General features: G+C 47.8%; 1 long non-coding RNA gene across 3 annotated transcripts; it reads right to left on the bottom strand.

The window, feature by feature from the left end:
* Positions 1-31,142: 31,142 nt before the first annotated feature.
* LOC148513694 (uncharacterized) lies at positions 31,143-50,206 on the bottom strand. 3 transcript variants are annotated; one of them, XR_015880154.1, is made up of 6 exons: positions 50,111-50,206; positions 48,275-48,424; positions 46,500-46,582; positions 31,627-31,687; positions 31,440-31,546; positions 31,143-31,359 (listed from the first exon to the last, which is right to left on the bottom strand). It is a non-coding gene; the product is annotated as an uncharacterized LOC148513694 (long non-coding RNA). The 3 variants fall into 3 exon arrangements; XR_015880155.1 differs by lacking the exon at positions 48,275-48,424 and having other exon boundaries at positions 50,111-50,203; XR_015880156.1 differs by lacking the exon at positions 48,275-48,424 and having other exon boundaries at positions 50,115-50,203.
* Positions 50,207-72,089: the final 21,883 nt, after the last annotated feature.

The raw sequence follows: 72,089 nt of genomic DNA, 5'->3' as shown, positions 1-72,089 counted from the left end.
ACACTGATAGATATTGTCGAAGTCAGATAATTGGATATGATCGCTTGCAATTGTTATCTGACGATTTAATCGTCTGTGGTCTGATGACGAATTGCTTAGACGCTACTCTGTGTCAGCGCAATTCCAATACGCACAAATATATATTTATATTACTACAAGGTTTAGTTGGAAGACAGGTTTTGATGTGTATGTCTGTGAGTGTTTTGAGAAACTCCGTATACTAATACAATATGCCTGTAACAAATAATTAAAAATGTAGTACAGTCTGAATGCAAGGTTGGGAATCATTGTCAGAGGCCTGCAGGTTGTTAGCAATTGTGTGTCTTTTTGTTCGGTACTGTTTTGGTTCATAGGAACTGACGCCTGCATTCTAATTAAGTGGAGAGAAGCATGTCGCAAGCTACCAGACAGGGTGGCAACGGCAAACAGCTGGGGGTCTCCCCCTGCTTGGAAGTGAACCTTGCTGCTTGGAACACCTTTTACTGTAGTTTGGGCAGCTTGTTGAAGTATGTCAGAAATGGATAATATATATATATTAATCCATCACAAATACACTGAATTACATAACACACACACATAGACTTACATACATACACATACGCATGCACCTTTGAAGTGCGCACGAACCCACACATATGCGCAACGCAAACTAGCGAAACTACACAATATTCTCACACTTAAAAATACAATAACTTATAAAAAGGTTCCTTCACATTAAACGTGATATCAGAGGTTTTAGTAGCATATAATTATGTTGTGAAATGTATGCAGGGGCTGGCTGGCAACTTTTAGCCTGGGGGGCAAATGCATGCAGGCGGCTCTAGCAGAGGAGTAGCGTGCAGCCAGGGTGCCTGAAGAACGTGCGTGCTATGCCGCCCCCCCCTCAAGTGTTACAGGGAGGAGGCTGGCCATATGGGATTAATGTAAAGTAAAAATAAAGATTAGGGACAGCCCCGTCTTGGTGCCCATATGCAGTGGCCCCCTGTGCCCCAAGAGAGGACCCCCTTATGCAGCCCTCCAGTAGTGCCCCCAGTAGTGATCCCCCCTATGCAGTGCCCCTTATACAGTGCCCCCAGTAGTGGTCCCCCCTGTGCAGTGACCCTTGTGCCCCCAGTAGTAAGCCCCTTATATAGTGCCCCCAGTAGTGGTATCCCTTATGTAGTGCTCCTTATATAGTGCCCCCAGTAGCAGTCCACACCCCATGCAGTGCCCCCAATAGTGGTAACCCTTATGCAGTGCCCCTTAAATAGTGGCCCCAGTTGTAATCTCCCCCCTATGCAGTACCCCCAGTATTGCCCTTTTTATAGAGCCCCCAGCAGTGGTCCCTCGATGCAGTGCCCCCAGTGGTAGTCCCCTCCCCCCTATGTAGTGCCCCTAGTAGTAGTCCCCTCCCCCCTATGCAGCGCCCCTAGTAGTTGTCCCCTCTCCTTGTAGTGCCCATAGTAGTAGTAGTCCCCCCCCTTGTAGTGCCCCAGTAGTAGTCCCCCCTTGTAGTAGTAGTCCCCCCCTTGTAGTGCCCCAGTAGTAGTCCCCCCTTGTAGTAGTAGTCCCCCCCCTTGTAGTGCCCCCAGTTATAATCCACAGTAGTGGTCCCCCTTTGTAGTGCCCCCCCCTGTAGTGCCCCGAGTAGTACCCCCAGTAGTGGTCAATATTTGCTACTACCACCAAGATCTGCTCCCCTTGTAGTACCCCCAGTAGTGGTCTCCCTATTGTAGTACCCCCAGTAGTAGTCCCTCCCTCTTGTAGTGCCCCCAGTAGTGGTTCCCCTCCGTCCGGTCAGCGCTACACACGCGGTGCAGTCTGTGTCATGACGCTGCGGCCCGGGGGGCACATGGCACCCTGCCCCCCGGCCCAGCCCGCCACTGAATGTATGTATATGGTATTTAAAGTATAGAACTATTAAACATGTCATGTTTGGTACCATTCTAAACCCCTGTTTATTTGCAGATCTTCGGTTCTATCAGCAAGGAGATCGCAGCAGGCGTTCGCAAGATGTGAATTATAGGTTAGAATGTATCTCTGTATGTAGTGTTTTTTGTTAGTTCTTCAGAGGGAAACCTACACAAAGAAGCAGTTGGAAAGCTGATCCATACCTCTGATGACACTATATGAACTAACCAATGAACAGAGTGACCTGAAGCCAGAACCAATGAGCATCTGTTATTCTGTGCCTTTGTGGTCTCTGAAACCTGTACCGAATATAGGCCCTCATTCAGAGCCGTACGCTCTGAGCAGAGCGCACGCTCTGCATGAGGGCCGGGCTCCATTTTCATGGAGCGTCCTCCTGGACGCTCGTATAGCTGTGGGTCACCACCCACAGGCTATACGAGCGTGCATTTTGATGGCCGCGATGGTCGTGACCATCGCGACCATCGAAATTGCGAGCCGGAGCCTGCGGTTGAGGTTTTCAACTGCAAGCTCCGGAGTGATTTTGGCTCTATCAGAGCCAAAATCACTCCCACTGACATCACTAGTGATGTCAGTGGGCCGGCTTCTGACGGAAGGCGTTCCCGTGGGAACGCCCCCGTCAGGGAGGCACGCCCCCGGCACGCCCACCAAAGGGGGCGTGCTGTCAATCAACATTGACAGCACGCCCCCTTTGATCGGACACAACGAGCGAAGGAAAGTCCTTCGCTCGTCGTGTCTGGCGCATGCGCACGACGGAGCTCCCTCCGTCGTGCGCATGCTCAGTGCAGACCATCGACCCACTTGCGAGCGTACAGCCGCTCGCGAGTGGGTCTTAATCAGGCCCATAGGCTTGTGAGCTGGGGCAGTAGTCAGTCATTTCCTCCATATCCTTGGGTGACTGTGACCGCAGATTCAGGATTGAAATACTGCATACTGGGCCAGTGCGCACACGTATGTATCGCTTTGTACCTCTGTATTTACTTGCTTTTTGCGCTAATTGTGTTATATCTAAGCGTGTAACTTTCTATTTATTGCAGTATAACGTTTTGTGTTTTGGAACTACAATTGGATTGGACAGCAATTATTTCTTACTTGTAGCGCTAAATAGCGACATTTTGGGTATAGCAATTGAGGGGTGTTCATAATATCTATGATAGATATCTTTCAGTGAAGTCATCCTGCCACATTCTGCATGTATGGACGACCATAGATATTATTATCATCCATGCGGGAACGCACATCGCTAGTCATTCATTGGTCGTTTGCTGCATAACAATGAACAATATGAACAATTTATCGTTGAACGATATTGTTATCGTTCATATCGTTCATAGATATCGTACCGTGTGTATGCACCATTATTAACTGCTTTGGGGCTTATTTACATAGGATGTAAGTCAATTTTACAGCACACCTCAGATTTAGCAGTACACGCCCACTTTACTGCCGCGCTCATAGGTGTCGCTTCCCAATCTCCCTGAAATGCTTTTTCAAAAGTAGGCAAGTATGTGCTCACCCAAATCCATATAATTATTATTATTATTATTATTATTATTATTATTATTATTATCCTGTATTTATATGGTGCTGTAATGGGTCTGCAGCACCTTATACAATACAAAAACAGAAACAGTATAGCAAAAACATGAACGAAAGTGAATTACAGTACAGGACATTGCAGATCATGTACATTGTTTAGAAACATTGCTGCATTAGCAGTTATACTACCCAAATGAGCAGCAGGGCGTCAGAACCCAAGGGTTAGATACCATAGTAGGCAGTGGGGAGTAAAAGATGGTAGAATGGAGGGAAGGAAAAACATATGAGGGAAGAGGGCCCTGCTCGTGAGCGCTTACAGTCTAAAGTGGATGGGCTGACAGACAGGGGTGCCACAGGGCAGAGAGTCAGTGAGCAAGAAGCATGGACAGTACAAGATTAGGGTCTGCATAGGCCCGGAGCTGAAATTTATGAAGGTGCTATTGTGTGCCACTGCATGTTATGCGACCAGCACCGTGGGGGTGTGACTAGTGATGTGGGGGTGTGACTAGTGATGTGGGGTGGTGGTGAATGTTGTGGGGGTGTGACTAGTGATGTGGGGGTGGTGGTGAATGTTGTGGGGGTGTGACTAGTGATGTGGGGGTGGTGGTGAATGTTGTGGGGGTGTGACTAGTGATGTGGGGGTGGTGGTGAATGTTATGGGGGTGTGACTAGTGATGTGGGGGTGTGACTAGTGATGTGGGGGTGTGACTAGTGATGTGGGGGTGGTGGTGAATGTTGTGGGGGTGTGACTAGTGATGTGGGGGTGTGACTAGTGATGTGGGGTGTGACTAGTGATGTGGGGGTGTGAGTAGTGATGTGGGGGTGTGAGTAGTGATGTGGGGGTGGTGGTGAATGTTGTGGGGGTGTGACTAGTGATGTGGGGTGTGACTAGTGATGTGGGGGTGTGAGTAGTGATGTGGGGGTGTGAGTAGTGATGTGGGGGTGTGACTAGTTATGTGGGGGTGGGGGTGAATGTTGTGGGGGTGTGACTAGTTATGTGGGGGTGGTGGTGAATGTTGAGGGGGTGTGACTAGTGATGTGGGGGTGGTGGTGAATTTGTGGGGGTGTGACTAGCATCTTGAAAAAACCTCTTCTCATTTGGAATAATAGTGTAATGTGAGAATCGACAAATGAACAAGGGAAAAATGGCACTTACAGTAATGTTAATGTAATTAGGAATTCCCACTACTAAAGAGGCTACAGGTCACATATTCCTCTTTTACACGGGATGCGGTTAATATACCCATACCCTGAATGCCGGCTGCCGGGAAGCCGGTGATGGAATCCTGATCAGTGTGGGAAGACCGGCGACGGAATCCTGACATGGCTGGAGAGGCCGACGCGGGAATCACAACGGCCGGCATCCCGAATGTGAGTATAGCGGGACGGGTAGGTGTTAGCCGTTGGGGGGGGGGGGGGGAGGGATGGGTTCATTTTAGGCTCCCCGGGGGAAGTTAGGGTTAGGCTGCGGGAGGGGGGAAGTTAAGGTTAGGCTCCAGACAGGGGGAGGTTAGGTGTAGGCACTAAGGGGGGAGGGTTTGGTTTAGGCACTTACTGGGAGGGTTAGGGTCAGAGTGCTGGGTAGGGAGGGTTGGTATCAGGGTGCAGGAAAGTAGGGTTAGGGGGTAAATAGGACAGGGGAACATTACTTACCGTTCCCCTGTCGGGTTTGTAAGCATTTGGATGCCGCTGTCAGTATACTGACAGCCAGCATCGCCAGTGTCGGGATATCATACCCAGCCCCTTTCACACAGAAAAGTAAATTGCCGGGTCAAGCATTTGGACCTGACAAATGCTTTGTGAGACCTCCACCACAAAAACCCTTAAATTCACCTAAACATTCATGGCATGAGACCTCCCCACATGGAATATGTACAGAAAACTGCTGGTAAGGCAAAGCTATATGGTTACTTAGTAATGACAGCAATATCATAGTTAAAATACAAAACAACAAATAAAGAACCTGATTCAGAGTTGGAAGTGATGCAGATATTCACATAAATGATGTTTTTCAACTGCGCATTTGCCCAAGTAGCTACAAAGTCACATACGTCCCAGGTTTTGTGCATCCAGAGTCACAGGACCAAGTGAGATGCACCCAGGGCTGGTGCAAGGTTCCTTGGCACCCTAGGCATTTCTTCAGGCTTACGCTCTCCCCCCACCAATATTGATAGCTACACAAGCCCTTACACAGTGCCCCCAGTAGTGGTCCCCCCATGCAGTGCCCCCAATATAGTACCCTCAGTAGTTCCCCTTATACAGTGCCCTCAGTAGTGGCCCCCCTATGCAGTGCCCCCAGTAGTAGTCCCATCGATTCAGTGCTCCCAGTAGTAGCCTCCCCCCCAGCAGTAATCCCTTCCTATACAGTGCCCCCAGTAGTGGTCCCACCAGTGCAGTGCCCCCAGTAGTAGTCTCCCCAGCAGTGTCCCCAGTAGCAGTCCCCCCCAGCAGTGCTCTTAGTAGTACTCCTCCCCCCAGCAGTGCCCCTAGTAGTAGCCCCCCCTATGTAGTGCCCCCAGTAGCAGTGCCCCCAGAAGTACCCCCAGTAGCAGTTCCCCCTCAGCAGTGCCCCCTTAGTAGTCCCCCCCAGCAGTATCCCTAGCAGTAATCCCCCTCTAGGTAGTGCCCCCAGTAGTGGTGCCCGTTGTAGCAGTAGTCCCCCCCTCCCCCGGCCAGACAGACAAACGCACACAGAAAAAAAGACAAAAAAAATCTACTTACCTTAATCCCTGCTCCGGCATCTGCTCCTCCGTCCGGCGTCCGCCAGGGCCGGCCCGCTCTGCATGATGGGAGAGACATCATGACGTCTCTCCCATCACCCACTGTGGGAGCCGGAAAATGGAGCTCATGAGTGAGCTCCAGCCCGGCTCCGGCAGTGGACGCATGATGGAAGCAAATAGATCCCCTTCTGTAGATGTACGATGATGTCATCTGCCAGTATCCAACGTCATTCCCTACCATCCAAGTGGGCATAGAGGGGGAATATATGGCGAGCGAACCGAGCTACCGTGCCCGCAAGGGGCCAACTTTCTTATTTTTGTGGAAAGTGTGGGCAGAGACCTCGACTTCCGCCCTCACTCAGTCACTTCCAGGTACGGCTACTGAAGGGGTTTTATGCTCCTCCCTGATGCAGCCGATGAGAGTCTGTCTGACTCTCATCGGCTGTTAAAACAAACAGGGGCCAGCGGCTGTGTGTTTGTTCCTAGTGCAATAGTAATGCCTCCTCAGCACAAAATGCAGATGCCCACACTACATAATGCCACCCCTTCCCTTTACTTACATCCACAATACCTCACAAGACAGCGAAAACATCGGTAACATCGAGAACCATCGGACCCATACGCACAATAGTGGTTGACCTGTCGAAGCTGGATTATTGGCTGAGACAAAATCAGTTTAAAATTGAATCGCAGCGACACCATCTTGCGACTGGCCGCAAGACACCATTTTGCGCCATTTTAGATAAACTCACACTTTAGTACATGTGGCAATATTACTATTAGCATCATGCGATTGTATCTGTGACCATCGCCATAAGTGACGGCGATTCACCAAAAGCCCATTTCATGACTTTACGTAGTTTGGGTGCTCTGGATAAAGTGTATATTATTATAATTCCCCTAAAGGATATATTGCATTAGCTAAACAGAGCAAATGGCCACGTGACAACTAGCCTGTGTAGACAAGCTTCCTGGATATAACGTCTGCTCTCACTCCAGGTGGCCCTGCTCGAATACACACCTTACATTAGCAGGCTTCCTGCAATAAAATACCTTCAAAGAGTGTTATCTTAGGTTTTGGGTCTTGTAGCTTTGCTAATTTGCATTTACACAAGAGCCTGGGAGAACAAAGGACTTTACTTTTGAGCCTGGGAAGGGTGGGGGCTGCTGAGAGAGGGGGGCGTGTGGAACTATAAGGCTCAGCATTCCACACTGCTAAGTGTTCACTTAGTTTAAGTGAGATTTAAGTGCACCATTTCTCATACACACATTAATACGCACAATTGCGCTGGTAACTAATCGCATATTAGCGAATGCATAAGATCCTATATGAAAACGCTGTTCATTAGCTTTATGCGCACGCATCTGCTCCAAGTTAACTAGCGTCTTTATATCAAACCCTGCATACTCACACGTTACATATCTACAAACAAGGTTCCATAAGCTTTAAGGGATAAGATTTAAGTTCGTTCATTTAGTATAAATGCTGTGAAATAAAGATTATTTGGTAACTAAGGTTTTATACATGCTAAGTAAGCAGTGTTTGGTTTTGTACTGATGCGTACTCTTTCAACAGAATTTCGGTATTATCGATGTGGAGATCGCATCATGCATTCTCAACTTATGGAATGCAGAGACTTCAAGCAACAAAATGTATATTATATGAACAACTGTTAGAATGTTGCATGGGGCGGGAAACCAGAGACCCTCAGTTGTTGGAGGCTGGGTTGTGTCTATTTGAATCAGCCTGTTAAATGCTCTGTAACAGATGCATCCCCCTTGAGGACCAATGGCATCAGCAACAAACTTCTCTATTGTATTGTCTATTTCTGGGAGGTATAAATATGTGTGCTCTAACACTGGGTCTTAGGACCTCATTCAGAGCCGGTCGCACAGAGCGTGCGGTCGGTCTGAATGAGGGGAGGACGTCTTGAATTTTCAAGACATCCTCCTTTGCGGTGGTAAGGTTAACACCCACAGCCTTACGACCGCCTAACGTGATGGTCGCGATGGTCAAGACCATCGCAACCATCGGGGCTTACGACGAGACCCTAGGGTAGGGTCTCCCTTGTCGTAAGCCCTGGAGAGCTTTCGGCTCTTCCCATGGGAACGCCTCCGTTTGGGCTGCCACCCCCCCCGGCCCGTCTTCCAAATGGGGCAAGCTGTCAATCAACATCGACAGCTCGTCCCCTTTGGATCGAGACCCGCTACGACCGGCGCTGTTGGTCGTAGCAGGTCTCACGCATGCGCACGACGGCGCCGGCGCCGTAGTGCGCATGCTCTGTGGGGGGCCATCGACCCGGTCCCAGCGCATCGGCGCTAACGACCGGGTCTGAATGACCCCCTTAGTCTTCTTGCTGAATGCTGACTGACGAGGGGTTTCTTGCTGATGCCTAACATCTGGACCAGAGAGCGCTGCGTATGTATAATTGTACTTGGGTCTGTATAATCTCTTTGCGCTTAGATTATATGAGGATCATAGCGTGTAACTGCTGTACTTTTACTTGAATAATACTTTGTACTTTGGAACCACAGATTCTAGGTCTGAAGTCTTTATTTACTGTATGACTGCGTATGCAAATTAGCTTCATCCTTAGAGGTTTATAGGTAGGATATTAGAAGGTATAGGCAGGGGTATATAGAGGTTCAAATATAGATTCCTTAGACCAGACCTCACTCAGAAATTGCTAAACTTCTTGTCGGTATCTAGTACTCAGGCTGCGTATGCCGTCGCAGGGGCTTAATTATGCATGCCCCTGTAACGGCGCCCAAACGCACCTGCACGCCTGCGTTTCTCCAACCACCCCCTGCACCACCCGGAAATGGCCACTTCCTGTCAATCACTTTATGAGGGGACTGCGCGCTCACTGCGATCGCTTCCCGATCACAGTGGATGGTTCACGCACACACACTGCAATGCATGCTCAGAACGCAAACATCGGCCAGGTGCGTGCAAATTCGCGGCTGCATTACTTGCTGAATCCGGCCCTCAGACTCTTAATAAGTATATTGGAGGCCATAGTCTGTTGGAGATTCTGCACCTATAATGGGGCTGGTGCAAGCTTTGACGGTTGTGTCTAAAGACGCATAAAGTGGCATTACAGCGTCTAACGAAGTTCAAAGCAGAGATGCCGACATTCTGGCTGCCCCTTCTGGGAGGGGGCAGCCAGATCGGCAAAACCGGGGGACGTGACCAGTGCTTGTGGGCGGGACTGGGGGCGTGGCCCCACAATCACAATATTTTGGCCCCGCCCTGGCTACACAATGCCGATAATCCCGACATTGTGAAGCAGGGGGCGGGGCTAAAATGACGCGATTCGGCGTGAATCACTTCACAGGCCCCTTGCTTCCGGGGATTCCCTTGTAATTGCGGTGGGGGGCAGGAGACTTGCCTGCCTTCCCGGGAGGCAGGGAGCGGCACCCGATTTTCGGGAGGCTCCCGACCAAATCGGGAGGGTAGGCAAGCATGGTTCAAAGTGGGCGTTCAGGCGCACGGAGAAGGGGTGCAGGCAGATGTGGTAGAAACTTAGCGTGGTGTATAGCAGCATGCTAGTGTAAGCTGAGGTGCGTCATGGGGAGATAGTGATTGGCTGCAGTCATAGGCAGGTAGTGATTGGCTGCAGTCACAAGCAGGTAGTGATTGGCTGCAGTCACAGGCAGGTAGTGATTGGCTGCAGTCACAGGCAGGTAGTGATTGGCAGCAGCCACAGGCAGGTAGTGATTGGCAGCAGCCACAGGCAGGCAGTGATTGGCTGCAGTGTGCGTCCCCTGTGACCTGCTGATGTTATAAAGGTGAGTAATATACACACATGCAAAAAACACATTTCTTTTTACAGGATGCAATTTTTTTCATTTAGCTTAGGAGGGGCGTATTTATCATAGTCATTTTGCAGGAAATATTCAAAAGACAGTAGATTTGAGGGATGCCCGCAATAATTAAGCATTTCTGGGATGTCTGAAGTGGAGACCACAGCAGATAATGGACTTTGGAGCTCATTCAGAGCCGCTCGCAAGCGGCCCGACGTTTGCGCGCTGCGCATGCGCCGCATCCGGCGTTCGCGTGTGCGAGCCCCGCTGAGCGACTGAAGTTCAGTCGCTACGGGGCTCGCAACAAGACGGGGCGGCTGTCCATGGTGAGTGACAACTCGCCACGTTTTGTGGGTGGTTAGAGGGGGTGCAGGCGCTCCCTTAGGAACGCCTGGCATTTGTTGGGCGGGCAACCTGAAATCAGTACTTATGTCAGTAGTGGACTTCCAGCCTAGACCCTGCCGCAGGGTCTCGTCGCAAGACCGATGGTCGCGATTATCGCGATGGTCTCCTGGCCGCTCGCACAAGCTGTGGGTGGTCTCCCACAGATTTGTGAGCGGCCGGAGAAAAAAAATAAAATAAAATAAGCCCACAGACCCAGCGAGCGTCCAGCGGCTGCGAGCCGGTCTGAATCAGGGCCTTTGCCTCCAGAGCCCTCTCATGGAAGGTGTAGTTAGCTCCTGAGACTTAGCGAGTTTTACCAAATGCCCAGAAGATCAGGCCGCCATCCTCCTGCATCCCACTTGTTTCCCTAGTGAAGTGGGCGGGGCTTGATGATGCAACTTACAGCGAATCAGCGAATCAGACCATCATGGAATTGCTAATAAATGCTACTGCACAAGGGCAAAGAAGGCCAATAAACTCTTTCTGGGGCACGCTGGAGTAGTATTATTCATTTGTACTTCACCAAACTCTGGGTGCACCACCAGCCCAGTGCCACCTCATATTTAACCTACGAAAACAGGCCCTTATGCTGTTATATTAGTGCTGACTCAACATGTATATTATGGCATCATGGAATTGCCTCTGCTGTGCAAAGATGCAAATCACGGCATGGCGCAACGCAATTTGAGTCTAATTCAGAGGTGGACGCTATGCCCATGTTTGTGCATTTGACCGTTGTTTTCTGTACTGCGCATGCCACTGGGGGTCATTCAGACCCGCTCGCGAGCAAAGGATGCTTGCAAGCGGGTCGATGTTGCCCCACTGCGCATGCGCACGACGGAGAGAGAGAGCTCCGACGGAGAGCTCCGTCGTGCGCATGCGCGAGACCCAGATAGCGATGGTCTCTCCGGGTCTCGCACCAAAGGGGGCGTGCTGTCGATGTTGAGTGACAGCACGCCCCCTTTGGTGGGCGTGCCGGCGGCGTGCCTGCCAGACGGAGGCGTTCCCATGGGAACGCCTACCGTCTGAAGCCGGCCCCACTGACATCACTAGTGATGTCAGTGGGAGTGATTTTGGCTCTGATTATTATTATTATTATTATTATTATTATTACCAGTTATTTATATAGCGCACACATATCCCGCAGCGCTTTACAGAGAATATTCATCCACTCACATCCGTCCCTGCCCCAGTGGAGCTTACAATCTATATTCCCTATCACATGCTCACACACATACACACTAGGGGTAATTTTGTTAGGAGCCAATTAACTTACCAGTATATTTTTGGAGTGTGGGAGGAAACCGGAGCACCCGGAGGAAACCCACGCAAGCACAGGGAGAATATACAAACTCCACACAGTTAGGGCCGTAGTGGGTATCGAACCAATGACCTCAGTGCTGTGAGGCAGTAATGCTAACCATTACACCATCTGTGCTGCCCGATAGAGCCAAAATCACTCCAGGGCTTGCGGCAGCGAGACCCTACCGCAGGGTCTCGTCGCAAGCCCGATGGTCGTGATGGTCTTGATCATCGCGACCATCATCATAGACGCTCGCTATAGCTGTGAGTGGTAACCCACAGCTATGCGAGCGTCCATGAAGACGCTCCAAAAACAGGTAGGAGGGCCCTGATTCAGAGCGAGCGCTCTGGTCAGAGCGTTCAGCCCTGAATCAGGCCCACTGTACGCATGCATTGCGATGGTTTACCGACAGCATTCACCGATTAAAAAATTGGACGCAGAGTGAAGAAATTTTTGTGGGCATTCCTGGGCTGTGACGGAGGGTGGCTAGCCTGGAACAGGCATGTCACGGGAGTGTCGCGGCCATCCTGTGGGCATCTCGGCAAAAATTCCATCGCCTGTGGCAGTTGCATATATTTGCAGTAGTGCTGTGTACGAAATTGCAGTCGAGGCTGCTATAGCGTCTGAGAAGCGGGGAAAAGAGCCTGGGGGCTGCCCAGCCATTTAGGGAGCACTGGGACAAAAACGGGGGACATGTTGTGAGGCCGCCACCCCCCACCCTCTTTTCTGTGCGTGCATGGTCCGTAATGAATAGGTCAATTTGTTGGGAGGTATGCACAATGTTGACATTATGATCATGTCGGCATTATGACCATGGTATCGACATTGGCCATGATTCAGAGCCGAACGCTCATTCAGAGCGCTCGCTCTGAATCAGGACGGTATATTTTTTTTGAGCCGGCCTCCTGGCCGCTCGCTAAGTGTGGGTGACCACCCACAGCTTTTGCGAGCGGCCAGGTGATGGTCGCGATCATCGGGCTTGCGACTAGACCCTTGTGGTAGGGTCTCGTCCATCGCAAGCCCCAGTGGACTTCCTGCTCTAATAGAGCAGGCAGTCCACCTACTGACATCACTAGTGATGTCAGTAGTGATGTCAGTAGAGCTGCCCACAAACGGAAGGCGTTCCCTCGGGAATGCCTCTGTTTGTCCAGCCACCCCCCCTGCCCGCCTCCAAAACAGGATGAGCTGTCAATCACAATCGACAGCCACCCCGTTTTGGTGCGAGACCCGTAGCGACGGAGCGCCCGTCGCTTGCCGGGTCGCGCGCGTGCAGACGCCGGAGGCGGCGCGTGTGCAGGGGGTAAACATCGACCCGCTTGCGAGCGCATAGCGCTTGCGAGCGGGTCTGAATCAGCCCCATTGTGCGACTTGACGTACCACTTGTCTACATAAAATCCACGTCAACATTATGAATGTCGACGGTCAGACATTGTCGACATTCTGACCATGTCAACACAACATACCACACCCCTCAGGTGCTACTGAAGCTATGGAAACTTTTCTGGATCATTTCACTGAATATTTCCCAATGGAACATGTTTTTTTTTTTACCGCTACTGCTCATCTGAATGATTCTAGTTGTCAGTTACAAAGAAAGAAAAAGGAAAATGATATTCATCCACCCCGAGCAGCAGTGTCACCACCCCACTGCCACACGCCTGCTGGGCCAGCACCTCCTCCCTGCAGGAATGTGACCTCAACAGTCACCTAACGAGTGGATTTCCCCCAGCAATATAAATACAACAGAAGGGAAATTCAGCACAGAGGGTGGGGGGAGAACCAAACTGCAACAGCCAAAGGGAATGAGAAACTACTGTTTCTTCTAGCTATATATAGTTTACAAAAAAAAAAAAAATTATAATAAAATACATATATATATATTAGGGGTGAGCGGGTTCGGATTTCTGGAATCCGAACCCCCCCGAGCCCCCCCGATCCGAGGCCGATCCGAGTCAGGCTCGACTTTTCCCGCCTGACTCGGATCTGAAATCGAGGCAAAACGTCACCATCCCGCCTTCCGAGTCTCGCGGGTTTTGGATCCTATATAAGGTACCCGCGTCGGCGCCATTTTCTCACTCGGCTGTGGACAGTGAAGAGGGAGGGTGGGAGTTAGGGCTGTGTAGTGTAGTGTAGTGTAGTGTAGTGTTGTGCTGTGCTGCTGTTGTCCACTACTTCAAAGTCCATAGGGGCTGGCTGGACTGTGTTGTGCAGTCAGTTCTCCATAGGGGCTGTGTCCACTCCAAAGTCCTGTGCAGTGTCCCAGTCCTAAAGGGGTGCTGTAGTGTTGTCCAGGGGGTGCTCTGTCCATCAGGGGTGCTCCCCCCAAGTGCTAAAAAAATAATATTTTTTGTGTGTTTGTGAATTGTGTGCGCAGTAGCCGCACGTGCATCAACAAAGTAGTGCCAAGCGTGCGCGTGTGTTATAAGTAAAGGGCCGGCTGGCTTGACCGTTAAAGGGTGCTGTAACCCCCAAAGTACACTCCAAACCAAATAACAAAATATTTTTTCTGTGTTTGTGAATTGTGTGCGCAGTAGCCGCACGTGCGTTAACAAAGTAGTGCCAAGCGTGCGCCTGTGTCATAAGTAAAGGGCCGGCTGGCTTGACCGTTAAAGGGTGCTGTAACCCCCAAAGTACACTCCAAACCAAAAAAATATATATTTTCTGTGTTTGTGAATTGTGTGCACAGTAGCTGCATGTGCATCAACAAAGTAGTGTCAAGCGTGCGCCTGTGTCATCAGTAATGGGCCGGCTGGCTTGACCGTTAAAGGGTGCTGTAACCCCCAAAGTACACTCCAGTCCAAACCAAAAAAAAAAATATTTTCTGTGTTTGTGAATTGTGTGCGCAGTAGCCGCACGTGCATCAACAAAGTAGTGCCAAGGGTGCGCCTGTGTCATAAGTAAAGGGCCGGCTGGCTTCACCGTTAAAGGGTGCTGTAACCCCCAAAGTACACTCCAAACCAAATAACAAAATACTTTTCTGTGTTTGTGAATTGTGTGCGCAGTAGCCGCACGTGCATCAACAAAGTAGTGCCAAGCGTGCGCCTGTGTCATAAGTAAAGGGCCGGCTGGCTTGACCGTTAAAGGGTGCTGTAACCCCCAAAGTACACTCCAGTCCAAACCAAAAAAAAAATATTTTCTGTGTTTGTGAATTGTGTGCGCAGTAGCCGCACGTGCATCAACAAAGTAGTGCCAAGCGTGCGCCTGTGTCATAAGTAAAGGGCCGGCTGGCTTGACCGTTAAAGGGTGCTGTAACCCCCAAAGTACACTCCAGTCCAAACTAAAAAAAAAATTATTTTCTGTGTTTGTGAATTGTGTGCGCAGTAGCCGCACGTGCATCAACAAAGTAGTGCCAAGCGTGTGCCTGTGTCATAAGTAAAGGGCCGGCTGGCTTGACCGTTAAAGGGTGCTGTAACCCCCAAAGTACACTTCAAACCAAATAACAAAATATTTTTTCTGTTTTGTCAATTGTGTGCGTAGTAGCCGCACATGCATCAACAAAGTAGTGCCAAGCGTGCGCCTGTGTCATAAGTCAAGGGCCGGTTTGGACATCTGGTCCAGACTGAAGGACGTGCCAACAATTTCTGACAAGTCTACTGTCACTGCATATGATACTGTCCTCAAAGCAGCAGCGACAAGCGTGCGTCTGTCTGTTAAAGGGTGGTGTAACCCTCAAAGTGCGCTCCACAAACAATAAAAAAATTCTTCTTTTTTTTTCTGTCTTTGTGAAATGTGTGGGCTGTAGCCGCACCTGCATCCTTAAAGCAGCAGCGACAAGCGTGCGTCTGTTAAAGGATTACATCGGTGACAGCATCCAAGTAGGCATGTCAGACAGTCCGTACCTGTACTGGCAGGAAAAAGAAGCAATTTGGAGGTCCCTGTACAAACTGGCTCTATTTTATCTGAGTTGCCCCCCCTCCAGTGTGTACTCCAAAAGAGTGTTTAGTGCAGCCGGGAACCTTGTCAGCGAAAGGCGTAGGAGGTTGCTTCCACAAAATGTGGAGATGATGTTCATAAAATGAATTATCAACTCTTCCAGGAAGACCAGCCTCCAGAACGTACAGAGGGACCTGTGGTTGTGGATTCCAGCAGGGACTAATTAATACTCTGTGAGGATGAGGATGTACACAACACTGAAGAGGGTGAGGAATCGGTGGATGAGGAGGATGAGGACGACATCTTGCCTCCGTAGAGCCAGTTTGTGCAGGGACAGATTAATTGCCAGCTTGTTTTGTGGGGGCCCAAACGAACCAATCATTTCAGCCACAGTCGTGTGGCAGACCCTGGCGCTCAAATGATTGGTTTGTTAAAGTGTGCATGTCCTGTTTATACAACATAAGGGTGGGTGGGAGGGCCCAAGGACAATTCCTTCTTGCACCTCTTTTTGTTCTTTGCATTATGTACTGTTTGGGGCCTAGTTTTTCAAACTGCCATCCTGTCTGCCACTGCAGTGTCACTCCTAGATGGACCACGTGTTTGTGCCGCCCACTCGTATCTCTTAGCATAATCATCCAGCTACCTCGGTGCAACCTTTTGGATATATAAACACTATTGTGAGGTGTGAGGTGTTCAGAATAGACTGGAAATTAGTGGAAATTAAGGTTATTGAGGTTAATAATAGCATAGGAGCAGAAAAACCAACAAATTCTGTGATTTTAGCTGTTTTTATGCTTTTTTAAAAAAAAAATACAGATCCAAAACACAAAACCCAGAACCCAAAACACGGAAGGGTGGTTTTGGCAAAACCAATCCAGATCCAAAACACGAAGAAAGATCCAGATCCAAAACCAAAACACAAAACACGAAAAGTGGCCGGTGCACACCCCTAATACACACAGTCAAAAAATCCGGCACTCAGTGGTAAATAGGTTTTTGTGATTTTAGGTGCCCTCCACAGTGTCACAACGGAGCACCGAAATACGCCAGTCTAATCGGCGGCACTCTGATATCAGCTTGAGGAAAGCACCATTAAAGAGTGCTGAAACGTCGCTTCATTCACAGCTATGTGAGTTGTATTTATTTCTATCAGAGTGCCGCCGATTAGACTGGTATATATATATAATACCATGCAGGCGGCACTCTGTAACAGTCTCCGTTATTGGACAGAGTGCCGCCTGCATGGTATTGTTTTTGGGCTGACTGGTGTCAGACTCTATTGGAAGGCACCTGGAACTGTGCATCACATTTATTGGGAGTGCCACCCTTTGGACTCTCTCTCTCTCTCTCTCTCTCTCTCTCTCTCTCTCTCTCTCTATATATATATTATTAGAGATGTGCGCCGACCCCCGTTTTTTGGTTTTGGATCTGGATCTGGATCCCCCCTGGTTTTGAATCTGGATTGGTTTTGCCAAAACCTCACCTCCGTGTTTTGTTTTCATGTTTTGGTTTTGGATCTGGATTTTTTTTCTTAAAAAATCATAAAAACAGCTGAAATCCTCTTAAATGGGCCTGTTTTTGTTCCTATTATAATTAACATTTATTTCCAGTAGTTACCAATCAATTTTGACCACCTCACAATATTATTTGCTTCATCTAGTAAAGGCCAAAAGGTTGCATCCAGCTAGCTGACTGACTAAGCTAAATGACACAGTGGGCGGCACTAACATGTGGCAGTTCAGTTTCTAATTTCCAACACGGATACAGTGTGTTAAACAGTGTGGGTTGGATACACCAATAGTGCACTTACTGTAACAGCAGTGTCGGCAGAGCGGGGTTGCTGACGGTGTCCTCAGTACTTGGAATGGCAGTGCTGTGGTGCTGGCAGTGTCCTCAGTGAAGGGTACCGGTGATGTCAGCAGTGTGGGGGTGCCAGCGGTGTTTTTAGTGCAGGTTTGCTGGCTGTGTCGGCAGTGCGGGGGTGCCAGCGGTTTCTTTAGTGCAGGTTTGCTGGCTGTGTTGGCAGTGCGGGGTGCCGATGGTGTCCTCATTGCAGGTTTGCTGACTGTGTTGGCAGTGAGGGGGTTGCTGGTGGTGTCCTCAGTACATCTTCTTTTCCTCTTTTGTGCTGTTTTCAATGGGCTTAACGCTGATTGGCTGAGAGCCGTGACAGACGGCTCTCTTAGCCAATCAGCGTTAAGCCCGCTCAAAACAAAACCTCGCGGCTCGACAGAGAGGTCGCGAGGTTTTGCGTCAGATCAGGGATCCAGGGCAGGCAGGGAGATCCGAGCTGCGCTCGGATCGCCCCGGATCCCCGAAATTCGGGTGGGTTCGGACCTCTGAGATCCGGACCCGCTCATCTCTAATATATATATATATATATATATATATATATATATACACAGTCATATAGTTCCGCACTCACGTCTTATCCAAAAATCAACCACTGGGGTGCCCCTGTTGGACATAAATCCAATATTCATAGAGAATCCGAACTACACATAGGAAAAGCGCAGTTGCAAGTGCACTCACCAGACTTAAACAGTCAATGTTCACATTTATTTTTCATCTACAATAAGACAGTTCTATCCAGGTTGCAGATATATAAATACCGACGTTTCGGTCTAAACAAAGACCATTATCAAGGTATGCAATCCATTTTCATCCTGCAATATGGGCTGACTCAGGATCACAGCCTCCTCTCATCACAACCTACAGGCTGTAGATGAAAAATAAATGTGAACATTGACTGTTTAAGTCTGGTGAGTGCACTTGCAACTGCGCTTTTCTTTTGTGTAGTTCGGATTCTCTCTCTCTCTCTCTCTCTCTCTCTCTCTCTCTATATATGCATTTATTTACTTTGCTGTATGACTGTAGGTACCAATGTAGATCTGTCACAGGGAGACCCCAGTGGAGTGGGGTCGTGCACTGTGGAACTCCATGCATTGTACATGTGGCATTATGTGTGTGTGACTAGTGATGGGTTAAACTTGTGTAGTTGTAGAATATCTATAGAATAGGGAAAGTCCCGGGGATTCTTTTGCTGACATAATGAGTTTCTATCTGCTGGCGGTATGTATCTCTGCTCTGTATATCTATCTCCACAGGATTATTACAGATTGTTCATGACCTGGGAGTCGTGCATTATTTATTCTCTCTGCAATTACTTTTTCGTTTCTCCTTTGATGACGTTTAGAAAACAGTGGACCCAACGGAAAATCACAGAATTGTTTTATATCAGGGGAAGTTGGTTCCATTTATTGCAATATATACACATAAACTCATTTTAGAGATCAACCTCTCCCAGGAGATCTGACCTTTGAACAGATAATAACATTCACCCTACCGTGCGGCTGGCAGGTGAGGTAGAGCGGTTATAGGAAAGTCTCCAGTAAAGCTGGATGGGCATGCCGCATGGCGCGATAACTTGCCTGAAATGTCTGCATGGAACGATTATCATCCAGTGGGCCTGATTCAGAGGTGAACGCTATTACAATGTTCACGCAGTTTAGTGATTATCGGTGGTCTGCGCAAGCATCCCAGCCGCACATGCTGCAAATGAATTGCGATCGTGCATGCTGTGAGGATTCACTCACAATTGATTGACAGGAAGAGATGGTTATGTGGGTGGTTACGGGGAGTTCCGGCCAAAGCGCAAGCATGTTGGGGCTGTTTCCTGGGCGTGTACTAGCCAGCGTCTGCGATCTCGTACGCACAGAATGAACCTCCAGCGTCTCAATTACCTCAGCTATTGTGAGTGACCATAGATTTACTGGAGCTGACGATGTTTTGAAGACTTGCGTCCAATGCTGAGTTTGTGTACGCAGTTGCGGGCAACTACGAGGGTTCCGGTGGGGGAAGCAACACAAAATCTGACGCCTGTTGCAAAACCATTTTCATATCACCTTTTGTAGGCGGACACTAGGCCTGATTCGGAGATGAACTCAGTGCCGATATTAGAGCAGTGTTTTGCAACTGCGCATGCGTGAAAAAGTCTAGAAATCTCATACTGCGCACGCACATTCCAATGTGCGCAATACCATTCGCAGTTGCGTACGGAATTGCTAACACTTGAGAAGGGGTTTGCAATCCCTCGGCGTTTCAGGGTGGAGACCGGTAGGTGACCTCAAGTGATCGCAATAAGGGAGCATTTCCTGGGCTTGTTAGGGGAGTGTCACGGGCATGTCTGTCTATTTCCAATCACAAATCCAATGCTTCAGTGGCCATGTTTATTTGGATTAGAGGAGAGTAGCTAGAGTAGACACTGAGCTACCGCAAATGTTAATGGTTCGATGTTGGGGTGTTTACAATCTCCATCGCAAATACACAGACCACACAGCCTGAAAGTCTCACCGCTCGTACACTCCATCGCACAATGGGCCACAAAAGGAAAGCTGAGACTAGCATTTGCATATTCCCACATCTGCGTACATCTCTGAATCAAGCCCGCTGTTTGGCTATTTCTAGTATAAAAAAAAAAAGAAATCATACTTACTGATTCTCCCGCAAATGCCTGGAGGCTCCTGAAAACCGGATGGCGCTCCGGCTGCCCGTAAGAGAAGGCAAGTCTCCTGGATTGGCCGCCACTGCCCCCCGAAGCCCCTTCCCCACTTACCTGGCAAAAATGGGGGTCTGGAGAGGGCAGATGATGTGATTAACTCGCCATGAAGCCCAGCCCCCTGCTTTATAATGCCGGAAATCTCTGCATTGTTTAGCAGGAGGCGGGGCCCGCTTTCTGGCTGCCCCCGGAGGGGACAGTCAGAAAGTCGCCGTATATGGAAGCAATATATAATTCAACAAATTCTTACCTAGATATACCGCTTTCAGCTTAATGCCAGTTCACTGACAAACAGGGGTGAACACGACGTGGGGTCTCCCCTGACTTTAAGGGGCACTAACCAACACTAGGCTTTGGCAGCCTGGGCTGGTGGAATCATAGTGGGGAAGTGTTGTGGGGGCTCCCCATGCATGGTTTTAATCAGACCCAGGACAGCTGGCACCACCAGCACAAACATGTGTGCTCCTCCTCTCCTGGATATAACCAGCCTTAATGACAAAAGCACCCACATAGAAGTGGGTGGTGGGTAATAGGTGTCAAAAAGAGATTTATAACATTTTGTACGCACTACACGTGTCAGAATGGCTTGATACCAAGAAATGGCCGCTGGGGCATGATGCCAAGAAATGCCTGCTTGCCCTGGCACCGGTACTGCACCAGGGAAAATGCTAATAAAAAAAACACTGACACATGTTAACTTTAAAAAAAAAAAAAAAAACTCTGACCCCTGATAAGAAGCCAATTATTACCTTTCATAAGTCTTCTCCTGTTAAACCAATTAGGGGTTAAAAAAATCCTCAAAAAAATCCAAAACACAGTGCGTCCGGACTCCATGTTGTCCCCCGGAATAATGAATCTAGTCTGGACACTAGTTGTGCACTATACAGATGAGTCCCCATACACATATGGCGTGTGACGCAGGGCACCTCTTAGGCTCTGCTACAGGAAGCGATTCCTGGACTGTCAATCATTTTCCTAAATTTATCATCTTAGTCGCATTGCAGCCACATACATAGCCACTTATAGTGTGACCCATGGTCACACACCCTGCAGCCATTATAAATACGCCAATGGCCTTGGGGACAAAAATTGGTGAAAAGTGATGATCATTTTTGGATGAAAAATATGTCATATAATACAGCTTTAGCTCGGTGAGTATAGCACAAGATGTATTAGTACATGTGACCCCCTTTGATTCACGGATGATCATTTTGAATGGCATACAGTCCTACTAAGTCTCTTACTGTGTATAGGCTTAATGAAGAGGGTCATCCCATGTCCTCGTCATATTGAGAAAATGCCTCTTTAACAGAGATGTATTGTCAGTCCCCGTAGACTGGAGGTGGAAGACACTGCCTCTGTTCAAGTGCTACAGGCGTCTGCAAACCAAGGGCATTATAACAGCAGCACTGCCCCCCTACCTTTCCAGTGTCTGTGTGCTACCTCCCCTAATATGTTTTCCCAGTGGTCACCATCTTTCCGGTGATGGTGCCAGAGACTTTACTATCTGCAGTGCCACTGGATCTTTCCGAATGCATTGGTGGAAAGACGAATCCATTGGGAGCACGTATGGGTGGGGGGCACCACTGATGGATTTCTCATGGGTGCAGGGTATGTGGGGCAGGGACCCCCTTGGCCTATTAAGTCCATATGCGCTGTACACCCTGCACCCAACATAGAAACACCACTGATGCAAATGGTGTCTTCTTCTTTTGTGAGGCAATTAGGGGTTGCCAGTTCTTATTATGTATCCAGACAGATGTCTTTCTTAGATTGTATCCATTCAGTTATGTCTATTGCTGGGTGTCACGGTGGCGCAGTGGTTAACTTTGATGCCTCGCAGGTTGTATTCCAACTAGGGTCCCATCTGTGTGGTGTTTGTGCAGTGTTTGTATGTCCTTCCTGTGTTTGTATGGGTTTCCTTTGTGTTTTCTGGTTTCCTGCCAGTCTCTAAATACTGTATATACTGGTAGGTTAGAGTAGGTTAGCGTCAGAGATACCTTTAACCCTAGAAAGCTAACCATAGGTCTGACGCACCCGACCATTGCTAACTTTCCAATAAAGAACATTCAAGTGGCAGCTTTACCTTGCTCGGTTAAGAAGTTGTTATAGAACATTCTGCAAAAAAAATGCACCAGCAGTTGAAACCAAGATAGCCCTACCAAAGCCCAAGAGATGTGGAATGTGTCCATGGAAAATAAACTGAAATACACCAGACCAATGTAACATGTGTCACAACCCGATGTGCATGGAATATCGAGGCAACTGATTGTGTTTGTGGCAATATCAAGCTAGGTGGCGACAGTGAGCCATGGATTCTGTGCGGGGCTGGAGGGATCCGACCGCACAGGGATCAAAAAGGAGATGTGACCACACCTAAGGCTGCGTTGTGGAGTCAGTCCAAGGAGGTCTGGGCAGCCAAGAGCAGTGCTGCCAAGTGTACAGAGTCCAGATGGGACTATTGCAGTCAGGAGTCCAGAGTGCATGAAAGTTGGTGAGCCAAGAGGACAGTGGAGGCCAGGCCTGCAGGTGACAGGGAGGACCACACAATCTGCGATTGTGTTCTGCCGAACCAATTAGCCTTGAAGCTGTAAAGGCCAGGAGGCCTTGACTATACTTGTGAGACAAGACTGAGGGCCTGATCAGAGCCGCTCGCTGCTGGCGTGCGCTGGCTCTGAATCAGGGCGTTTTTTTTTTGTCGCCTCCAGCCAACTCGCAAAGCTGTGGGTGACCACCCACAGCTTGTGCGAGTGGCCTGGAGATGGTCGCGATTATCGCGGCCATCGGGCTTGCGATGAGACCCTGCGGTAGGGTCTCGGCTCCTGCAAGCCCAAATGAACTTCCTGCTCTAACAGAGTTTTACGGTAACCAAGAGGGGCCGGGGGGGGGGGGGGACTGGATGGATTGGCGACCGCCGAGAGGCTTACTTGCTTTCCCGGGGCCGGCTCCTGATTTTCGGGAGGCACCCGGCCGATTCGGGAAGGTAGGCATATATGGGTAACTATAATAGTGGTAAATGTGCGGCATTACATCACGTATAATTGAATCTGCTCCATAGGGGCCGATTCAATTAGGGATTGTGTGTCGCCAAACTCCCCATGAAGTATGGCTGTGCGCCAACAGTATTTGCTTATTGCGATATGCTGAACACCGCCAGTTTTCCTGCGCACCTCTTTTGGGATCCGAAGAAAAAAAATGCAGCGATGCCTATTGCGGCGTTCTTTAACAGAACAGCGCCGCCAAGCCACGAATTAAATTGCCCTCATGGACTGCAAGTGATGACATCAGAATTTACAAATTATATATGATGACAATAGATAAATACTTATAGATTATAATGACATTAGAACTCAGAGATTATATATGATGGGCTCAAACTCAACATTTGTACAGACTCCATTTATAAGAGTTTATATCCATATGTCACACCCCTCTGTTGTCATTTTGGAAAGGGGCTGGAGCCAGCGTGATTTTAAAATAATGTTGATTTAAAAAAATAATCAGTTGGAGGGGCGACATTTGTAGCTGTGGAGAGCGGGGAGGACGCCATTGCACAGTGATAAGCAGCTGAGAGAGAGAGAGATAGAAAAATAGAAGAGTGGCTGGGACTTGTAGTGCCACATAAAACTACAAAGCTGAAAGTACTGTCCATTTATTTGCTGTGCTTACCTTTTGGAGGGGAAGCCGCATTCTGAATTAGGTCCTCCGATTTGGTGAGGGGAACCGATTATTGCTCACAACTTATCTCTCTCCACTTTATCTCTCTCCAAGGTTTGATACATCTCCCCCTATAGGTCTCTCCACTTTATATCTCTCCAAGGTTTGAAACATGTCTCCCTGTGTGTGACATAGAGACACTGGGCCTATTGCCTTCGCAGCTGCGATTACGCACGCAGTCCCACTGCAAAAATATGCTAATGATTGCTAACGCAATGCCATAGCGGCCTAACATAAGGACGGCGACTTTACCTTACACACATCCGTAATACCTTGCAAATCGGTGAAACCATCGGCAACATCGAGTACAATCGAAACCTCACGGACACTTGCACAAGGTCTGACCTTACTCGGGAATTGCTAACCTCATCGCACGCAGTGAAAGCCCAAGCTGCGTATGGCATTGCAGTGGCTAATTTATGCACGCCCCTGTAACGACATTGAAACGCACTGGTGCACCTGCGTTTCGCCGACCACCCCCCCGTCACCACCCCCAAACGGTCACTTCCAGTCAATCACTCTGCGATGGGTCTGCGTAGTCACTGCAATCGAAGTCCGATCGCAGTGAAGCCTTCGCGCACTGCGATGCGTACGCCTGCGCAGGACACAACAATTGTCCAATTGTGTCCGTAATGGCAGTTACGATTGGTAATGAATCAGGCCCAATGCTCCTACTTTATCTATTAATGCTGCAACATTGCTATTTGGCCTTCAGTTGTAAATACACTATAAGGGCCCCAAAGTGTGCACGAAGCGTTAACCGTAACCCAAGCTATCAATGATATGCTGTCTGCTTTAGGTTATTGTGTCATTCTACTACTGCGTAAAAAGCGTTTGTATGATAAATGATGTTCCAGCCAATAAGCTCCCATCTGTCATTTTTCAAACACAGCCTGTGAGATGACAGTTGGGAGCTGATTGGCTGGCACCTTATCACTTTCTTATCACTTTTCACTGTCTCCTAACACTGCTTAGTAATAGTATATAGACCCCTATATGATTTATTCTGTGTTTACTGAACCAAACCTATTATTCTATGTCAGTGACCCATAACAGTAATTTTGGATTACTAGAAATAAATCTAGATTGCTTTTGCATCTTTTTTGCACACCTCCCAACTATCCCAATTTTGGTAGGACAGTCGCACTTTTCGGGCACTGTCCCGCTGTCCCACCCGCATGGCGCAGTGTCCCATGTTGCGGGGGAGGTCCCCTCTCACCTGCTGCTCTGCTAAGCAAAGTAGCGGTAAATAGATGCCTGGGCATTCCCCCATGCTCCTTGCAGTGAAGCCACATCCCCTTTCAGGGCACACGCACCTTCGGCATGCACAAAAGGAATGCTTTTACCTCCCTTTTGGTGGGATGCATTAACGTTGGAAATGTGGAAATGCCATCTTCAGATGGCGTTGCCCAATAGAAGCCTATGGGCTTCTATGCACAGCCACCCCACTTGGAGGGATTCCTCCTAGCACCCACCGTGGCATGTGTGTCCTTCTGTGCATGCACAGAAGGATACCGGAGGGACTTCTGGGTCTTAGATCCAGAAGTCCTTATTCGCAAAGGACAGAGAGTATCCTTTGCGTTTTCCTTCATGCATACTGGCATAATTAACGCTGACATGCATGTAAAGAGCGGCAGGATCATGCATCCCGCCCATTGTCTCTACTTGGTTGGGGAATCTTTGCCTCTCTGCAGGTCGTGGACTGAGGGCCTGATTCAGAGCCGCTCGTAAGCGGCCGCTCGTTCGTTCCGAGCGATGTTAGCCCAACTGCGCATGCGTACGGATCGTTATACGCATGCGCTAACCAGTCAGTGCGGCCGAAATTCATGTGCTCGCAAAATAGCGAATGCCTGCTATTTTGAGTGACAGAAAGAGGCGTATGTGGGTGGTAACAGGGGAAGGTGCTTGAAAATGGGGAGTGGAAATCAGAACGCAGGCGTGCTTAAAGGTCAAAACGAGCGTTTTATGGGTGTGCATATTTAAAACAGCAGCGTCATTGACCACGTCACTGGGTTATTTTATAGTCAGAACTGCTCGTAAAATTGGGGTAGCAAACACCAACCCCAAGAATAGCGAGCAGTTCATACCCTTGTCGATGTACTCGATTAATCTAATAAATAGCGGACATGACGTAGGATGCGAGCGGCCAGGGGGCGTATCATTCCAAAAAACGAACGCAAGTTTTGTTCGCTCGTTCAGACATAGAGGCGTGAACAGACCGCAAACAGCGAACGGTTCATTTGAATAGCCACCCCTTGTTTTAGAACGAACGACCGCAAATAGCGAGTGGCTCTGAATGAGGGCCTGAGTTAGGAGTTGCTGCCAAAGTTAGAAGTTTGATCCACCAAAGGGGTACCCCCAGCTTACACCCACAAAACACCATCTGTATGCTTACCAATAGGGTATTACCACTTTTTTGTAGGGGTTCCTGATTTATCTAATATCCTTCAAATATAATGTCCCACCTGGCTTAGTCATGTGACAGACATCAGGGCCGTAGCTAGGGTAGTGCGGCCGGTGTCATGGCACAGGGCACCACAGGTCAGGGGGCGCTGTTTAGGCCTGTCAAATTTCTGTTTATTATCATTTTGCTTGTAGCTTCCTCTTATTTCATCCCCAGCATCTCCTGGCCTCCCCTATCTCTTCCCTGGCCCTTCCCCATGAAGCCGTGGCCCTTTTTTGGGTGCATTATGTCCCTTTGAAAAATGAGGGGGGGGGGCGCCAATGCTCTTTCTGGCACAGGGCACCAAAAAGTCTAGTTACGGCTCTCACAGACATAAAAAAAGAGATGGATCTTCTTATATTCTAGTATTGGTTGCACCAAGGGCCTCATTCAGAGATATACGCTAACCTGTGATGGTTAGCGCACATCTCCGATGGCGGGAGGACTGTGCATGCGCAGGATATGTACTCTGCATGTGCAGCCCTCCACCTGTGAGTTCGCTCGCAGAGCCTCCCAGCCACAGCCTGACTGATAGGCTGCGGCATTTGGGAGGTGGAGCGGTGGGACGTTTCCGGGGGGCAGCGTTCCCGGAAACGGGGGCGTGGCGCTTTTTTTTGATGAATATGCCCCTTATTCTTCTACGACAATATTAATCATTCTTCAGAGATCATCTCAAACAAACTGGCATGGGCACTGGTTAGATGCCACGTGATAAATGACTATTCATGATACTGTACAACGGTGGATTAAGAGGAGCAGGAAGGATAAAACCTTTTTCAGCTCCAGCCATATACATTCCTGCCTTCTCTATTTCATGAGATTATCTCAGCCAGCCAGCAGTCATGTGCTGTCATGTGAGCCTTGGTTACACAAGGAAGAAGTGAAAATTGGGAAAAATTCTGGTTACACGTGAGGAGGAGGGAAGAGGAACCATATACTAGCTGTGTGTACTGGGAGGCAGGGTCTGTGCAGTGATTGTGTACTTACTGCTAGGACCTTTCTGAAAGTGTCATTTTAAATAAACACAACACACAGAATGTAACAGCTCAGTGTCCAGGCGATCAGCCATGTCATTTCCCAATGTAAATCACGAGTGATGTCAGTGGGAGAGATTTCGGCTCTGTTAGAGCCGAAATCTCTCTGGGGCTTGCGGCCACGAGACCCTACCACAAGGGTCTCCTCGCAAACCCGATGGTCGCGATGGTCTTGACCATCGCGACCATCATCATGGCCGCTCGCAATAGCTGTGGGTTGTCACCCACAGCTATGTGAGCGGCCAAGAGGCTGTTCTAAAAAAAAAAAATGCCCGGCCCTGATTCAGAGCGAGCGCTCTGTCAGAGCCAGCGGCTCTGAATCAGGGCCTATATACAGTAGTCCGCTGTTTGGATTACACTTCCTACAACTGGGTAAGAGTAGTGATGATGGCTTGCTGTCTGCGTTTTGGGTTTTTCCTGCTGAAGAGATGGAAGATTATTTATTTTCTTGTTTCTTAAATCTGAAACGTGTGTAAGTATGTAACTACTTTTACAGACTAGGGAGTAAATTTACTAAGACTTGTGTGTGGCCACGATCGCATGCCCGTTCGAGTTTGGCCCGTTTTTGCAACTTATAGATTTACTAAAGCCAAACATGGGTGTAAAAACACGATTCAAAACAAAATAGTCGCACGTGCAAATAGAATTGACTAGACCATTGAACCAACTTGCAAGTACTGTACTTTCCATTATCTAAATACAACTCACGGATTTACTAAGAATCGCTTCAAAATTAAAACCAACATGGAGCAAACTCGGGCCAAACTAGAAGAATCAAATAAACGAGTTCCTCAGCAACGTCCTCGGCAGAAGAACTGCACAGATACGTGTGATCTGTGCAGTGCTTGTGTGTGTTTTTGGTGAAAAAAAACAGTTAAAAATTAAGAATAAAATTGGCGTGGGGTCCTCCTCCAATAGCATAACCAGCCCTGCAACTCTGAGCCCATTGTAATACAGGAAAATCTGAGAAAAACCAGTGTGGGGTTCCCCCTATTTTTCTGTAACCAGCACCGGGCTGAACCAGTCGAAGTGGTAATGCCATAAGCAGGAGGAGGCACAGCGTGGGGTTCTCTTGCCAAAGCATTCACCCACCCTAAAATGGTCAGCCCAGGGCTGGCAATCCTCAGAAAGTGGGGGCCGCAAAAATAAAAAGGGATCCCCATGCTGAAGACTGACTGAACTTTCACATGATCAAACGCGATTGTACAGACCATCGAAAAACGCGGTTTAGAGACACATAATTCTTTGAATATCTGTGTGTTTGATCGAGAAAAACTCCCACAATGACTAGCGATACCCAGCATTTTCTACCAGACACGATACTTTGTAAATTTACCCCTAGGGGGTCTGATCTCTCCAACTCATAGATGTAGCACATTCCTGGGTTACCTCAGAAGTTCCATAAGGTATTGCATGGTGCCCCTAGGCAATGATTGGAGGCAGACTCACAAACTGTCTCTGGCACAATAGAGACATACCTGCCTACACTCCTGGAAGTCGCGGGAGGCTCTTGATTTTTCAGGTAACTCCCCCTGCAACCCCAGAAGCACAGGTAGGCAGGATGGGGAGATTTTATGGGGAATTTGCAGGTCCGTATAGAGGGGGCAAATCGCATCATTTAGCCCCACTCCCTCCTCACAGGCCCAAGAATCTCTGACTTTTCCATGAAAGGGGTGGGCCTAATGATGTCTATAGTCCGGCCCAGCCCCTCCTCTTGGGGCTGCTAGCGGAGAGGAGTTTTCAAGAGTTGGTAAGTATGAATAGAGAGCAATAATGGAAGGAACCAGAGAGTACTTCAAATGTTATAAACATTCCCTCTGTATAGGAGCATTTATAGTGTAGAAACCAGGTGGTACCCTCTGAAAAACAATGAAGTGTTCAGGATGGGCACTCCCCATGCCCTCCAAACTCCACCCTTGGAATGCGATTCATTTGGAGCAATCATCTCCCTGGGAACCAGGCTTCTATTCTACCCATGCCGACACTTAAAGTTGTACTAACTAAGGGCCTGATTCAGATCCGCTCGCAAATTGCGGCCGCTCCCTAGCAAAAAGGGGCCGGATATTTAAATTAAGCGCTCGCACTGCGTATCGTAAGGTCGCCCTCTATGTCTTAGCGAGCCCCAGCAATAAGCGCTCGCTAGTGTATAAAGACTCCCCCTTGCCACTCACAACACACTTCATCTCTGGCAGGGCCGTATTAAGGTCTGTGGGGGCCCCTGGGCAACAAACGTGTGGGGGCCCCCATCAATAAGTTATATATATAAATAAATATATTATATATATATATATATATATATATATATATACACACACACATACACACACCGGTCTGTCTGCCTGATGTCCAATGCCCCCTGTAGTTGTGCCCCTGCCCCCTGTAGTTGTGCCCCATCTGCAATGCCCCCAGCAGTTGTGCCCTTCTGCAATGCCCCCTGTAGTTGTGTCCCTTCAATGCCCTCTGTAGTTGTGCCCCTTCTTTAATGCCCCCAGTAATTGTGCCCCTTCTGTAATGCCCCAAGTATTTGTGCCTTTCCTCCAATGCCCCCAGTATTTGTGCCCCTTCTTTTATGCCCTTTGTAGTTGAGCATCTACTTCAATACTTCCAGTAGTTGTGCTCCCTGCAATGCCTCCAGTAGTTGTGCCTCTTCTTAAATACCCCCAGTAGTTGTGCCCCTTCCAATGCCCCCAGTAGTTGTGCCTCTTCTTAAATACCCCCAGTAGTTGTGCCCCTTGCAATGCCCCCAGTAGTTGTGCCTCTTTTTAAATACCCCCAGTAGTTGTGCCTATTGCAATGCCCCTAGTAGTTGTGCCTCTTCTTAAATGCCCCCAGTAGTTGTGCCCCTTGCAATGCCCCCAGTAGTTGTGCCTCTTCCTAAATGCCCCCAGTAGTTGCCCCCAGTATTCAGAGGCCAACGTTCCCACTTACCTTAGTTGATTGCGATCTACGGGCGGGAGCTCCGCGAGCTTCCAGTAGATCACGATCAACCTTTTCGCCGGGCATGTGGCCAGGGGTCGGGGACAGTGTGTGGGGGCCCCCTATGTGTGGGGGCCCCTGGAAGACCGCCCCTGTCGCCCTGCCCTTAATCCGGCCCTGATCTCTGGTATTTGAAGGATTAATCGGTAACATCGAGAGTCATCGGAGCTGCTCACAGCACTTGAGGTAGACCTTACCCTCCCACAAGCACTCCGAGCAGTTCAGGGTAAAAAACAAACAAGTGATGTTTTCATTGATGCTACTTTGCTAATTATGCACACCCATTAAACTCCGTTCTGTCAGTCAGACACGTGTGCACCACCCACTCAACCCATTCACAATCACATTCCCCTGTTACCACCCACAAACGGCGCTTTCTGTCACTCATTCCACTGAGCAGTCTTTTCAGGGCGGGCGAGCAAAATCTGATCATTCGTTCTAGTTTGCGCACGCACACTGCGACTTATACACATGCGCAGACAGGCGACCATCGCTCAGAGCGAGCGCAACTTAGCGTCCGGGTCTGAATCAGGCCCTCAACTCAAAAATAAAAAAACAAACTTATTGCCTTTAAGCTACAGTTAATACTGTGCTGTTAGGAATTTTGTAATTGTTAAGTAATGTTCGCCTTACAGCTAAATGATGTCACATTCAGTTTTCAAGAGGAAAACCCCTACACATCCATAAATCTCTGCAGATTTTATTCTGTCTATCAGCTTTGAATTGAGCTGGTGCCCTGCTGGCTGATCAGCAAGTCAGCACATTCCTCATCAAAGAACATTTTTATATACAAGGCAGTGAAACTTTTAGGTTAATCAAAACTATATATAGTGTATCAAAAAGATTTCATAACGTATTCGTTTGAAAAATGAAACTGCAGCACTTTAATACATGGATGGAATATGGAGCCCACTGAAATACAGGACAGACAATTTGTCATACCCAGAATGTGGAGCACAATGATATAGAGCACAGCCATGACGTTATACCTGGAATACAGGACCCAATGAAATACAGGACAGCCATGATGTCATAGCTGGCACACATGACCTAGGGATATACAGGACAGCCATGATGTAATAGCTGGCACACAGGACCTAGGGATAAACAGGACAGTCATGATGTTGTACATGGAATACAGAACCCACTGATATACAGGATACCCATGATGTCATACCTGGCATACACAACCCACTGATACGGAGGCAGCCATGATGTTATACATGGAATACAGAACCCAATGATATACAGGACAGCTGTGATGTCATACCTGGCACACAGAACCTAGGGATATACAGGACAGTCATGACCTCATACTTGGCACATAGAACCTAGTGATATACAGAACAGCCATAATGTCATACCTGGAATATGGAGGGCAGTGATATAGGAAAGCCATGATGTCATACTGGTAAATGGAACCCACTGAAATACAAGACAGCAATTTGTTATACATGGAATATGGAACCCTCTGATATACAGGAGAGCCATGATGTCATACCCGGGAATATGGAGGGCACTGATATAGTACAGCCATGATGTCATACCTGGTATATGAAACCCACTGATATACAAGACATCCATGATGTCATACCTGGTATATGGAACCCACTGATATATAGTACAGCCATAATGTCATACCTGGTATATGGAACCCACTGAAACATAGTACAGCCATGATGTCATACCTGGTATATGTAACCCACTGATATATAGTACATCCATGATGTCATACCTGGTATATGGAACCCACTGATATATAGTACAGCCATGATGTCATACCTGGTATATGGAACCCACTGATATATAGTACAGCCATGATGTCATACCTGGTATATGGAACCCACTGATATATAGTACAGCCATGATGTCATACCTGGTATATGGAACCCACTGATATACTGGACATTCATGATGTCATACCTGGTATATGAAACCCACTGATATATAGTACAGCCATGATGTGATGCCTGGTATATGGAAACCACTGATATACTGGACACCCATGATGTCATACCTGGTATATGAAACCCACTGATATATAGTACAGCCATGATGTGATGCCTGGTATATGGAACCCACTGATATACTGGACATTCATGATGTCATACCTGGTATATGAAACCCACTGATTTATAGTACAGCCATGATGTCATACCTGGTATATGAAACCCACTGATATATAGTACAGCCATGATGTGATGCCTGCCTGGTATATGGAACCCACTGATATACAGGACAGCCATGATGTCATACCTGGAATACACAGCCCAGTTATATACAGGAGAGCCATGATGTTATACTTGGAATATGGAGACCACTGATAAAAGGGACAGCCATAATGTTATACCTGAAATACAGAGCCCAGTGATATACAGGACAGCCATATGTTATACATGGAATATGGAGCCCACTGATATATACAGGACAGCCATGATGTCATTCCTGGAATACAATTCCCACTGATAAACAGGACAGTCATGATGTCATACCTAGAATACATACCTCACTTATATACAGCGATTAGGCCCAGAAGTAATCGGCAGAAATTATATTTCATAAACGTTTTTTGTATAAAGCAACTGTTTCCTTTTAATCTATGCGTCCAGTATGTAAAATTGTTCTGTGCAATGTGTCAATATGGATGCCCAATAGCTGACATAGGCCTGTGTTGCAGAGGGACTGAGGTTTACGACCGCTGAGGACACTGGAGCTAACCCAGACCAGGAAAAGAACAGATAACCATCTATGTCCAGATTGACAGATGTTGTGTTCTGATTGAAGCTCTCCGCACCGCCATCGTACAGCATGCCAAAACACACACGATATGCGCGAATGATCGTTGCAATCTATCAAAATCGTGCAAATCGTATAAAAAAATCTTACCGTGTATGGCCGGCATAAGGGCTATCTCCAATTAACCCTTGATGGTGGCAGCTAAATCGTGTTATTCACCATAAGTGCTGACAAAACCATTAATCACTTACAGTGGTTTGATTGTCATTGATTTTAAATCGATTAAAATTGACTTTTACCAAATATACCCCTTTGTGTCATGCCCTCTGAGGGGTAAAAAGCCCTAGACAGTGATATTGTATGTATTCTACAGTAAAAGAAAACCACTGCCTACAAGTATTGTCTATTAGCCGGGTTGTAGTATTCAGGTAAAGACCTTTAGGGAATATACCTGACACAATGGAAATAATTCTTACATAGCGTATACACTACTTTAGAAACAGTGGGGGGGCTGTATCATAGCGGCACCTAGTGTGCCGCTATATCGCTCCCTGCTTCATCTCTTTACCGAGGCAAAGCGGGAGGCAGTAACGATTAGATGTATGAACATCTCATCGGCCGGAGAGGGGGAGGCGTTAACACCCCCCTCCGGCGATCCCTGCCTGTGGACATAGGACCTCATTCAGAGACTCTCGCTAGATGCGATCGCTCGCTTTGAAATAGGGGCCAGGTATGCAAATCAAGTGCTCGCTGTTTGCGCTGTAAGGACGCCCTGTATATCTTAGTGAGCGACGGCAGTTAGCGTACGCTGGACTATAAAACCTCTCACCTGTCACTCTCAGCATACGTCATCTCCAGGAAGTGTCTGTTTAATCGTGAACATCGAGGGCCATCGGAGCTGCTCGCAGCGACTTGGGGTTGACATAAAATACCCCAAGCACTGCGAGCAGTTTAGGCTAAAATACAACCAAGTCACGTGTGCGATGACACTACTTTGCTAATTATGCACACCCATTAAACGCCGTTCTGACTGTCAGACACGCCTGCGATCGCACAACCACTCCCCCGTTCACAAGCACCTTCCCCTGTTATCACCCACAAACGGCGCATCTGAGTAGCATCCTGTCTGTGTACTACGAGCGCTCGATTGTACATCGCAGATGATAGTTTGCGCACACGCACTGCGACTTAGACGAATGCACAGACATGCGAAAATCGCTCCTAACGAGCGAGCGCAGCTTAGCGAGCGGTTCTGAATGAGGTCCATAGCGCATCAGCCTAGTGCTGATGCGCTGTGTCTCAGTCCCGGCCGGTTCCACTCAACTTGCAAGTATTGTGAGATCCGGCGTGCAGCCCTGGAGCCGGCTGTCACCGCAGCAGGAACAGCGCTGTCCCTGCCGTGGGGATAGGGCATCGCCAGGCTGTAGATATCGATAGCGACAGCTCCAGCTGGTGGAATGGTCAGGTGGACTGATCGTTCATTCATGCCCTGCCGATCGGCGCTGCTATCTATGCCCCTGTCATTTACTGCGCAACCCCCCAAACATACATCGGGGAGAAGTGGTATCAGCGCACATAACGTGCGCTGATACTGCTTCAGTGCTTCATGCATCTCCCCCAGTGTTCCTTATTTCAGGCGCTCGTTATCAACTAATTACAACAGCAGTCACCTGTGCAGCGTGTGTAGACTAGCGATTAGAAGAAATCACTCAAAAAAAACAAAAGTGGTACTGCGCTTTTGAGAATATTAAAACCTATTATAGCATAAACTGTGTGTATAAACAAGAATAAACAGCGCTCTAATAGTGAAAATAAAATTGCATATTTTAATACTTAATGAATAGTTAGATAACCCTAATCAACACATTAATAGTGTAAAATCATAAAGCTTCTTTAAAATGTCATACACATCACTCTCAAAAGAGTGTCACTCAAAAGGTGGGTCCTGATCACATAGGAAGCAAGTTCATATGTCCGTCTAATCAGTATTATGCATGTTGTAGATGTAAGTCCAGCCAAATAATTACCCAGTCCAATGTCCACATAGGAGTGAGGTCTGTTTGGCAATGCTGGTGACCTTTTGCACAATTTAGGTTCCCCAGCCACAGATGTGTGATGGACTGTTTAGGGAAAGTCCAGTGTCCAAATATAACCAGGGTCCATTAAGCGATATGGCAAGACCTTTGATAAAGCTGTGATTTGGACACAGCGAAACGCGTCAGTTATTGGGTGCTACACTATTTACCACTCCTCCTGATCCAGAGGAACATGTCCTCCATCATTGCTGGGTTGCCTAGTAGGCGAGTATCACTATACCAGCCCATTATTGGTCCTGTGCCCTGGGGACCTCACTGTGTGAATTGCCATATTAAAATATGCAATTTTATTTTCACTATTAGAGCGCTGTTTATTCTAATTTCTACACACATTTGTTATCTATTGAGCACTGACTATCCTGTTTACAGCTGCTCACCTTTATAATTGCCTTACACCCTAGCACTTCTTCAGTAGTTTTACTGGTATTTTTTATAGCAGAAACTGCAATACTCCAAGACACTGTTATATATATATATATATATATATATATATATATATAAAATAGGAACAATCAAAATAGGGCATATGTATCAAATATGCATGTTACACTAAGGATGGAATTCGATTGTTGAAACCTTTTCAAATGATCATAAATCATCCAGTTTTGCTATGAAATACTTCTTCATATTACATCTTTCCCTCTGCACCACAATTATTATATTTTAAATTAGTTTCATTAAGTTCCCCGGTGGAATATTAAAATGTACATTGTGCTGTTTATTATAATTATAGCAATTGAGTTTTAGATAAATATATATGCGCTATTTCCTTTTATGCATATTTGATACATTATCATATGATCTATTCTGATTGATGGAATAAAAATGTTACTTTTTTTATATGTACTGTATATAACTGTGTCTTGGAGTATTACAGTTTCTGCTGTAATAGGTTTTAATTAGGGATGTGCGCCGGACCATTTTTGCTGGATTTGGTTCTAATTTGTCGTCCGGCTTTGGATGTGGATTTGCCAAACTGCGGTGACTGGCTTTGGATTTGGATTTGGATATTTTTACAAACATTGACAAAAAAAAGCTAAAATCACATAAATTTAGCTTTTATTTCTTCCTAGAGTATCATTAACCTCGATAACATTAATTTCCAGTCATTTCCAGTCAATTTAGACCACCTCACAGCTTATAGTATTGTTTTCAACATTATTGGCCAAAGGTTGGAGTGAGCTGACTGGTTACTAAGCGACAGAGCAGCGGCACAGACACCACAGTATAAAGTACATCTCTGACACATTGCCACACAGCAGTGGCAGAAATGAAAAGTAGTGCACCCACCCAGTGGGGTATGGCCAGCAGAGTCACAGTACTTGCTTACACAGTGGGTTACGGCCCAAGGAGTCACAGTGCACAATCTTATTCACATTACACCGCACATAGTGCCCCTGATTCACATTACACCATAAAGTAGTGTCTCTTATTTATGTTACGACACACAGTAGTGCCCCTTTTACACAATGTCCACATTAGTTACCCTTATGCACAAAGCCCACAGTAGTAATGCCCCTTATACAATGCCCACAGCAATAGTGTCCCTTACACAATGCCCTCAGTAGTAGTGCCCCCTATGCAGTGCTTTCAGTAGTATGCCCCCATTAGTAGTGTCCCTAGTAGTATGCCCCCAGTAGTAGTGTCCCTAGTAGTATGCCCCCAGTAGTAGTATCCCTAGTAGTATGCCGCTAGTAGTATGCCCCCAGTAGTAGTATCCCTAGTAGTATGCCCCCAGTAGTAGTATCCCTAGTAGTATGCCCCCAGTAGTAGTATCCGTAGTATGCCCCCAGTAGTAGTATCCCTAGTAGTATGCCGCTAGTAGTATGCCCCCAGTAGTAGTATCCCTAGTAGTATGCCCCCAGTAGTAGTATCCCTAGTAGTATGCCGCTAGTAGTATGCCCCCAGTAGTAGTATCCCTAGTAGTATGCCCCCAGTAGTAGTATCCCTAGTAGTATGCCGCTAGTAGTATGCCCCCAGTAGTAGTATCCCTAGTAGTATGCCCCCAGTAGTAGTGTCCCCAGTAGTATGCCCCCAGTAGAAGTGCCCCTAGTAGTTGTGCCTCCATTAGTATCCCCACTAGTAGTGCCCCCAGTAGTATGCCCCACTGGTAGTGCCCCCAGTAGTATGCCCCAGTAGTAGTGCCCCTAGTAGTGCCCCCATTACAAGTGCCCCCATTAGAAGTTCCCCCAGTAGTTGTGCCCCCATTAGATGTGCCCCTAGTAGTATGCCCCCATTAGTAGTGCCCCCAGTAGCGCCACCCAACTTACACACAAAGAAAAAACAAAACAAAAAAACGTACCTGAATCCCCGCTCCTGTTGTGACCGCAGCCGCCTGCTCCTCTCTGCACTATGGGAGAGACGTCATGATGTCTCTCCCAACACCCGCAGCGGGGGGAGCCAGAAGGTGGAGGTCATAAGTGAGCTCCAGCTGGCTCTCTCCGGGGATGCAGCAGCCAATGAGAGTCTGTCTGACTCTCATTGGCTGCTATAACAAACACACAGCCGCCGCTGGCGGCTGTGTGTTTGTTTCTGTGTAGGGCAGACCGCTATCACTGCATCAGTAGGTTGCTGTTCGGCCTCGAAGTGGGATCCGAGTCAGGCGGTCACTCAAATCCGAACCGCTCATCTCTAGTTTTAATACAGTACAGTAATATACTTTTCTGTTTACAATTATACCGACTGTCTATTCTATGCTAAGTATTAATGAGAGTCCAGTTTCACAACAGTGTTGATGATTTTGAAGATGATTTGGAATTACAAAATTCTGGATAACTTAAACCCATTAAAAAAAACACATCACCAGTTCCTGAGACAGGACATACAGGAAATGACTTATTATTTATTTATTAGGAGTTATTTATATAGCGCACACATAGGCCCTGATTCAGAGCCGGACGCTCTGACAAAGCGCTCGCTCTGAATCAGGGCGTCTTTTTTTTTTATGGAGCGGCCCCCAGGAGCCCCACCGCTAATGCAAGCGGCCAGGATGATGGTCGCGATGCTCAAGACCATCGTGACCATCGGGCTTTCGACGAGACCCTTGTGGAAGGGTCTCGTGGCCGCAAGCCCCAGAGAGCTTTCGGCTCAAACAGATGATGTCATCACGTCTCCGTCTCTCCTGCCCAAATAGGTTGCTGGAGTCGGGACGTCAGAAGGTGGCGGGGAGGCTGCGTCTGTCTGCCCTGCCTCCTCTGTGCTGGGCGCCGCGGGCACACAGCAGCGGCCGCCTGGCACTAGTGATTGGAATATACTAATAGTATTATGAGATGGTGGGTGGGCGGTCGGTGTTCCGCCCTCAGCAATGTTGCGCTCTGGGCCTGAGCGCTAGCAAGCGGGTCGATGTTGGCCCAGTGCGCATGCGCACGACGGAGGCGGCTCCATCGTGTGCATGTGCTAGACCTGTATAGCGACGGCCAAGCCATCGCGACCACCTTCCTGGCCGCTCGCTATAGCTGTGGGTGGTCACCCACAGCTATATGAGCGGCCAGGAGGCCGCTCTAAAAATTAAGAAGGACGGCCCTGATTCAGAGCGTCCGGCTCTAAATCAGGGCCACTGTGCGGAGGCACCGACCACACCACCCTAGCTACGGCCCTGGTCAACATTACATTACAATACAGTAACCAAAATATAAACAGAGCACAAGTAACAATTAGCAACACAGTTCTCAGTACACAATACAGCTAGGAAGCTGAAGGCTGTCATTGAAGTGATAGAGAAGACGGCTGTGAGACAATGGGGAGGAGGAGCTCCTAGGAGCTTGCAATCTAGGGTTACATTGCGGCTATGCGACTGTAAGCTGCGACTTTGTACATAGCGGCTCTGCGACTGTAAGCTGCGACTTTGTACATAGCGGCTCTGCGACTGTAAGCTGTGACTTTGTACATACGGCTCCGCGATTATAAGCTGCGACTTTGTACATAGCGGCTCTGCGACTGTAAGCTGCGACTTTGTACATAGCGGCTCTGCGACTGTAAACTGCGAATTTGTACATAGCGGCTCTGCGACTGTAAGCTGCGACTTTGTACATAGCGGCTCTGCGATTATAAGCTGCGACTTTGTACATAGCGGCTATGCGACTGTAAGCTGCGACTTTGTACATAGCGGCTCTACGACTGTAAGCTGCGACTTTGTACATAGGGGCTCTGCGATTGTAAGCTGCGACTTTGTACATACGGCTCTGCGATTGTAAGCTGCGACTTTGTACATACGGCTCTGCGATTATAAGCTGCGACTTTGTACCTAGCGGCTCTGCGACTGTAAGCTGCGACTTTGTACATAGGGGCTCTGCGATTGTAAGCTGCGACTTTGTACATGCGGCTCTGCGATTGTAAGCTGCGACTTTGTACATATGGCTCTGCGATTATAAGCTGCGACTTTGTACATAGCAGCTCTGCGACTGTAACCTGCGACTTTGTACATAGCGGCTCTGCGACTGTAAGCTGCGACTTTGTACATAGGGGCTCTGCGATTGTAAGCTGCGACTTTGTACATGTGGCTCTGCGATTGTAAGCTGCGACTTTGTACATACGGCTCTGCGATTATAAGCTGCGACTTTGTACATAGCGGCTCTGCGACTGTAACCTGCGACTTTGTACATAGCGGTTCTGCGACTGTAAGCTGCGACTTTGTACATAGCGGCTCTGCGATTGTAAGTGGTGACTTTGTACATAGCGGCTCTGCGATGATAAACTGCGACTTTGTACATAGCGGCTCTGTGATTGTAAGCAGTGACTTTGTACATAGCGGCTCTGCGATGATAAACTGCGACTTTGTACATATCGCTCTGCAATTGTAAGCTGCGACTTTGTACATAGCGGCTCTGCAATTGTAAGCTGCGACTTTGTACATTGCGACTCTGCAATTGTAACCTGCGACTTTGTACATAGCGACTCTGCGACTGTAAACTGTGACTGCACAGAGCGGCTCTGCGACTGTAAGCTGCGACTTTGCACATAGGGGCTCTGCGATTGTAAGCTGCGACTTTGTACATAGCGGCTCTGCGACTGTAAGCTGCGACTTTGTACATAGCGGCTCTGCTACTGTAAGCTGCGACTTTGTACATAGCGGCTCTGCTACTGTAAGCTGCAACTTTGTACATAGCGGCTCTGCGACTGTAAGCTGCGACTTTGTACATTGCGGCTCTGCGACTGTAAGCTGCGAATTTGTACATAGCGGCTCTGCGACTGTAAGCTGCGACTTTGTACATAGCGGCTCTGCGATTATAAGCTGCGACTTTGTACATAGCGGCTATGCGACTGTAAGCTGCGACTTTGTACATAGCGGCTCTGCGACTGTAAGCTGCGACTTTGTACATAGCGGCTCTGTGACTGTAAGCTGCGACTTTGTACATACGGCTCTGCGATTGTAAGCTGCAACTTTGTACATACGGCTCTGCGATTATAAGCTGCAACTTTGTACATAGCGGCTCTGCGACTGTAAGCTGCGAATTTGTACATAGGGGCTCTGCGATTGTAAGCTGCGACTTTGTACATACGGCTCTGCGATTGTAAGCTGTGACTTTGTACATACGGCTCTGCGATTATAAGCTGTGACTTTGTACATAGCGGGTCTGCGACTGTAAGATGTGACTTTGCACGTAGCGGCTCTGTGACTGTAAGCTGCGACTTTGTACATACGGCTCTGCGATTATAAGCTGTGACGTTGTACATAGCGGCTCTGCGATTATAAGCTGCGACTTTGCACATACGGCTCTGCGATTATAAGATGTGACTTTGAACACACGGCTCTGCGATTGTAAGCTGCGACTTTGTACATTCGGCTCTGCGATTATAAGCTGTGACGTTGTACATAGCGGCTCTGCGATTATAAACTGCGACTTTGCACATACGGCTCTGCGATTATAAGCTGTCACTTTGAACATACGGCTCTGCGATTGTAAGCTGCGACTTTGTACATACGGCTCTGCGATTATAAGCTGCGACTTTGTACTGTACATAATGACTGCAATAATATGCTAAATCCACAGGAGGCATCTTGTGTACTAGACGTCTCCTGCCGGCTTCTGTGATTTTTTTCTGTTTTCCTGTGTTCGGAGACGCAGCATCGGCACATCTGAGTAACCCTCAGTGTTTTCATGCTGCCGGGGCCAGTGAAGCCGCGTACAATGACGCAGCCACTAGCTTCAGCACACCCAGAAAGCAGGGCCAACACCCCATTTCCTGGAATGGTGATTGAAGCTGCCCCTGCTCCACCCCCAAATGGTCAATAAGGCTGCGGCATCACGGCACTGCCAGCGAGCTCGCATAATGAGATCTGCACCTGCGCAGTACAGATCTTTCACATGCGCAGATCTGCTAACATCGAGTTCTACGAAAACCAAAGGGTTTGTGCAGAACTCTGAGGGCCTGATTCAGAGCCGGACGCTATTTGCGGTCATTCGTTCAGAAAAAAGGGGTGGCGATTCAAATGAACCGTTCGCACTTTGCGGTCTGTTCACGCCTCTAAGTCTGAACGAGCGAGCAAAACTTGCGGTCGAAATTTTGAAAAATACGCCCCTTGGCCGCTCGCACTATACGTCATGTCCGCTATTTATTAGATTAATCGAGTACATCGAACAGCGTATGAACTGCTCGCTATTCTTGTGGTTGGTTTTTTCAACCGCTATTGTGCGAGTAGTTCTGACTAAAAAAAACCAAGTGACGTGGTCGCTGACGCTGCTGTATTAATTATGCACACCCATAAAACGCCCGTTTTGACCTTTAAGCACGCCTGCGTTCTGAATTCCACTCCCCATTTTCAAGCACCTTCCCCTGTTACCACCCACATACGCCTCCTCCTGTCAATCAAAATAGCAGACATTCGCTATTTTGCGAACAAACGAGTTTCGGCCGCACTGACTGGTTCGCGCATGCGTATTACAATCCGTACGCATGCGCAGTTGTGCGAACATCGCTCAGTGCGAACGAGCGGCCGCTTACGAGCGGCTCTGAATCAGGCCCTAAGTCAGCCCCCTAAACTGGATTTTTGAAAAGAAAGCTTAATTAATCTCATATTAAATACAGTTTAATTAGGAACTGAGGAGCAGCTGTGTGTACGGGTACAGAGGAGCAGCTGTGTGTACCGGTACTGTGGAGCAGCTGTGTGTACGGGTACTGAGGAGCAGCTGTGTGTACGGGTACTGAGGAGCAGCTGTGTGTACGGGTACTGAGGAGCAGCTGTGTGTACGGGTACTGAGGAGCAGCTGTGTGTACGGGTACAGAGGAACAGCTGTCTGTACCGGTACTGTGGAGCAGCTGTGTGTACGGACACTGAGAAGCAGCTGTGTGTACGGGTACTGAGGAGCAGCTGTGTGTAAGGGTACTGAGGAGCAGCTGTGTGTACGGGTACTGAGGAGCAGCTGTGTGTACGGGTACTAATGAGCAGCTGTGTGTACGGGTACTGTGGAGCAGCTGTGTGTACGGGTACTGTGTAGCAGCTGTGTGTACGGGTACTGAGGAGCAGCTGTGTGTACGGGTACTGAGGAGTAGCTGTGTGTACGGTACTGTGTAGCAGCTGTGTGTACGGGTACTGTGCAGCAGCTGTGTGTACGGGTACTGAGGAGCAGCTGTGTGTACGGGTACTGAGGAGCAGCTGTGTGTACGGGTACTGAGGAGCAGCTGTGTGTACGGGTACTGAGGAGCAGCTGTGTGTACGGGTACTGAGGAGCAGCTGTGTGTACGGGTACTGTGTAGCAGCTGCGTGTACGGGTACTGAGGAGCAGCTGTGTATACGGGTACTGAGGAGCAGCTGTGTTTATGGGTACTGAGGAGCAGCTGTGTGTACGGGCACTGAGGAGCAGCTGTGTGTACGGGTACTGAGGAGCAGCTGTGTGTACGGGTACTGAGGAGCAGCTGTGTGTACGGGTACTGAGGAGCAGCTGTGTGTACGGGTACAGAGGAACAGCTGTCTGTACCGGTACTGTGGAGCAGCTGTGTGTACGGGCACTGAGAAGCAGCTGTGTGTACGGGTACTGAGGAGCAGCTGTGTGTACGGGTGCTGAGGAGCAGCTGTGTGTACGGGTACTGAGGAGCAGCTGTGTGTACGGGTACTAAGGAGCAGCTGTGTGTACGGGTACTGTGGAGCAGCTGTGTGTACGGGTACTGTGTAGCAGCTGTGTGTACGGGTACTGAGGAGCAGCTGTGTGTACGGGTACTGAGGAGTAGCTGTGTGTACGGTACTGTGTAGCAGCTGTGTGTACGGGTACTGTGCAGCAGCTGTGTGTACGGGTACTGAGGAGCAGCTGTGTGTACGGGTACTGAGGAGCAGCTGTTTGTACGGGTACTGTGTAGCAGCTGTGTGTACGGGTACTGAGGAGCAGCTGTGTATACGGGTACTGAGGAGCAGCTGTGTTTATGGGTACTGAGGAGCAGCTGTGTGTACGGGCACTGAGGAGCAGCTGTGTGAGTGGGTACTGTGGAGCAGCTGTGTGTACGGATACTGTTTAGCAGCTGTGTGTACGGGTACTGAGGAGCAGCTGTGTGTACGGGTACTGTGTAGCAGCTGTGTGTACGGGTACTGAGGAGCAGCTGTGTATACGGGTACTGAGGAGCAGCTGTGTTTATGGGTACTGAGGAGCAGCTGTGTGTACGGGCACTGAGGAGCAGCTGTGTGTACGGGTACAGAGGAGCGGCTGTGTGTACGGGTACTGAGGAGCAGCTGTGTGTACGGGTACTGTGTAGCAGCTGTGTGTACGGATACTGTGTAGCAGCCGTGTGTACGTGTACTGAGGAGCAGCTGTGTGTACGGGTACTGAGGAGCAGCTGGTTGTACGGGTACTGTGGAGCAGCTGTGTGTACGGGTACTGTGGAGCAGCTGTGTGTGTGGGTACTGTGGAGCAGCTATGTGTACGGATACTGTTTAGCAGCTGTGTGTACGGGTACTGAGGAGCAGCTGTGTGTACGGGTACTGTGGAGCGGCTGTGTGTACGGGCACTGAGGAGCGGCTGTGTGTACGGGTACAGAGGAGCAGCTGTGTGTACGGGTACTGAGGAGCAGCTGTGTGTACGGGTACTGTGCAGCAGCTGTGTGTACGAGTAGTGAGGAGCAGCTGTGTGTAAGGGTACTGTTTAGCAGCTGTGTGTACAGGTACTGTGTAGCAGCTGTTTGTACGGGTACTGTGTAGCAGCTGTGTGTACGGATACTGAGGAGCAGCTGTGAGTATGGGTACTGAGGAGCAGCTGTGTGTACGGGCACTGAGGAGCAGCTGTGTGTACGGGTACTAAGGAGCAGCTGTGTGTATGGGTACTGAGGAGCAGCTGTGTGTACGGGTACTGAGGAGCAGCTGTGTGTACGGGTACAGAGGAACAGCTGTCTGTACCGGTACTGTGGAGCAGCTGTGTGTACGGGCACTGAGAAGCAGCTGTGTGTACGGGTACTGAGGAGCAGCTGTATGTACGGGTACTGAGGAGCAGCTGTGTGTACGGGTACTGAGGAGCAGCTGTGTGTACGGGTACTAAGGAGCAGCTGTGTGTACGGGTACTGTGGAGCAGCTGTGTGTACGGGTACTGTGTAGCAGCTGTGTGTACGGGTACTGAGGAGCAGCTGTGTGTACGGGTACTGAGGAGTAGCTGTGTGTACGGTACTGTGTAGCAGCTGTGTGTACGGGTACTGTGCAGCAGCTGTGTGTACGGGTACTGAGGAGCAGCTGTGTGTACGGGTACTGAGGAGCAGCTGTGTGTACGGGTACTGTGTAGCAGCTGTGTGTACGGGTACTGAGGAGCAGCTGTGTATACGGGTACTGAGGAGCAGCTGTGTTTATGGGTACTGAGGAGCAGCTGTGTGTACGGGCACTGAGGAGCAGCTGTGTGAGTGGGTACTGTGGAGCAGCTGTGTGTACGGATACTGTTTAGCAGCTGTGTGTACGGGTACTGAGGAGCAGCTGTGTGTACGGGTACTGTGTAGCAGCTGTGTGTACGGGTACTGAGGAGCAGCTGTGTATACGGGTACTGAGGAGCAGCTGTGTTTATGGGTACTGAGGAGCAGCTGTGTGTACGGGCACTGAGGAGCAGCTGTGTGTACGGGTACAGAGGAGCGGCTGTGTGTACGGGTACTGAGGAGCAGCTGTGTGTACGGGTACTGTGTAGCAGCTGTGTATACGGGTACTGTGTAGCAGCCGTGTGTACGTGTACTGAGGAGCAGCTGTGTGTACGGGTACTGAGGAGCAGCTGTGTGTACGGGTACTGTGGAGCAGCTGTGTGTACGGGTACTGTGGAGCAGCTGTGTGTGTGGGTACTGTGGAGCAGCTATGTGTACGGATACTGTTTAGCAGCTGTGTGTACGGGTACTGAGGAGCAGCTGTGTGTACGGGTACTGTGGAGCGGCTGTGTGTACGGGCACTGAGGAGCGGCTGTGTGTACGGGTACAGAGGAGCAGCTGTGTGTACGGGTACTGAGGAGCAGCTGTGTGTACGGGTACTGTGCAGCAGCTGTGTGTACGAGTAGTGAGGAGCAGCTGTGTGTAAGGGTACTGTTTAGCAGCTGTGTGTACAGGTACTGTGTAGCAGCTGTTTGTACGGGTACTGTGTAGCAGCTGTGTGTACGGATACTGAGGAGCAGCTGTGTGTATGGGTACTGAGGAGCTGCTGTGTGTATGGATACTGTGTAGCAGCTGTGTGTATGGGTACTGAGGACCAGCTGTGTGTACGAGTACTGTGGAGCAGCTGTGTGTGTGAGTATTATAGATATGAGATAGATAGATAGATACTGTAGATAGATAGATAGATAGATATTAGATAGATAGATAGATACATATGAGATAGATAGATAGATAGATAGAACAGGATTAAGGAGACAGGTACCATCTCCTGGGGCAGATGGTAGTGAGCAGCAGCCAAGAGAAAACACCAAGTCCAAGGTTTTGGGTACAGTTGACATCGAAAAGTTTTATTAAGTTTACAAATAAAATAAAACCCCTTGTCTGTCCAGCATTAACTAAACATACATGCATTGGAAGTTTCAGCAGGTATACTGTAGCTCACTTGTACCAAGTAGCAGGTTTTTCGCTCACAGAGACTCTGCAGTCCCTTTGCCCAGGCAGTGAGAGACTGGATGTCCAGCCAGACAGGTTTTTCACATACTAACACAGGTGCAAGTACTAGAGGCTCTAAAGGCCAACAATGGGCCTAATGGATGGAGACCATCCTCACTCTCCAGTCATAACCCCAGGAATACTTAACCGGCTTTTACCAAAGCTCAAAATCTCTCAGCAAGCTATTTAAACAACAACAACAAACATTTTCCTGTTTTTTTTTAAAACATGTACTGTAGGTCAGAAACCTGGGACAAATATACCTGCCCTCAAACACTATTTCATTGTCCTTGTCACAATACATATGTGGTTGAAAAAGCCTAGAATAGACCTGAAAAATTATCTTATGCAAATAAACAATTATTTTGTTGCAGCACCTGTTTTTTGCCATGGTTCCTGTTCTATAAAGTTTTTCTGTGTTCCTCATTTGGACGAGATCATTATGAGGAGTGCCCAACTTCTGCAGAGAAAAACAAACAAAAAAATGATATCAATATTTTTTTTCCCTAAATGTATTTTTTTTTTAATTACCTAATTTTCCTTCACAATTTGTGAAAGAACAAAATATTTCCACAATACAATAAAAAGCTTTCCTCAAATACACTGATGTGTCACCATGATGATTGGAGATAATTAGATCTAAATATAACCTGCGATGGAAGCTAAGATATACATTCATATAGGCAGCATATAAACACAGAAACTGAGAGAAGGAAGTGATTAATAGCCAACAGGATGTGTTGGGAAATAGTTATAAGAAAGTCCATGGGAGGATACATTACATTTATAGAAAAGAAGAATAGGATTAGTGAGAGAAATGAGAGGGTGTGTAAATGAGAGATGGATGGAGGAGGTGAGGAAGAGAGAGAACTTTAAACAAGTACATAATGCACTAAGCAGAGTATCGTAGAGTTATAATTAATGATCCCATTACTCTAACCTCTACGTCCTACACAGCTGAATCTGATGTTGTTGCGGAATATCTTATTACACACAAATTATCCTGAAATATTTATTATTTGAACAACACGCTGGGGTCATTTACAACTGAGCGACAACTTGGAAGACAGAGCAAAAATGCGGTTTCTTATTTTGTCTTTTAAGCATTGTTGTATCTTTTATGATACTTGGTGACATTACAGCTGTGGAAGGAGGCAGCGAGGTAGGCGATGCGAGGCACAGCTAGGTGGGAGTTGCAGGAGGTGTAATGTCGCAATTACGTCATCGTGACCTAAACACCTGCTGCTACACAGTGTATTGATTGCTATTGTTATTAGTTTCCTTCTAGTGATATACTAATAGATATAGGGCCTGATTCAGAGCCGCCCGCTAGCGCTGTGCATTCACAAGCGGCCTGATGGTCTGCGTATGCGCACGCCTCGTTCTGCACGTGCGTGAACTACACAGTGTGTTCGAAACCCTCTCGCTCGCCCAGCAAAGCCTGTCCAGTGTAATGAGTGACAGGAGAGGTCGTTTGTGGGTGGTAACATGGGCAGTCCAGTAATAACGGGGGGTTGGAGATGTGAACGCAGGCGCGGCTAGGTGTTTCAACGCCGTTTCAGAGGCGTGCATAATTAACAGGCATCGACATAGTACACGTCACTTGCCTTTTATTTACACTAAAGTCCTCGCAGTGCTTGCGGTAGAGTAAGGCAACCACAAGGACTGCGTTTGCATCCGATGGTGCTCGATGTACCAATGTTTTAATACACTTCCTGGAGATGGCGTGGTGCTGGTGGGCGGCTCTGCCTATGCGATTGGGTGTACGCTCACACAAAGTGGCCGCTCGCTAAGACATGGTGGGCGTGCTTTTGCCTTGGCGAGCGATCGCTTCCCGTGGCATCAAATTGAAAAATTTGCAGACGCATCTAGCGAGCGTACGCAGATAGCGATCGGCTCTGAATCAGACCCATAGAGGCTGATGTTGTGTTGGAAGTAATTTGGGCATACATTGATGGTGATTCAGAATTGTATGGAGATCGCATCGCTGCTGCTGCGGCGGCGGCCAGGACAGTCACAGTGGCATCGCAGCTCATGTGCACTGTGACCCTGGCGTATGATTCAATGATTAATACTGTATGCAGATAATACCAGGAAGCTATTTTCAGCTTTATGTACAGTATAATTGATATTGTATTTAACCCATACTTACCTTCTCTCCCAGAAGTTGCGATAGACTTCTGATTTTTTGGGTAGTCCCACGCGCCCCATGAAAGAGTGGGTTGAACTCCGGAATCCCGGCCACTTCCTAGTGAACTGGGCAGGATGAGGGGATACGCCGGTGCATTGGGAGACGACAGGGCTGAAATGGCACGAATTGCAGAAGCACATATGATTGCCTTGGATGAAGGCCCTATATCCAGTTCTGTCATGTTTTTTATACATATAATCCTACTTAACCCCACACATTTGTTAGTTGATATCTATACCTTGATCTGTTCAGCAATCTACTGCCCTCCAGGCATCGCCGAAGCAGAGCTCACTGCTGCCCTGTACTGGCCCCGCCCCATAACACGTGACATCACATGAGGGCAGGACCACTGGCATGAGAAAGTACGGTGCTGGCCAGATGCTCTAGGCAGCTCTACACACAGATGCGTGCGTGCCTGAAATGCCCTTTGGATGCTCTGCTGTAGACCTACTGGCCGGAAGGTGTCGGTCCAGGCTAGGCAGATGCAGGTGCTGTGGGGCTGAAACTATGCAAAATTACAAATTTTTGGTGTATCCCTGTCCTACACTGAGTCGGACGGAAATTGGCCGGATCTGTCTTTCTGTGAAATAGAGCATGTTGGTGCAGTAACTGGGGGGTTACAATCATACAGCACTTACCGACTTTACTAATCTGCTCCCCAGGAGATGCCCGGGGAGCAGACACTGGTGACAGCTTAGAGGGGCGGGGCCGGCTTACTATGCCATTAGGCCCCGTCCCCGATACAGCAAATTTCCACAAATCAAATGATGCAGTTACGCGATTGGGTGGGTGGGATGCGGGAGATGTGGATATTCTTCCAGGGGTGTGGGGGTCTTCCCTGACTTATGGAAGGGTCACTAGAGTGTTGTGGGCTGTAGCTAAAGCTCTGCGCAATTCTACTGAGTCATGAATATGGGGATGGGAAGCCTGTTTCTGACAGATCCCTTGCACCCGGCACAGGGCTGGTGCAAGTGCAGACACTAGAGATGACGGTTGGGAGGGTTTGCATGTATACAATGGGCGGCACGGCTTCCCACATGCAGACGCCAAAACACTTGCATTAGACCTACAGATTTTCACATTGGCATAATACAGTAAATCAGGATTCTGCGGCTGCCATAACTACAGCCACTTTCTGTGCAGTGCAGAATCAGCCACATTGTGTCCCTATAAGGTCACAAAACTCCGATGCGATATCTGCAATTCTTATCACTTATAATAATAATACTATATACAATGTAAATAAACGTTAAATCATTCCTTGTGAGCAGCAGACCTCAGTATGTACTGTAATTGCGGAGACACTTGTAGAATATTTACAGTATAGTTGTGACTCAGGAGATTAGGATGACAAATCAGACACATTGCACAAGCTCCTCTGGTTAGACGTCTCTATGTATTTCTTTTAATTTTGTGTTGACTCAACAAAATCTTTTTTTTTTCATTTTTAAATGAGATGGGACAGGATACGGATAGGATAGAACAGAGGAAGTACAATTTTCCACCTGTCTTATTAGACGGAACATTGCTAGTGAGCAGGAAAGCAAGAGAAGAGGAACAAGTGACCTCTCACTTTTCACTGTGGTGAGATTAGGAGGTCCGGTTCAGACACTTGCCCTGAGAAAATGGATTACCACTCAAAGAAACGAATGCAGGCTTTAGCCAGATGTTTTTAATGCATCTTTCTTATGCACCTTAACGATGGCGTGACACAAAAACACCGGAGCAACTGGGATTGCTGCATTGTAACATTTTAATTGCAACATTCAAATTTTAGGACGCAATGGTGAGTCGTACTTGCCAACTTTTTGTTTCCCCTCCCCCGGGAGTGTTAGCAGAGGAGAGATGCAGGTGATCGCTGTGGATGGTGGAGGCCTATTTTATCGCATTACCCGAGCAGAGCTGGATAGCCGCGCATGCGCAGTGGGCTGGCCGGAGGCGTGTTTACTTTAATTCATACTGATTGCCGGGATGGGCTCTTATCGGAGCCCATGTCCCAGCCATTCCCGAAAAGAAAATCTTTATTGCCCCGATATGCAGTGATAGGGTTTCCTAATTAATAATAGCTGTGCACCGTAAAAGCTAGTTATTTACATGACATAATAATATTATTAACAATTATTTATATAACTCTTCATATTACACAGTGCTGAGAGCAAATCAACACAAAGACAAAAATAACATAGAACCACCACAAAGATAGTGCCCTGGTCGGAATCAAACGCATGACCGCCATCGCTGTGAGACAGGAACGCTAACCACTTTACCACATGCTGGTATTTGGATGGCACTCTTTGCAGCTAATATGGTCTAACAATATCTTCTGTTTAATTAACCATGAGGATGGTGCATACTCTCTTTGATTACAGTAAATAAATTCCTCTGTATGGGTTTATGTATGTATGTATGTATGTATGTATGTATCTATCATACGTGCCTACCCTCCCGGTTTTTGCGGGAGGCCCCCGATTTTGAGGTTAACCTCCCGGCACCTCCGGAAGGGTATTCACTTCTCCCGCATTCTGCCCACTTCCAGAATGGGGAGAATATTAGCGGGGATCGGTGGTTCTGATAATTGGGGGCGGGGCCTAATTATGCAAATCTATTCAGCTCTGCCCATGGTGAATTCCCTCTAGGGGGCAGGGCATAACGACACGATCCGGCCGGCCCCGCCCCCCAACTCCGTCTACCTGTTTCATCTCCCTGTCCATCTCTCCTGGGGAGGAAGATTTAATAGTCGGCAAGTATGGTATGTATGTATGTATGTATGTAACTGATCTGTTTCCTATTTAGAAGTTACAGCCTATACATTATACTCGTATCTGTGATGCAGACAGTATGACTGATTAGCACCACAGCACATTCGGATTCTGCATATAATGATCAGCATGATATTGGTCAATATTTTAAGGGGAAAACTTACTAAAGTGCTACTGTAAAAAGTAAAACCATAAACCATATAAAGTCTGTCGACCATTTACCTGGTACTTTCTTGAGCAGAGGTTCCCAAACGTGGTCCTCAAGGCTCCCCAACAGTTCAGGTTTTAGGGATAACCATGGTTGAACACAGGTGGTTAAATCAAATTGACTGAGGTACTAATTAAGCTACCTGTGGTCATCCATGGATATCTATAAAGATGGCCATACATTAGCGACTGTTAGTCGCGATCCGGCGATGCGATAGGAAATGCTGGCGTTTCCGGGTGGAAACGCCGACCTCCCACCATCGATGTTCTGTGATCAGTCGCCAGATCACAGACATTTGCCATGTTAAATGTCAGCGATTTCACGCTCACGATCATTGATCGTCAAATCGGCAAAATCCAACATGTTGGATTTCTACGATCCCGCGATGCGATCAATGGATGCGGGTCCCTATAGTAAACAGGCTAACCAGGTCGATATCGACCAGGTTGGCCTGCTTGCACGGGTGATGGTTGATATTGATATCGACCATCCGTGCCCACGCATCGATGGCCGTTTGGTTGTTGGAGGGGGCTAAAATAAGGACGATGTAACTGATCAAACGATATCGTTTATATCATACTTTTTATCTGACAGTGTGTATGCACCATAACAATCCTTATTTAGAATAAAAGTAAAACACTACAACAACCCCTTTAAGGGAATGTACACTCTTTGGCCAAGTACTTTTTTTGTTGGTGCACCTAGATATGGTTTGGAATTTTTCCCGGGTTTATATATGAGGGAAGAGTATGATTTTGGGAATTCTGCAGGGAGGGAGGATTACTGAGATAAAGTCAGTTTGCGCATTTATGAAGGTGAACTTCAAACAGATATATCTGGTTTTGCTATAAAGAAAACTGAAGTCTTGCAAGTCTTGGTGGGGAGCTTAATGAAGATAATTTTTTTGTTCTTTCTTATAGTCTTACGTCTGAGCTGCTTCTAATATGAGTCTCTTAAGATAGGACGGTTCCTGAGTCCAAGCTGTGTGTCACAGCGCTGCTTGATATTCATTGATTGATTATTGTCTAAGGTAACACATTCTGTAGACCTCCTTAACCAGCTAAAACTCTCCTACAGTATGAAGGGATTTGTCTCTTAGCTGTTAGTTAGCATTAACAGAGGTGATGCTGCTGTCCCTTAGCTGATGTAATATAGCAGCTGAGTGTTAGCAGTAACAGAGGTGATGCTGCTGTCCCTTAGCTGATGTAATATAGGAGCTGAGTGTTAGCAGTAACAGAGGTGATGCTGCTGTCCCTTAGCTGATGTAATATAGGAGCTGAGTGTTAGCAGTAACTGAGGTGATGCTGCTGTCCCTTAGCTGATGTAATATAGGAGCTGAGTATTAGCATTAGCAGAGGTGATGCTGCTGTCCCTTAGCTGATGTAATATAGGAGCTGAGTGTTAGCAGTAACAGAGGTGATGCTGCTGTCCCTTAGCTGATGTAATATAGGAGCAGAGTGTTAGCAGTAACAGAGGTGATGCTGTCCCTTAGCTGAGGTAACACAGGAGCTGAGTGTTAGCAGTAACAGAGGTGATGCTGCTGTCCCTTAGCTGAGGTAATATAGGAGCTGAGTATTAGCATTAACAGAGGTGATGCTGCTGTCCCTTAGCTGAGGTAATATAGGAGCTGAGTGTTAGCAGTAACAGAGGTGATGCTGCTGTCCCTTAGCTGAGGTAATACAGGAGCTGAGTGTTAGCAGGAACAGAGGTGATGCTGTTGTCCCTTAGCTGATGTAATATAGGAGCTGAGTATTAGCATTAACAGAGGTGATGCTGCTGTCCCTTAGCTGAGGTAATATAGGAGCTGAGTGTTAGCAGTAACAGAGGTGATGCTGCTGTCCGTTAGCTGAGGTAATATAGGAGCTGAGTGTTAGCAGTAACAGAGGTGATGCTGCTGTCCCTTAGCTGATGTAATATAGGAGCAGAGTGTTAGCAGTAACAGAGGTGATGCTGTCCCTTAGCTGATGTAATATAGGAGCTGAGTGTTAGCAGTAACAGAGGTGATGCTGCTGTCCCTTAGATGATGTAATATAGGAGCTGAGTATTAGCATTAACAGAGGTGAAGCTGTCCCTTAGCTGAGGTAATATAGGAGCTGAGTGTCAGCAGTAACAGAGGTGATGATGCAGTCCCTTAGCTGAGGTAATATAGGAGCAGAGTGTCAGCAGTAACAGAGGTGATGCTGTCCCTTAGCTGATGTAATATAGGAGCTGAGTGTTAGCAGTAACAGAGGTGATGCTGTCCCTTAGCTGAGGTAATATAGGAGCTGAGTGTTAGCAGTAACAGAGGTGATGCTGCTGTCCCCTAGTTGATGTAATATAGGAGCTGAGTGTTAGCAGTAACAGAGGTGATGCTGCTGTCCCTTAGCTGAGGTAATATAGGAGCTGAGTGTTAGCAGTAACAGAGGTGATGCTGCTGTCCCTTAGTTGATGTAATATAGGAGCTGAGTGTTAGCAGTAACAGAGGTGATGCTGTCCCTTAGCTGATGTAATATAGGAGCTGAGTGTCAGCAGTAACAGAGGTGATGCTGCTGTCCCTTAGCTGAGGTAATATAGGAGCTGAGTGTTAGCAGTAACAGAGGTGATGCTGCTGTCCCTTAGCTGAGGTAATACAGGAGCAGAGTGTCAGCAGTAACAGAGGTGATGCTGCTGTCCCTTAGCTGAGGTAATACAGGAGCTGAGTGTTAGCAGTAACAGAGGTGATGCTGCTGTCCCTTAGTTGATGTAATATAGGAGCTGAGTGTTAGCAGTAACAGAGGTGATGCTGTCCCTTAGCTGATGTAATATAGGAGCAGAGTGTCAGCAGTAACAGAGGTGATGCTGCTGTCCCTTAGCTGAGGTACTATAGGAGCTGAGTGTCAGCAGTAACAGAGGTGATGCTGCTGTCCCTTAGCTGAGGTAATATAGGAGCTGAGTGTTAGCAGTAACAGAGGTGATCCTGCTGTCCCTTAGCTGAGGTAATATAGGAGCTGAGTGTCAGCAGTAACAGAGGTGATGATGCTGTCCCTTAGCTGATGTAATATAGGAACTGAGTGTTAGCAGTAACAGAGGTGATGCTGCTGTCCCTTAGCTGATGTAATACAGGAGCAGAGTGTAAGCAGTAACAGAGGTGATGCTGTCCCTTAGCTGATGTAATATAGGAGCTGAGTGTTAGCAGTAACAGAGGTGATGCTGCTGTCCCTTAGATGATGTAATATAGGAGCTGAGTATTAGCATTAACAGAGGTGAAGCTGCTGTCCCTTAGCTGAGGTAATATAGGAGCTGAGTGTCAGCAGTAACAGAGGTGATGATGCAGTCCCTTAGCTGAGGTAATATAGGAGCAGAGTGTCAGCAGTAACAGAGGTGATGCTGTCCCTTAGCTGATGTAATATAGGAGCTGAGTGTTAGCAGTAACAGAGGTGATGCTGTCCCTTAGCTGAGGTAATATAGGAGCTGAGTGTTAGCAGTAACAGAGGTGATGCTGCTGTCCCCTAGTTGATGTAATATAGGAGCTGAGTGTTAGCAGTAACAGAGGTGATGCTGCTGTCCCTTAGTTGAGGTAATATAGGAGCTGAGTGTTAGCAGTAACAGAGGTGATGCTGCTGTCCCTTAGTTGATGTAATATAGGAGCTGAGTGTTAGCAGTAACAGAGGTGATGCTGTCCCTTAGCTGATGTAATATAGGAGCTGAGTGTCAGCAGTAACAGAGGTGATGCTGCTGTCCCTTAGCTGAGGTAATATAGGAGCTGAGTGTTAGCAGTAACAGAGGTGATGCTGCTGTCCCTTAGCTGAGGTAATACAGGAGCAGAGTGTCAGCAGTAACAGAGGTGATGCTGCTGTCCCTTAGCTGAGGTAATATAGGAGCTAAGTGTCAGCAGTAACAGAGGTGATGCTGCTGTCCCTTAGTTGATGTAATATAGGAGCTGAGTGTTAGCAGTAACAGAGGTGATGCTGTCCCTTAGCTGATGTAATATAGGAGCAGAGTGTCAGCAGTAACAGAGGTGATGCTGCTGTCCCTTAGCTGAGGTACTATAGGAGCTGAGTGTCAGCAGTAACAGAGGTGATGCTGCTGTCCCTTAGCTGAGGTAATATAGGAGCTGAGTGTTAGCAGTAACAGAGGTGATCCTGCTGTCCCTTAGCTGAGGTAATATAGGAGCTGAGTGTCAGCAGTAACAGAGGTGATGATGCTGTCTCTTAGCTGATGTAATATAGGAGCTGAGTGTCAGCAGTAAAAGAGGTGATGCTGCTGTCCCTTAGCAGATGTAATATAGGAGCTGAGTGTCAGCAGTAACAGAGGTGATGCTGCTGTCCCTTAGCTGAGGTAATATAGGAGCTGAGTGTCAGCAGTAACAGAGGTGATGCTGCTGTCCCTTAGTTGATGTAATATAGGAGCTGAGTGTTAGCAGAAACAGAGGTGATGCTGTCCCTTAGCTGATGTAATATAGGAGCAGAGTGTCAGCAGTAACAGAGGTGATGATGCAGTCCCTTAGCTGAGGTAATATAGGAGCAGAGTGTCAGCAGTAACAGAGGTGATGCTGTCCCTTAGCTGATGTAATATAGGAGCTGAGTGTTAGCAGTAACAGAGGTGATGCTGTCCCTTAGCTGAGGTAATATAGGAGCTGAGTGTTAGCAGTAACAGAGGTGGTGCTGCTGTCCCCTAGTTGATGTAATATAGGAGCTGAGTGTTAGCAGTAACAGAGGTGATGCTGCTGTCCCTTAGTTGAGGTAATATAGGAGCTGAGTGTTAGCAGTAACAGAGGTGATGCTGCTGTCCCTTAGTTGATGTAATATAGGAGCTGAGTGTTAGCAGTAACAGAGGTGATGCTGTCCCTTAGCTGATGTAATATAGGAGCTGAGTGTCAGCAGTAACAGAGGTGATGCTGCTGTCCCTTAGCTGAGGTAATATAGGAGCTGAGTGTTAGCAGTAACAGAGGTGATGCTGCTGTCCCTTAGCTGAGGTAATACAGGAGCAGAGTGTCAGCAGTAACAGAGGTGATGCTGCTGTTCCTTAGCTGAGGTAATATAGGAGCTAAGTGTCAGCAGTAACAGAGGTGATGCTGCTGTCCCTTAGTTGATGTAATATAGGAGCTGAGTGTTAGCAGTAACAGAGGTGATGCTGTCCCTTAGCTGATGTAATATAGGAGCAGAGTGTCAGCAGTAACAGAGGTGATGCTGCTGTCCCTTAGCTGAGGTACTATAGGAGCTGAGTGTCAGCAGTAACAGAGGTGATGCTGCTGTCCCTTAGCTGAGGTAATATAGTAGCTGAGTGTTAGCAGTAACAGAGGTGATCCTGCTGTCCCTTAGCTGAGGTAATATAGGAGCTGAGTGTCAGCAGTAACAGAGGTGATGATGCTGTCCCTTAGCTGATGTAATATAGGAACTGAGTGTTAGCAGTAACAGAGGTGATGCTGCTGTCCCTTAGCTGATGTAATATAGGAGCTGAGTGTCAGCAGTAACAGAGGTGATGCTGCTGTCCCTTAGCAGATTTAATATAGGAGCTGAGTGTCAGCAGTAACAGAGGTGATGCTGCTGTCCCTTAGCTGATGTAATATAGGAGCAGAGTGTTAGCAGTAACAGAGGTGATGCTGTCCCTTAGCTGAGGTAATATAGGAGCTGAGTGTTAGCAGTAACAGAGGTGATCCTGCTGTCCCTTAGCTGAGGTAATATAGGAGCTGAGTGTCAGCAGTAACAGAGGTGATGATGCTGTCCCTTAGCTGATGTAATATAGGAACTCAGTGTTAGCAGTAACAGAGGTGATGCTGCTGTCCCTTAGCTGATGTAATATAGGAGCTGAGTGTCAGCAGTAACAGAGGTGATGCTGCTGTCCCTTAGCAGATGTAATATAGGAGCTGAGTGTCAGCAGTAACAGAGGTGATGCTGCTGTCCCTTAGCTGAGGTAATATAGGAGCTAAGTGTCAGCAGTAACAGAGGTGATGCTGCTGTCCCTTAGTTGATGTAATATAGGAGCTGAGTGTTAGCAGTAACAGAGGTGATGCTGTCCCTTAGCTGATGTAATATAGGAACAGAGTGTCAGCAGTAACAGAGGTGATGATGCAGTCCCTTAGCTGAGGTAATATAGGAGCAGAGTGTCAGCAGTAACAGAGGTGATGCTGTCCCTTAGCTGATGTAATACAGGAGCTGAGTGTTAGCAATAACAGAGGTGATGCTGTCCCTTAGCTGAGGTAATATAGGAGCTGAGTGTTAGCAGTAACAGAGGTGATGCTGCTGTCCCCTAGTTGATGTAATATAGGAGCTGAGTGTTAGCAGTAACAGAGGTGATGCTGCTGTCCCTTAGTTGATGTAATATAGGAGCTGAGTGTTAGCAGTAACAGAGGTGATGCTGTCCCTTAGCTGATGTAATATAGGAGCTGAGTGTCAGCAGTAACAGAGGTGATGCTGCTGTCCCTTAGCTGAGGTAATATAGGAGCTGAGTGTTAGCAGTAACAGAGGTGATGCTGCTGTCCCTTAGCTGAGGTAATACAGGAGCAGAGTGTCAGCAGTAACAGAGGTGATGCTGCTGTTCCTTAGCTGAGGTAATATAGGAGCTAAGTGTCAGCAGTAACAGAGGTGATGCTGCTGTCCCTTTGTTGATGTAATATAGGAGCTGAGTGTTAGCAGTAACAGAGGTGATGCTGTCCCTTAGCTGATGTAATATAGGAGCAGAGTGTCAGCAGTAACAGAGGTGATGCTGCTGTCCCTTAGCTGAGGTACTATAGGAGCTGAGTGTCAGCAGTAACAGAGGTGATGCTGCTGTCCCTTAGCTGAGGTAATATACGAGCTGAGTGTTAGCAGTAACAGAGGTGATCCTGCTGTCCCTTAGCTGAGGTAATATAGGAGCTGAGTGTCAGCAGTAACAGAGGTGATGATGCTGTCCCTTAGCTGATGTAATATAGGAACTGAGTGTTAGCAGTAACAGAGGTGATGCTGCTGTCCCTTAGCTGATGTAATATAGGAGCTGAGTGTCAGCAGTAACAGAGGTGATGCTGCTGTCCCTTAGCAGATGTAATATAGGAGCTGAGTGTCAGCAGTAACAGAGGTGATGCTGCTGTCCCTTAGCTGATGTAATATAGGAGCAGAGTGCTAGCAGTAACAGAGGTGATGCTGTCCCTTAGCTGAGGTAATATAGGAGCTGAGTGTTAGCAGTAACAGAGGTGATGCTGTCCCTTAGCTGATGTAATATAGGAGCTGAGTGTTAGCAGTAACAGAGGTGATGCTGTCCCTTAGCTGAAGTAATATAGGAGCTGAGTGTTAGCAGTAACAGAGGTGATGCTGCTGTCCCTTAGCTGAGGTAATACAGGAGCTGAGTGTTAGCAGTAACAGAGGTGATGCTGCTGTCCCTTAGCTGAGGTAATATAGGAGCTGAGTATTAGCATTAACAGAGGTGATGCTGCTGTCCCTTAGCTGAGGTAATATAGGAGCAGAGTGTTAGCAGTAACAGAGGTGATGCTGCTGTCCCTTAGCTGAGGTAATATAGGAGCTGAGTGTTAGCAGTAACAGAGGTGATGCTGCTGTCCCTTAGCTGATGTAATATAGGAGCTGAGTGTTAGCAGTAACAGAGGTGATGCTGTCCCTTAGCTGATGTAATATAGGAGCTGAGTGTTAGCAGTAACAGAGGTGATGCTGCTGTCCCTTAGATGATGTAATATAGGAGCTGAGTATTAGCATTAACAGAGGTGATGCTGCTGTCCCTTAGCTGAGGTAATATAGGAGCTGAGAGTCAGCAGTAACAGAGGTGATGATGCTGTCCCTTAGCTGAGGTAATTGAGGTAATATAGGAGCTGAGTGTCAGCAGTAACAGAGGTGATGCTGTCCCTTAGCTGATGTAATATAGGAGCTGAGTGTTAGCAGTAACAGAGGTGATGCTGTCCCTTAGCTGAGGTAATATAGGAGCTGAGTGTTAGCAGTAACAGAGGTGATGCTGCTGTCCCCTAGTTGATGTAATATAGGAGCTGAGTGTTAGCAGTAACAGAGGTGATGCTGCTGTCCCTTAGCTGAGGTAATATAGGAGCTGAGTGTTAGCAGTAACAGAGGTGATGCTGCTGTCCCTTAGTTGATGTAATATAGGAGCTGAGTGTTAGCAGTAACAGAGGTGATGCTGTCCCTTAGCTGATGTAATATAGGAGCAGAGTGTCAGCAGTAACAGAGGTGATGCTGCTGTCCCTTAGCTGAGGTAATATAGGAGCTGAGTGTTAGCAGTAATAGAGGTGATGCTGCTGTCCCTTAGCTGAGGGAATACAGGAGAAGAGTGTCAGCAGTAACAGAGGTGATGCTGCTGTCCCTTAGCTGTGGTAATATAGGAGCTGAGTGTCAGCAGTAACAGAGGTGATGATGCTGTCCCTTAGTTGATGTAATATAGGAGCTGAGTGTTAGCAGTAACAGAGGTGATGCTGTCCCTTAGCTGATGTAATATAGGAGCAGAGTGTCAGCAGTAACAGAGGTGATGCTGCTGTCCCTTAGCTGAGGTAATATAGGAGCTGAGTGTTAGCAGTAACAGAGGTGATGCTGCTGTCCCCTAGTTGATGTAATATAGGAGCTGAGTGTTAGCAGTAACCGAGGTGATGCTGCTGTCCCTTAGCTGAGGTAATATAGGAGCTGAGTGTTAGCAGTAACAGAGGTGATGCTGCTGTCCCTTAGTTGATGTAATATAGGAGCTGAGTGTTAGCAGTAACAGAGGTGATGCTGTCCCTTAGCTGATGTAAAATAGGAGCAGAGTGTCAGCAGTAACAGAGGTGATGCTGCTGTCCCTTAGCTGAGGTAATATAGGAGCTGAGTGTTAGCAGTAACAGAGGTGATGCTGTCCCTTAGCTGATGTAATATAGGAGCAGAGTGTCAGCAGTAACAGAGGTGATGCTGCTGTCCCTTAGCTGAGGTAATATAGGAGCTGAGTGTTAGCAGTAACAGAGGTGATCCTGCTGTCCCTTAGCTGAGGTAATATAGGAGCTGAGTGTCAGCAGTAACAGAGGTGATGATGCTGTCCCTTAGCTGATGTAATATAGGAACTGAGTGTTAGCAGTAACAGAGGTGATGCTGCTGTCCCTTAGCTGATGTAATATAGGAGCTGAGTGTCAGCAGTAACAGAGGTGATGCTGCTGTCCCTTAGCAGATGTAATATAGGAGCTGAGTGTCAGCAGTAACAGAGGTGATGCTGCTGTCCCTTAGCTGATGTAATATAGGAGCAGAGTGTTAGCAGTAACAGAGGTGATGCTGTCCCTTAGCTGAGGTAATATAGGAGCTGAGTGTTAGCAGTAACAGAGGTGATCCTGCTGTCCCTTAGCTGAGGTAATATAGGAGCTGAGTGTCAGCAGTAACAGAGGTGATGATGCTGTCTCTTAGCTGATGTAATATAGGAACTGAGTGTTAGCAGTAACAGAGGTGATGCTGCTGTCCCTTAGCTGATGTAATATAGGAGCTGAGTGTCAGCAGTAACAGAGGTGATGCTGCTGTCCCTTAGCAGATGTAATATAGGAGCTGAGTGTCAGCAGTAACAGAGGTGATGCTGCTGTCCCTTAGCTGAGGTAATATAGGAGCTAAGTGTCAGCAGTAACAGAGGTGATGCTGCTGTCCCTTAGTTGATGTAATATAGGAGCTGAGTGTTAGCAGTAACAGAGGTGATGCTGTCCCTTAGCTGATGTAATATAGGAGCAGAGTGTCAGCAGTAACAGAGGTGATGATGCAGTCCCTTAGCTGAGGTAATATAGGAGCAGAGTGTCAGCAGTAACAGAGGTGATGCTGTCCCTTAGCTGATGTAATATAGGAGCTGAGTGTTAGCAATAACAGAGGTGATGCTGTCCCTTAGCTGAGGTAATATAGGAGCTGAGTGTTAGCAGTAACAGAGGTGATGCTGCTGTCCCCTAGTTGATGTAATATAGGAGCTGAATGTTAGCAGTAACAGAGGTGATGCTGCTGTCCCTTAGTTGAGGTAATATAGGAGCTGAGTGTTAGCAGTAACAGAGGTGATGCTGCTGTCCCTTAGTTGATGTAATATAGGAGCTGAGTGTTAGCAGTAACAGAGGTGATGCTGTCCCTTAGCTGATGTAATATAGGAGCTGAGTGTCAGCAGTAACAGAGGTGATGCTGTCCCTTAGCTGATGTAATATAGGAGCTGAGTGTTAGCAGTAAAAGAGGTGATGCTGCTGTCCCTTAGCTGAGGTAATACAGGAGCTGAGTGTTAGCAGTAAAAGAGGTGATGCTGCTGTCCCTTAGCTGAGGTAATATAGGAGCTGAGGATTAGCATTAACAGAGGTGATGCTGCTGTCCCTTAGCTGAGGTAATATAGGAGCTGAGTGTTAGCAGTAACAGAGGTGATGCTGCTGTCCCTTAGCTGAGGTAATACAGGAGCTGAGTGTTAGCAGTAACAGAGGTGATGCTGCTGTCCCTTAGCTTATGTAATATAGGAGCTGAGTGTTAGCATTAACAGAGGTGATGCTGCTGTCCCTTAGCTGAGGTAATATAGGAGCTGAGTGTTAGCAGTAACAGAGGAGATGCTGCTGTCCCTTAGCTGATGTAATATAGGAGCTGAGTGTTAGCAGTAACAGAGGTGATGCTGTCCCTTAGCTGATGTAATATAGGAGCTGAGTGTTAGCAGTAACAGAGGTGATGCTACTGTCCCTTAGCTGATGTAATATAGGAGCTGAGTATTAGCATTAACAGAGGTGATGCTGCTGTCCCTTAGCTGAGGTAATATAGGAGCAGAGTGTCAGCAGTAACAGAGGTGATGCTGTCCCTTAGCTGATGTAATATAGGAGCTGAGTGTTAGCAGTAACAGAGGTGATGCTGTCCCTTAGCTGAGGTAATATAGGAGCTGAGTGTTAGCAGTAACAGAGGTGATGCTGCTGCCCCTATTTGATGTAATATAGGAGCTGAGTGTTAGCAGTAACAGAGGTGATGCTGCTGTCCCTTAGCTGAGGTAATATAGGAGCTGAGTGTTAGCAGTAACAGAGGTGATGCTGCTGTCCCTTAGCTGATGTAATATAGGAGCTGAGTGTTAGCAGTATAAGAAGTGATGCTGCTGTCCCTTAGCTGATGTAATATAGGAGCTGAGTGTTAGCAGTAACAGAGGTGATGCTGCTGTCCCTTAGCTGATGTAATATAGGAGCTGAGTGTCAGCAGTAACAGAGGTGATGCTGCTGTCCATTAGCTGATGTAATATAGGAGCTGAGTGTTAGTAGTAACAGAGGTGATGATGCTGTCCCTTAGCTGATGTAATATAGGAGCAGAGTGTTAGCAGTAACAGAGGTGATGCTGTCCCTTAGCTGAGGTAATATAGGAGCTGAGTGTTAGCAGTAACTGAGGTGATGCTGCTGTCCCTTAGCTGATGTAATATAGGAGCTGAGTATTAGCATTAGCAGAGGTGATGCTGCTGTCCCTTAGCTGAGGTAATATAGGAGCTGAGTGTTAGCAGTAACAGAGGTGATGCTGCTGTCCCTTAGCTGAGGTAATACAGGAGCTGAGTGTTAGTAGTAACAGAGGTGATGCTGCTGTCCCTTAGCTGATGTAATATAGGAGCTGAGTGTTAGCATTAACAGAGGTGATGCTGCTGTCCCTTAGCTGAGGTAATATAGGAGCTGAGTGTTAGCAGTAACAGAGGAGATGCTGCTGTCCCTTAGCTGATGTAATATAGGAGCTGAGTGTTAGCAGTAACAGAGGTGATGCTGTCCCTTAGCTGATGTAATATAGGAGCTGAGTGTTAGCAGTAACAGAGGTGATGCTGCTGTCCCTTAGCTGATGTAATATAGGAGCTGAGTATTAGCATTAACAGAGGTGATGCTGCTGTCCCTTAGCTGCGGTAATATAGGAGCAGAGTGTCAACAGTAACAGAGGTGATGATGCTGTCCCTTAGCTGAGGTAATATAGGAGCAGAGTGTCAGCAGTAACAGAGGTGATGCTGTCCCTTAGCTGATGTAATATAGGAGCTGAGTATTAGCATTAACAGAGGTGATGCTGCTGTCCCTTAGCTGAGGTAATATAGGAGCTGAGTGTCAGCAGTAACAGAGGTGATGATGCTGTCCCTTAGCTGAGGTAATATAGGAGCAGAGTGTCAGCAGTAACAGAGGTGATGCTGTCCCTTAGCTGATGTAATATAGGAGCTGAGTGTTAGCAGTAACAGAGGTGATGCTGTCCCTTAGCTGAGGTAATATAGGAGCTGAGTGTTAGCAGTAACAGAGGTGATGCTGCTGCCCCTATTTGATGTAATATAGGAGCTGAGTGTTAGCAGTAACAGAGGTGATGCTGCTGTCCCTTAGCTGAGGTAATATAGGAGTTGAGTGTTAGCAGTAACAGAGGTGATGCTACTGTCCCTTAGCTGATGTAATATAGGAGCTGAGTGTTAGCAGTAACAGAAGTGATGCTGCTGTCCCTTAGCTGATGTAATATAGGAGCTGAGTGTTAGCAGTAACAGAGGAGATGCTGCTGTCCCTTAGCTGATGTAATATAGGAGCTGAGTGTTAGCAGTAACAGAGGTGATGCTGTCCCTTAGCTGATGTAATATAGGAGCTGAGTGTTAGCAGTAACAGAGGTGATGCTGCTGTCCCTTAGCTGATGTAATATAGGAGCTGAGTATTAGCATTAACAGAGGTGATGCTGCTGTCCCTTAGCTGCGGTAATATAGGAGCAGAGTGTCAGCAGTAACAGAGGTGATGATGCTGTCCCTTAGCTGAGGTAATATAGGAGCAGAGTGTCAGCAGTAACAGAGGTGATGCTGTCCCTTAGCTGATGTAATATAGGAGCTGAGTATTAGCATTAACAGAGGTGATGCTGCTGTCCCTTAGCTGAGGTAATATAGGAGCTGAGTGTCAGCAGTAACAGAGGTGATGATGCTGTCCCTTAGCTGAGGTAATATAGGAGCAGAGTGTCAGCAGTAACAGAGGTGATGCTGTCCCTTAGCTGATGTAATATAGGAGCTGAGTGTTAGCAGTAACAGAGGTGATGCTGTCCCTTAGCTGAGGTAATATAGGAGCTGAGTGTTAGCAGTAACAGAGGTGATGCTGCTGCCCCTATTTGATGTAATATAGGAGCTGAGTGTTAGCAGTAACAGAGGTGATGCTGCTGTCCCTTAGCTGAGGTAATATAGGAGTTGAGTGTTAGCAGTAACAGAGGTGATGCTGCTGTCCCTTAGCTGATGTAATATAGGAGCTGAGTGTTAGCAGTAACAGAAGTGATGCTGCTGTCCCTTAGCTGATGTAATATAGGAGCTGAGTGTTAGCAGTAACAGAGGTGATGCTGCTGTCCCTTAGCTGATGTAATATAGGAGCTGAGTGTCAGCAGTAACAGAGGTGATGCTGCTGTCTATTAGCTGATGTAATATAGGAGCTGAGTGTCAGCAGTAACAGAGGTGATGATGCTGTCCCTTAGCTGATGTAATATAGGAGCAGAGTGTTAGCAGTAACAGAGGTGATGCTGTCCCTTAGCTGAGGTAATATAGGAGCTGAGTGTTAGCAGTAACAGAGGTGATGCTGTCCCTTAGCTGATGTAATATAGGAGCTGAGTGTTAGCAGTAACAGAGGTGATGCTGTCCCTTAGCTGATGTAATATAGGAGCTGAGTGTTTTAGCAGTAACAGAGGTGATGCTGCTGTCCCTTAGCTGAGGTAATACAGGAGCTGAGTGTTAGCAGTAACAGAGGTGATGCTGCTGTCCCTTAGCTGAGGTAATATAGGAGCTGAGTATTAGCATTAACAGAGGTGATGCTGCTGTCCCTTAGCTGAGGTAATATAGGAGCTGAGTGTTAGCAGTAACTGAGGTGATGCTGCTGTCCCTTAGCTGATGTAATATAGGAGCTGAGTATTAGCATTAGCAGAGGTGATGCTGCTGTCCCTTAGCTGAGGTAATATAGGAGCTGAGTGTTAGCAGTAACAGAGGTGATGCTGCTGTCCCTTAGCTGACGTAATATAGGAGCTGAGTGTTAGCAGTAACAGAGGTGATGCTGTCCCTTAGTTGATGTAATATAGGAGCTCAGTGTAAGCAGTAACAGAGGTTATGCTGCTGTCCCTTAGCTGATGTAATATAGGAGCTGAGTGTTAGCAGTAACAGAGGTGATGATGCTGTCCCCTAGTTGATGTAATATAGGAGCTGAGTGTTAGCAGTAACAGAGGTGATGATGTCCCTTAGCTGATGTAATATAGGAGCTGAGTGTTAGCAGTAACAGAGGTGATGATGCTGTCCCTTAGCTGATGTAATATAGGAGCTGAGTGTTAGCAGTAACAGAGGTGATGATGCTGTCCCTTAGTTGATGTAATATAGGAGCTGAGCGTTAGCAGTAACAGAGGTGATGATGTCCCTTAGCTGATGTAATATAGGAGCTGAGTGTTAGCAGTAACAGAGGTAATGCTGCTGTCTCTTACCTGAGGTAATATAGGAGCTAAGGATCTGATTCAGAGCCGGACGCTATTTGCGCTCGCTCGTTCAGAAAAAGGGCCTGGCTATTTAAATTGACCGTTCGCTCTTTGCGGTCTGTTGACGCCTCCATGTCTGAACGAGCGAACAAAACATGCGGTCGTAGTTTTGAAAAAACGCCCCCTGGCCGCTCGCATCATACGTCATCTCCGCAATTTATTAGATTAATCGAGTACATCGAAAGGCGAATGAACTGCTCGCTATTCTTGTGGTTGCATTTTCCTACCGCAATCATGCAAGCAGTTCTGGCTATAAGACACCCAACTGACGTGGTCGATGACGCTGTTTTGTTAATTATGCACACTCTTAAAACGCCCGTTTTGACCTTTTGGCACGCCTGCGTTCTGATCTCCACTCCCTGTTTTCAAGCACCTTCCCCTGTTACCACCCACAAACCTCGAAGAAGGCAGAGCCCCTGCCGAAACGCATTGGAGACCCCCTACATTCTGACACCACAGCCAGCTTACACCAGAGCTCTTAATTCCTGCGGAGAACTCGGTCGAGCCTTGCTGATTCCAGAACCCTCTCTACCCACCACCCGCAGGGCCGCGCTGGGCATCACACCTAGCAAAGCCCTTCGCACCCCTCTTGATCACCACTCCACCTGCTAGACCCAGGCGACCACGCACCGCCCCCTGGGAGCAACCAACACCAGCTCCACTCACAGCTGTTCGTCCAGCAGCAATCCCTAAGCGATCCACACCAGCAGGCACCCACCAGGCAGCGGGAACAGAACGCCAGCAACGCGGTGCACCAAGCCCCACAGTGCACCAGCAAGCCACTACCACACACAGAGCTTCCTCCAACCGCTGACACCGCAACAGCCATCCAACACCGCATCTGCAAAAGGAAACTAACACCAGCTACCAGCAGCCCAAGCCTTTTTCACCAACAAATCCTACCGGTAGGTAAGTGACTCCGAGACTTATACCCCTGAACGGGACACCGCCAGGGTGTACATCCACAACCGCCAGACCCGCTGCCAACCCACCACTCCCCTCCCCCCGAGACATCCTAAGACTGTTGACCAAAGGTCCAGCAGGGGTAACGTGCCGGTCTATTGAACTGCACAGAAAGGAGCCCCCTAAAAGGGTCCACTCACCTCCCCAGTCTCCACCCACACACACCCCCAAGTGGATCGCTCACCCCACCTGGGTGCCTGGGACCAAACAGGATTAGTACTGTTTTTTTCCAATAAACCCTTTGGCCCCCATTTCTGCCTCTGTCTTCATTTCCTCACCCACCACCTCCAGTCCATTAGACCCCCTTCCCTCCCTTCACCCCATCACTCCACAAACAACATCGAACACAAAAGACCACAACACACTATTACTCCAGCATTACACCCATAGGGCGAGCGCACCCTCCGCACCCTCTACCCCATTATATCGTTACACAGGACCCGGTACTCCTGCTTTTAGGAAGGTGCAGCACCCCGACACAAACAATACATCTCACATCCCATCTGCCCATACAGCAGAGCGCAGTTCTAACCCATCATTCACAAACGCATCACTCTGTCACTCAAAATAGCAGGCATTCGCTATTTTGCGAGCACACGATTTTCGACCGCACTGACTGGTTCGCGCATGCGTACTAAAACTAGGGGTGTGCACCGGCCACTTTTCGTGTTTTGTGTTTTGGTTTTGGATCTGGATCTTTCTTCGTGTTTTGGATCTGGATTGGTTTTGCCAAAACCACCCTTCCGTGTTTTGGGTTCTGGGTTTTGTGTTTTGGATCTGTATTTTTTTGAAAAAAAGCATAAAACAGCTAAAATCACAGAATTTGTAGGTTTTTCTGCTCCTATGCTATTATTAACCTCAATAACCTTAATTTCCACTCATTTACAGTCTATTCTGAACACCTCACACCTCACAATAGTGTTTTTATGTCCAAAAGGTTGCACCAAGGTAGCTGGATGACTATGCTAAGCGACACGAGTGGGCGGCACAAACACGTAACCCATCTAGGCGTGATACTGCAGTGGCAGACAGGATGGCAGTTTGAAAAACTAGGCCCCAAACTGTACATAATGCAAAGAAAAAAAAGAGGTGGAAGATGGAATTGTCCTTGGGCCCTCCCACCCACCCTTATGTTGTATAAACAGGACATGCACACTTTAACAAACCAATCATTTCAGCGCCAGGGTCTGCCACACAACTGTGGCTGAAATGATTGGTTCGTTTGGGCCCCCACAAAACAAGCTGGCAATTAATCTGTCCCTGCACAAACTGGCTCTACGGAGGCAAGATGTCATCCTCATCCTCCTCATCCACCGATTCCTCACCCTCTTCAGTGTGTACATCCTCATCCTCACAAAGTATTAACTCGTCCCCACTTGAATCCACCACCACAGGTCCCTCTGTACGTTCTGGAGGCTGGTCTCCCTGGAAGAACTGATAATTCATTTTGATGAACATCATCTTCTCCACATTCTGTGGAAGCAACCTCCTACGCCTTTCGCTAACAAGGTTCCCGGCTGCACTAAACACTCTTTCGGAGTACACACTGGAGGGGGGGAAACTCAGGTAAAATAGAGCCAGTTTGTACAGGGGCCTCCAAATTGCCTCTTTTTCCTGCCAGTACAGGTATGGACTGTCTGACATGCCTACTTGGATGCTGTCACCGATATAATCCTCCACCATTCTGTCAATGGTGACAGTATCATATGCAGTGACAATAGACATGTCAGAAATTGTTGCCAGGTCCTTCAGTCCGGACCAGATGTCCAAACTTGGTCCTGCCTGCCCTGCATCACCGCCAGCGGGTTGCTTAGGATACCTAAGTTTTTTCCTGGCAGCCCCAGTTGCGGGAGAAAATGAAGAAGGAGCTGTTGACGTGTCACGTTCCGCTTCAGCTGACAGTGTGTTCACCAGCAGGTCTTTGCACCTCTGCAGGCTTGTGTCGGCTGGAAAGAGAGACACCACATAGGCTTTAAACCTAGGATCGAGCACTGTGGCCAAAATGTAGTGGTCTGATTTCAACAGATTGACCACCCTGGAATCCTGGCAAAGCGAATGAAGGGCTTCATCCACAAGTCCCACATGCCGAGCGGAATCGCTCCGTCTTAGCTCCTCCTTCACTTTCTCCAGCTGCTTCTGCAAAAGCCTGATGAGGGTAATGACCTGACTCAAGCTGGCAGTGTCTGAACTGACTTCACGTGTGGCAAGTTCGAAGGGCTGGAGAACCTTGCACAACACGGAAATCATTCTCCACTGCGCTTGAGTCAGGTGCATACCCCCTCCTTTGCCTATGTCATAGGTGGATGTATAGGCTTGTATGGCCTTTTGCTGCTCCTCCATCCTCTGAAGCATATAGAGGGTTGAGTTCCACCGCGTCACAACCTCTTGCTTCAGGTGATGGCGGGGCAGGTTCAAGAGTGTTTGCTGGCGCTCCAGTCTTCGGCACGCAGTCGCTGAATGGCGAAAGTGGCCAGAAATTTTTCGGGCCACTCAAAGCGTCTCCTGCACGCCCCTGTCGCTTTTCAGAAAATTCTGCACCACCAAGTTTATTGTGTGAGCAAACCATGGGACGTGCTGGAATTTGCCCAGATATAATGCCCGCACAATATTGGTGGCGTTGTCAGATATCACAAATCCCCAGGAGAGTCTAAGTGGGGTAAGCCACTGGGCGATGATTTCCCTCAGTTTCTCTAAGAGGTTGTCGGCAGTGTGCCTCTTACTGAAACCGGTGATACACAGCGTAGCCTGCCTTGGAACGAGCTGGCGTTTCTGAGATGCTGCTACTGGTGACGCTGCTGCTGTTGCTGCGTAAGGTGATACATCTACCCAGTGGGCTGTCACAGTCATATAGTCCTTAGTCTGCCCTGTTCCACTTGTCCACATGTCCGTGGTTAAGTGGACATTGGGTACAACGGCATTTTTCAGAACACTGAGGACACTTTTTCTGACGTTTCTGTACAGTCTCGGTATCGCCTGCCTAGTGAAGTGGAATCTAGACGGGATTTGGAACCGGGGACACACTACCTCCATCAATTGTCTAAATCCCACTGCACTAATGGCGGATACCGGACGCACATCTAACACCAACATAGCAGTCAAGGCCTCAGTTATACGTTTTGCTTCAGGATGACTGCTGTCGTACTTCATCCTCCTCGCTAAGGACTGTTGGAGGGTCAATTGTTTAGTAAAAGTAGTGGTGTTCCTACTTCCTCTCTGGGATGATGAACGACTCCCAGCAGCAGCAACAGCAGCAGCGGCAGCAGTAGGCGTAGCAATGCAGGATCCTCCGGAGGAATCCCGGATAGGAGAGTCAGTCATGCCAGTGACATGGCCTGCAGGACTACTTCCGATCCTGACTAAGGAGGAAATTGACGAGGAGGGAGTTGACGGTGTGGTTTGCAGGCGCTTGGATACAACAGGACAACGGGATTTAGGTGTCCCTGGACTGCTTACGGTCTTAGCCAAAGTTTCTGAACTTGACAGTAACTTTTTATGAACACGCTGCAGGTGCCGTATAAGGGAGGATGTTCCTAGGTGGTTGACGTCCCTACCCCTACTTATTTCACCTTTACATATGGTACATATGGCAAGACAGTTGTTGTCAGGATTTGGATAGAAATATTGTCAGACTTTTTCATCCCACGGACAACAACTGTCTCCCCCGGAGCCTGATTTAAACAAACCACATCACCATCAGAATCCTCCTCGCCAACTTCCTCCTCAGCGCCAGCTACACCAGTATCCTCATCCTGTTGTACTTCAACAGTGACATCTTCAATTGGCATATCAGCAAGTGGACTGTGGGTGCTCCTTTCAGCACTTGCAGGGGGCGTGCAAATGGTGGAAAGAGCCACCTCTTCCCGTCCACTGCTGGGAAGGTCAGGCATCGCAACCACCACCACACTTGGACTCTCCTTGGGGATTTGAGATATCTTCTTAGAAAGCACAGTTCTTCGCTGTGCTTTTGCCAGCTTAACTCTTTTGATTTTTTTAGTGGGAGGAGGGCTTCCATCGTCATGTGAAGCTGAACCACTAGTCATGAACATACTAGGGATCGACCTTAGCCGTTCCTTGCCACTCCGTGCCGTAAATGGCATATTGGCAAGTTTACGTTTCTCTTCAGCTGATTTAAATGGAGTGTACTTTGGGGGTTACAGCACCCTTTAACGGTCAAGCCAGCCGGCCCTTTACTTATGACACAGGCGCACGCTTGGCACTACTTTGTTGATGCACGTGCGGCTACTGTGCACACAATTCACAAACACAGAAAATAATTTTTTTTTTGGTTTGGACTGGAGTGTACTTTGGGGGTTACAGCACCATTTAACGGTCAAGCCAGCCGGCCCTTTACTTATGACACAGGCGCACGCTTGGCACTACTTTGTTGATGCACGTGCGGCTACTGCGCACACAATTCACAAACACAGAAAATAATTTTTTTTTTGGTTTGGACTGGAGTGTACTTTGGGGGTTACAGCACCCTTTAATGGTCAAGCCAGCCGGCCCTTTACTTATGACACAGGCGCACGCTTGGCACTACTTTGTTGATGCACATGCGGCTACTGCGCACACAATTCACAAACACAGAAAATAATTTTTTTTCTGGTTTGGACTGGAGTGTACTTTGGGGGTTACAGCACCCTTTAACGGTCAAGCCAGCCGGCCCTTTATTTATGACACAGGCGCACGCTTGGCACTACTTTGTTGATGCACGTGCGGCTACTGCGCACACAATTCACAAACACAGAAAATAATTTTTTTTTTGGTTTGGACTGGAGTGTACTTTGGGGGTTACAGCACCCTTTAACGGTCAAGCCAGCCGGCCCTTTACTTATGACACAGGCGCACGCTTGGCACTACTTTGTTGATGCACGTGCGGCTACTGCGCACACAATTCACAAACACAGAAAATAATTTTTTTTTTGGTTTGGACAGGAGTGTACTTTGGGGGTTACAGCACCCTTTAACGGTCAAGCCAGCCGGCCCTTTACTTATGACACAGGCGCACGCTTGGCACTACTTTGTTGATGCACGTGCGGCTACTGCGCACACAATTCACAAACACAGAAAATAATTTTTTTTTTGGTTTGGACTGGAGTGTACTTTGGGGGTTACAGCACCCTTTAATGGTCAAGCCAGCCGGCCCTTTACTTATGACACAGGCGCACGCTTGGCACTACTTTGTTGATGCACGTGCGGCTACTGCGCACACAATTCACAAACACAGAAAATAATTTTTTTTTGGTTTGGACTGGAGTGTACTTTCGGGGGTTACAGCACCCTTTAACGGTCAAGCCAGCCGGCCCTTTACTTATGACACAGGCGCACGCTTGGCACTACTTTGTTGATGCACGTGCGGCTACTGCGCACACAATTCACAAACACAGAAAATAATTTTTTTTTAGGTTTGGACTGGAGTGTACTTTCGGGGGTTACAGCACCCTTAACGGTCAAGCCCGCCGGCCCTTTACTTATGACACAGG

Source organism: Taudactylus pleione, unplaced genomic scaffold (genome assembly GCF_031769625.1).
Source record: "Taudactylus pleione unplaced genomic scaffold, aTauple2 ptg000274l, whole genome shotgun sequence".
Classification (NCBI taxonomy): Eukaryota; Metazoa; Chordata; class Amphibia; order Anura; family Myobatrachidae; genus Taudactylus; species Taudactylus pleione.
Note: the sequence above shows the minus strand (reverse complement) of the source record. Positions and strands in the feature narration are given on the sequence as shown.